We start from the raw sequence: 72,089 nt of genomic DNA on the forward strand, positions 1-72,089 counted from the left end.
TACAATAAAAGGGTAATATGCAAATAGACCGAATAACAGAACCCAGGTTTTGGCCCAGTCCCTGCAGGCCACCCAGAGGGACCCCACCCATGCATGAATCCACGCACTGGGCCTCTGCTTGTAAATAATGCTGTATTAAACGTGGGACTGCAAATATAGTCTTACCATATAGTCTTCCAGCAATCACACATCTTGGTATTTACTCAAAGGAGTTTAAAACTTATGTCTATACAAAAAATGTGCACATGGATGTTTGTAGAGCTTTGTTCATAGTTGCCAGAAATTGGAAGCAACCAAGATGTCTTTGGTAAGTGAAAGGGTAAATGAGTTGTGGTACATCCATACAATAATATACTAGTATTACTCAGAGCTAAAAAGAAATGAGCTGTCAAGCCATGGAAAGACATGGGGGCAACTTAAATGCATATTAATAAGTAAAAGAAGCCAATGTGAAAAGGCTACATGCTGCATGATTCCAACTATACGACATTATGAAAAAGCCAAAACTACGAAGAGAGTAAAAAGATCATTGGTGTACAGGCATTAGGGGGAGGGAGCTAGGAATAGGCAGGCATAGGGGATTCTTAGGACAGTGAAAATACTCTGATACTATAGTGGTGGGCGGGCATGTCATTATAAATTTGTCTAAATCCATGGAATGTATAATACCAAGAGTAAGTGCTAGTGTGGACTATGCACTCTGGGTGAAAATGATGGACCAGTGCAGATCATCAGTTGTAACAGATGAACCACTGTGGGAAGGGATTTTGATAATGGGGGAGACTATGTATATGTGAGGGTATGTGGGAAATCTCTGTACCTTCTGCATGATTTTGCTATAAACCTAAAACTTATGTAAAAAAAGCACATCTATTAAAAGTGATTTATTCACTGCTAAGAAAATTACAAAATTGTCTATTTGCCTATATATTTACCTTTACGACTGAACTTCATACTTTTATATGCTTTCATTTTGCTGTTTGGCCAGGGTTTCATTTCATCTTGAAGGACTCCCTTTAGCATTTGCTGTAAGGCAAATCTACTGTCTTTATTATCTTAGAAAGTCTTTATTTCTCCTTAATTTTGAAGAATAGCTTTGCTGTATTTAGCATTATGCATTGGCAGTAACTGTTTTTGAAAAAAATATTTTTTGCCTTTGTTGATATTCTTGTTTTATTCATGCATCACTATTTTGATTTAGTAGGGCATCTTTATGATGATTACTTTTAATGCTTTGCCAGGTAAATCATATACTTTCATTTCTTTAGGGTCAATTTCTGGAAATTTATTTTGTTCCTTAGTTTGGGCCATGTGTCCCTGTTTCTTCATGTGTCTGATAATTTTGTGTTGGGATCCATGCATTTTTTTTTAAAGCCAAATTTTCTAATCTTTATAGACTATGTATAGTCATGTATGGGCTGACTCTCACCTATCAGCCTGGCTAGGGATTCGGGGGCGGGGTGGGGGTGCTCTGAAACTTTTTTGGGGTGTGTGTGTGATGTGACTTCTTTGGGTGTTGTATACATTTTCTCAGTAGAGGGACTTGCTGGCATCATTGTCAGGAGCTCATAACCTCTTCATCCCTAGTGTCTGCAGCACTGCAAGTTCTCTGGTTCCACCACAGCAAGCTGCCCTGCTCACCACACCGGCATCCACAGAATGCTGACTCCCTGTCATGGCCCCGAAAGTCAGAGAAGACAGATACTCGTTTCTTGGCAAACTCTCCCAAAAGCTGGGACACCCGGTGCACACTCCCCAGCTCTTCCTCTCTCCAGAGGAAAAAGTCTCCAGTTGTGCACAGTCTACAGATCATGCTGACAGCAAATGACCACTACCCACCCACCATCCCACTCTACGTTGTTTTCTGTGACCCTAAGCTTCCAAACTATGCCAGTTCTGTTCAAGCTCAGAGCTTCAAGTGAGGGGAGACCGAAAGCAGTCTTTCTGGCAACCCCCTTAAAAGCTGGATCTTAGGACACATGCTCCACTCTTCTCTTTGCCCCCAAGGGAGGAACCTCAGCGAGGGCTTCTTTCCAGGTGCAGAGCTGGGCCAGTTTGGGGCAGGGAAACAGAATCACATAAAGTAAAATTACTCTTCTTTCCTATTTCAATGTGGTTCTTTTCCGCATTGTGTTCAAGGAAGTGCAACTTCTTAATTGTAGCGTGAAAACCTACTAAGGCTATTTCAGTTCATATGTTTTTGCTGAATCAGTGTTTCAGTGGGGGAATGAGGGCTGGAACTTCGACCATACTGTTCATGACACTCTTTTTTGTTTTTTAACTCTCATCCTTAATGGATCAATTATGTAAAGCTTCACATATTGCTTTCACTGTGACCTAGAGGTTTGAGGTAGGAAGTATTCCCAGTTTCCTTCATTTCTAAATTTATGTTTTGTTAAGTTATCTAAGGTCATACTCTTAATTTTCAATGGGGTTATATCAGAGAATGTTACTTAAAAAATATTAATTTTTAAAATATATTAAGCTTTTCTTTGTGACCAAGTATGTGATCAATTATTGTAAACATTCCATGCATATACTGAAGATCTCTATCTCTAGCCAAGGAATGTAAAGATATTTCTATGCATCTGGTTTAAAATATACTGACATGATTAAGTTCCTATGTCATTTACTTTTTCTACTAGCCTATGCAATTATTAGCGGTATATTAAAAATATCACACTTAAATCTTTATCAAATTCTCCATGTATATCTGTTTTTCTTTTTTTGTTCTTGTGTTTTTACTTTTTTTTGTTAATCCTCACCTGAGGATATTTTTCCATTGATTTTCAGAGACAGTGAAAGGGAGGGAAAAAGACACACAGAGAGAAACATTGATGGGAGAGACACATCGATTGGTTGCCTCCTGCACATGCCCAGACCAGGGCCAGGAATTAAGCCTGCAAACAATGTACTGGAATCAAACCTGGGAGCCTTCAGTCCGAAGGCTGATGCCAAACCAGCCAGGGCTTATTTCCCTATTTAAATAATTATTTAATTTAAATAATTAAATTAAATAATTTAAATAATCATGTGTGTTCATGAACTGACATTACTTTCTTATCAGTTATGCTTTTTATTTCTTATAATCTTCCATTTAATGTTTTAACCAAAAATTATACTGTTTTGATTAAAATCTTATCAATTTTAATTTTGTTCTTTCTCTTAAATTTTTCTAGGGTTTGCATTTGTCTGTCTTCTTACTCTAAACCTTTCTATTTTACATTTCTTTTACATGTGTACTTTTTAATAAGATATGACTGAGGCTTCTTTTCTGTTTCACCTATTGACCTGATAGTCTGTCTTTTAATGGGAAGTCAGTTCTTTCATATGTATTGTATAGCTTGACATAATGCAGAGGTTCTCAACCTGTGGGTCGCGACCCCTTTGGGGGTCAAATGACCCTTTCACAGGGGTCGCCTAAGACCATTGGAAAACACATATATAATTACATATTGTTTTTGTGATTAATCACTATGCTTTAATTATGTTCAATTTGTAACAATGAAAATACATCCTGCATATCAGATATTTACATTACGATTCATAACAGTAGCAAAATTACAGTTATGAAGCGGCAACGAAAATAATTTTATGGTTGGGGGTCACCACAACATGAGGAACTGTATTAAAGGGTCGCGGCATTAGGAAGGTTGAGAACCACTGACATAATTTATTTTTCTTTCATTATTTACTTGATATCTATTACTTTTTAAATTGTGGTTGGCTTTTTCCCTTTGGCATTTTTCCTTTGTTGGTCAAATTCCTTCTCATTTTTCCTTTATGGTTATAAAGCTTTTATTAAAGTTGCTAATTTTCAAATGAAGGAAGTATCATGTTAAAATGAGTATTAATAGCAAACTCAACAGAGAAAAAGGGATCTGAAAAGCAGTGTGAGGAGGTTGCATATAAAGAGAAAAGAGTTGCTCAAGCCACTTGATTTAAGTCAGCGATTTTCAACCCCTATGCCACACAGCACACTGGTGTGCCATAAGAATTTCTAAAGTATGCAATACCTGATTATTTAGTCAGCGGATTGTCAAATAAAAAAGTAACAACAGGCAACACAACAACAGCCATCCGGTGTGAATGAATAAAAAATATAACATTTTTTGGTGCCACAGAATTTTAGTAATTAGTTTATGTGTGTCATGAGATGAAAAAGGTTGAAAATTGCAGGTTTAAGTAATTGAGGAGGTGCTATATATTATGCACAAGCACTTAAGGTCTTGTCTAAAATCTAATGACAAGTGTTTCCCTGCTCTATTCTGAGCTGCATCTCAGAATCTCTGTTGAGTCATTCAACATCTGGGATACACAAAGCACAGTCTGGCTTCAGGGGCCATTCACTAGGTGTGAGGCTGGTGAATTCATTTTCTAACTGTTTAACTAAATTCCCCCTATGTTTCTTCCAGCTCAAGAAAGTTTGGTTCTGTAAAGATCCTTATCTCCCCTGAAACAATTAAGAATTATATATACTCTGCAGTTTTCTGAAATTAATGAGAAGAATCAGGAGATAAGATATAGCAATTTACTGAATAACTAGAGGCCCGGTGCACAAAAATTTGTGCACTCAGGGGGGTCCCTCAGCCCAGCCTATGCCCTCTTGCAGTCTGGGACCCCTGGGAGGATGTCCATCTGCTGGCTTAGGCCTGCTCTCCGGGGGATCAGGCCCAAGCTGGCAGTCAGACATCCCTCTGGCAACCCAGCAGCCCTTGGGGGATGTCCACTTGCCAGCAGGGGGCAGGCCTAAGCTGCAGTCAGACATCCTTAGCGCTACTGAGGAGGTGGGAGAGGCTCCCACCACCACCGCTGTATTGGCAGCCATCAGCCTGGCTTGTGGCTGAGCAGAGCTCCCCCTGTGGGAGTGCACTGACCACCAGGGGGAAGCTCCTGCATGGAACGTCTGCCCCCTAGTGGTTAGTGTGTGTCATAGCTACCAGTCATTCCCAGTTGTTCTGCCATTAGGGTCAATTTGCATATTACCCTTTTATTATATAGGACTAGAGGCCCGGTGCACAAAATTCATGCACTGGATGTGTAGGGGGGGGGGGGAGTGTCCCTCAGCCCAGCCTGCCCCCTCTCACATACTGGGAGCCCTCAGGCGTTGACCCCCATCGCCCTCCAATCGCAGGATCGGCCCCTTGCCCAGGCCTGACGCCTCCGCCAGAGGCGTCAGGCTTGGACAGGGGACCCCCATATCCCCCCGATCACTGGCTCTGACCCCCGCCCAGGCCTGAGGCCTCTGGCCCAGGAATCATGCCTGGGCAGGGGACCCCCATCTCCCTCTGATCGCTTGCTCCACCCCCCGCCCAAGCCTGATGCCTCTGACCCAGGCTTCAGGCCTGGGCAAGGGGACCATCATATCCCCCCAATCCCCGACTCTGCCCCCCACCCAGGCCTGATGCCTCGACCAGAGGAGTTGACCCTCATCACCCTCCGATCACCAATCACTGGATCGGCCCCTTGACCAGGCCTGAGGCCTCCGGCAGAGGTGTCAGGCCTGGGCAGGGGACCCCCAGCTCACTGCGGTTGCAGGCTCCACCCCTGCCCAGGCCTAACGCCTCTTGCCTAGGCGTCCGGCCCGGGCAGCGGGGACCTGCAGTGGAAGCGGGGGGCGTCGCGATCGCGCGGGCTCCGCCCCTGCCCCTGCAGGACTCCTCTGGCTGAGGCATCCGGCCTGGGCAGCGGGGACCCGCAGCTGCAGCGGCCCCGCGATCGTGGGCTTTGCTTTAGGCCCAGGCAAGGGACCCCTAGCTCCCGGGACTGCCAGCTTCGACCGTGCCCAGCTCCCATCGCTGGCTCCACCCCTACTTCCTGCTATCACTGGCCAGGGCGGCAAAGGCACCTGATTCTCCGATCATGGCTGGGGGGCAGGGCAAAGGCAGCCCCAGGGCCGCCTTTGCCCTGCCCCCCAGCTCTTAGCTCCCCCCTGGGTTTCCTATCACTGTCAGTGGCAGGGGGCTTCTTCCTGTTTTCCCTTTCGCCTCCCTGCATTGTGCCTACATATGCAAATTAACCGCCATCTTGTTGGCAGTTAACTGCCAATCTTAGTTGGCAGTTAACTGCCAATCATAGTTGGCAGTTAATTTGCATATAGCCCTGATTAGCCAATGAAAAGGGTATCGTCATACGCCAATTACCATTTTTCTCTTTTATTAGTGTAGATTAGTCAAGATATTTCACCTATTTCTTTTCCTCTTATTGTCTGGCAACTCTCCTAGCTCCATGGAGCATACCCGACTAGAATCACAAGATGGAGTTTTACTCTGAGCTTGGGGCAACAAAATGACATGGAGGGCAGGAAATTTCCAAGTGAATTCATCTGCACTGGTAGAAAAACAAAATAAGTATGAAAATGCATTTTTAAAATATAGATTTGAATGCAATGAGTACCTTAGTTCAGCACATTTTGATTTCTTTAATATTTTTTCTGGATATTTAAGGAGTATATTTATAATAGTAACAGAGTTAAGGGCTTGTCTTGTGACTCTAAAACCCAGCTATAATTCACAGTCTCTTTGGCAGATTATTTTTAAATGTAAATTGTTAGACTGTACTCCAAAGAGTCTGATGTAGAAGATTTCATGTGGAGCCCATGAGTCTGCATTTTGGAATTTCTTCTGGAATGACTCTTATCCATAGAAAGTTAGAGGATCTACAGAGAGAAGTAAAAAAAATCCATGTGCTGTTTCCTTCTGTAAGATTTTATACATAACAAAATTATGCTCAAGAATTTTGACTATTTTGAATGAGTTGTCCAGCCAGTTTGAAGAGGTCAATTCCAAAAAAAAAAGAAAGAAAAAAAAAGAAAAAAAATTACACAATCCAAATAGCAAAGGTAAAGCAGTTGTCAAACTTTACTGACAGCTTTCGCAATCTGCTATCCATAGAGGGACAGTCTAAAACCTGAAAAAGAGTTTCTGTTTTTGGTTAATCCTAGAAGATTTAACATGATCAATTTTTTTTGTCAGATTATATATTTCAAGTAAATATGAATGCAGAATATGAAAAATTCAAAGCTACATTAATGTGGAATACCAAATAGCCTTGTACAGTACATCACAGTCCAGCAGAACAGAAGCACAAAACTATGACTCTGATTCAAATATGTTATTGCCCATGGAACAATGCACATACTCCAGTCTTTCAGATGCCAAAATGCAGTCAGTGGCTTATTTGAAAGGAACTGGTGACAACAATATTGCAAATATGCCTGGCCACCAAGAACATGGAAATATTGCCTAAAGTGGATTGTTCATTATTTCTGGATGAACCATCCATTCATTCCATTTTGGTCACATATTTGGAAATTTAAAATCTAGTGTAGCATCAGAGATTTGAGGCTGCAGTTTAGTACTTTCAGTGAGTACCACAATTAGGATTGCAAGTACTAATTGCAAATTCAGTTGCAATTAGTAGTCTCCTAGCACAAAAATGGAATAAGCAAAATGAAAATTGCATGCAATAAAAACCACCTTTTTATCCAAATTCTATCTTTGTTTTGGTTTAAAATGTGACCTGGGTCAAGAGCACTTAGAAATGTTTAGTAAGGTGACAAGCAGCTCTAAGTCAGAAGAGTAATTATAACCAGAAGGAAAACTAATCAAGTTGCTTGGAGGACTTGGACTTACAAGATTTTTATTGTTGCTTAGTATATCTTCACTCCTCTTAACAAATGAAGTATTGCAAACATATATCTCCCATTGCCTCCATTGAAAAACTTTGTCCCACAACTCTAGTCTTTAGTAGTCAGGCAAGTGGCCTATTGTCTTGCCTTTTATATTCCCAAGAGCCCTGGTCCTTTAGGAGGGCTAGCAGAGAGAGAGAAGTCACCCCTCAAAGTCATCCTTGAGGCTTTCAAGATTAGTTTCCTCTTGTGAAATTTCCTTTAAAATCATTATTTCCTCAACTGGTTCAGTATCTTATTTATTTAGTTCTAAATATAGTTCACCCTCCTGGAGAAAGGACGAGTGGGAATTATTGATTTCAAGATAATCTCATCCTATCAGTGAGATTGTCCCATAATATTTCCTAGTTGGAAGGGAACAGCTTCTGATTTAAAAACAGACATTGGCTGCTTTGTCCAGTTCTCTCAGTGGTTAGACCATTGGCCTGGAGACTGAAGGGTCCCAGGTTTGACTCCAATCAAGGGCATGTACCTAGGTTGCAGGCTTGATCTCTGCCCTGATTGAGGCCAGGGTATGTGCAGGAGGCAACCAATCCATGTGTCGCTCTCACATCGATGTTTCTCTCTGGCTCTCCCCCTCCCTTCCACTCTCTTTAAAAATCAATGGAAAAAACATCCTTGGGTGAGGATTAACAACAACAACAACAAAAAGAAACCAGACATTGGTTGATTAGCTATTTCTACCATTTGTGCAAAAGCTTTACTCTGAGGGAAAAGGCAACTTAGTTGGGAGTGCCTAAGAACAGATAAAGTAGCTCAGAATCTCTAAGGACCTCAGTGCCTTTCCCTTTTATAGTAATTTCAGTTGCTCCAAAACTATCAGGAAGGAGAAGGGGAAATGCCCTCTCATAGTCTTTGGAGAAGCCCTATTCTTGTTTCTGTTTCTTTCCTCATTCTAAATTTCATTGCAGTATTCTATAGCTCTTCTTAAGGTGACCTGGCTTTCTACAATAAAAACAGGCTCCTCTACAAGAGTTTCCCAGCAGGACCTATGTAGTAATTCAGTAGTTTTTCTCCCAGAAACCAGTAAGTTTATTAATTGGAATAGGTCAGAACAGCCAGGATCATATGTTTTAACAATTAAATTAAATTTCTTTGTGCACCAATCAAGGTTCTGGAGAAGTTAGGGAAATCTGCAAGTGTATTCCTTAATTTTCTTCTACCAGTAGTCCAAGGAATGCATATAATTACTATTTCCCCTCTGCCTGAGACCAGCTTTTCTGGTTTTCTACTCTGAGTGTAATTTATCTGTGCTCTTCCTAGGAGCTTCTAATTTTCAATTAAGATAAGTTTCCCATTAATTTAATTTAATTTTAGAGATTTTTTTTCTAATTTTGCATGCAAAAATTGATTTAGGCATCAAAAGAGCTACATTTTGGTCATCTTAAGCTTATATCACTTCCAGTTAAATCTTCCCATTTCTATAAGTACTTGTAAGTAAAGACTTTCTATTAATTGTATATCTATATGTATTAATGGGGGTCGACACCTAGGAATTTCTAGCCTTGGAGGCCCAATTTTCCATGTTAAGTTTAGTTTTAGTTTGGAATCTGTAGAATTTCAACAACTATCTAGGGGTATTCTGTAGTGGGTTGAAGTGTGCTGCTTACGGGTTGAGCTTCATGATCTGTTACCTCCCAAGTCATCTCAGACCATCTCATGTCTCGGTTTCATTCCCAGGCTGTCTAATGTAACCATGAGGACTCAGAGCACTAGGTAATCAGCCTTTATGTGCTCAGACCCCGATGAGTCAATTACTTAATTACAGTTGTGTTGGAAGTCCCTATGGGGCCCCTACATGTCATGAGGGATACTTCTAACACCTCCATAGAGATTCTTAGTCACATAAGAATACCTGAGATTTGAGCTGGAGGGAGGAAATACCCCTTATCTTCAGAGCCAAATGAGTTCAGGCTCTCATTACCCAGCAAAAGGTTTTCATAAGACCCTCAGAAGCAGTTCCAACTGAAAAGCCAAAATTTAAAAAAAAACACACACAAGAAAACAAAATAAACAAACAAAAAAAAGTCCACCGTTGTTTCTCCTGTCTAGTTATTGCAACCCTTATCATCTTTATCTAGGTTATCTTATTCTTTAACTTTTAGCTTCACCTTGAGGATTTTTTTTTAAAAAAAAAGCTATAAGAAAGTCGGCTTCTTATGTCAAACCAGGGAGGTCCTGCATTCCAAGGAAAACTCCCCCATGTCAACCTGATGCAAAAGGAGTAGTGGGTGGGGCACAATGGCACCTAGCAGGGGTCCAGGTCTGCAAGGTGGTCCTGGCGGGCTTCTCCAGAATCCTGCCACACTGTGCCACTCTAAGACAATCCGCGTCACAATCCGCGTCACAATCTGAGTCACAGCACCATATGTTGGTGGTGCTGTAAATGGCACCAAGTGCTAGACTGGTGGAGTTTAGCAACCTCTGTACTTGAGTTCTGGTGAAGAAAGAATTCAGAGCCAGGATTCAAATGATCAGAGAGAGTTTATCTAGAAAATCACAGAGGCAGAAAAAGTGAGCAATAGAAGAAAGGGGCTCAGGAAATAAGTTACAGAGGCAAAAGAGGGACCTTGAAGCTTCGGAGAGAGTGCGGGGCAAGGAAAATGCATCTGTGGAAGGGCGTGGGGAAAGGCACAGGGTTGCTCCATAGAGCTGTGCTGGATCCTCTACCTTGAGGTCTTGAAGGGGAGATCTCAGGGGAGGATCCTAGAAGAATATCAGCTTTCCAAGTGTGTCCTTGCAGTGTCATGACCTCTACTGCTGGGTTGGCACAAGGGGAGGGGATCATTGATCAATGCAGCTAGTCCTGATGTCAGCCATGGCATTACTTATGTGGTTTTGCTATTTTTTTTCTGGGCCTGGAGCTGAAACACAACTGACATCTAGATGTATTTGATGTGGGTCAGAACCTCATTGTCCCGGGGACTTAATGCTTCAGGGTTATTTTCCAGCCCCCTTGTTTGTTCCTACTCTAAGGGTGTCTAACCTGCAAGACTAGTTAGATGCTAGAGAAGGAAAGAAAAGGTCAGGGGAAGGTCCAAGCTGTGTGACCAGCCCTAGGAAAAGTCAAGTGAGGGTTTGTACTGCGAGACCAGTGATATGAAAAGTCAGAGGGTTTAAACCACATGACCAGGGATATGCTAGGGGAGGAGAGGTCATCCTGGGGGTGAGGTCCTTGTTTATCCAGTTTTGTCATTGCTAGGTACCCAGGGCTTTCTGCCCTGATGACCTTCCACACCTGGCCCATCGTCTTACTCTGCTTATGTCTAACTGCCTACCACATTTCTCTTTGTACTTTACAGGTAAATTAATTTAAAAATAGTGCTATGAATAGATGAATATGCTGCTCTGTAGCTTTTTAAGTGTGAAGTTGTTGCTTTGGAGAAAGTGAAGGACGTTGGATGATGCATTGGTATTTTAATCCACATGGGCTCCATGGAATGAATTACATATTCATAAGAGGGCACTGTAGCTGTTTAAAAGTACCAATGGCCCACTTCAGCCTCAAACACCTTCATGTTGTCCATCCAGTATGGCTCACTTGAATAGCAGATGTCTGAGAAGTATCTAATCATCTTGGTATTCTTGTGAGAGTTGCAAACACTAAGGCAACAACACAACACACTGACTAAGTAAATGATTCACCAGGTCCTAGGGGCCATGCATTGGCTCAGCTTTTTAGATTATACTTTTAATCTAAATGTTGGCCCTTTATTCTGTCAACAAAACAGGGCATACTCACGTGGGCTATTTCCCGTGTCCCTTTAATTTTAAATATCTCCTTAATTATTTATTTTGTTACTAGAGGTCCGGTGCACAAAAATTTGTGCACTTAGGGGGATCCCTCAGCCGGGCCTGTGCCCTCTCGCAGTCTAGGACCCCTCGGGGGATGACCACCTGCTGGCTTAGGCCCACTCCCCAGGGGATTGGGCTTAAGCTGGCAGTCAGACATCCCTCTGGCAGCCTGGGAACTCCCAGGGGATGTCCACTTGCCAGCAGGAGCAGGCCTAAGCTGCAGTAGGACATCCTTAGCACTGCTGAGGAGGCAGGAGAGGCTCCCACCACCACCACTGTGCTGGCAGCCATCAGCCTGGCTTGTGGCTGAGCAGAGCTCCCCCATGTGGGAGCACACTGACCACCAGAAAGCAGCTCCTGCATTGAGCATCTGCCCCCTGGTGGTCAGTGTGTGTCATAGTGACCAGTCATTCCCAGTCTTTCTGCTGTTAGGGCCAGTTTGCATATTACCCTTTTACTATATAGGATAGAGGCCTGGTGTATGTGTGGGGGCCGGCTGATTTGCCCTGAAGGGTGTCCCAGATCAGGGTGGGGGTCCTGCTGGGGTGCCTGGACAGCCTGGGTGAGGGGCTGAGGGCCATTTTCAGCCTGGCCACACCCCATTCAGGGTGGGGGTCCCTGCTGGTGTGCCTGGTCAGCCTGGGTGAGGGGCTGAGGGCCATTTTCAGGCTGGCCACACCCCCTTCAGGGAGGGGGGTCCTGCTGGGGTGCCTGGCCAGCCTGGGTCAGGGCTGATGGCTGTTTGCAGGCCAGCCAGTCCCCCCAATGGGGACCCTCACTCCATAAGGGTATGGCCATCCTGGGTGAGGGGCTGATGGCTGTTTGCAGGCTGGCCATGGCCCCCAGCCACCCAAGATCCCAGTGGAGGCTGGCTGGAAGCAGGTATCTGGGATTTATTTATCTTCTATAATTAAAACTTTGTTGTCTTGTGCGGATGCCACAGCCAGCCAGGACAGGTGGGAAGCTTGGCTTCCTCCATTACCGGGGCAACCAAACCTCTTGCTTGCTCCAGCTCTGTGGCTGCCGGCTGCCATCTTGGTTGGGTTAATTTGCATATAGTTGCTCTGATTGGCTGGTGGGTGTGGTTTGGGCATAGCGGGGGTGTGGCCAATTTGCATGTTTCTTTTTTATTAGATTAGATGTCTCTTTCTTAAATTCACATAACAAAGGAAGACAATCATTTTTAATTTTCAAAGATTTACATAGCTTTCATGGTTTTGGCCAATGCCGAACATTTGGGTTTGATAACACTTAGATTTCACACATCAATTATTTTAGGCTTTTCAGGATAAATGATTGTATTAAACAACTATACTGACACACTGGTTCATTATGATTAGTACATTATGTTTTAAGAGATACCTGGTCTAAAATTATTTGACAAACATGAGCTAGTTTCAATATCTTACTTAAAAAAACTGATCACATCAGTCCAAGAATTTTGATCAGTTTTAGTAAATTCAAAGAAAGCTACACAAACAGGTTACTTAGAAATATGCTGATCCTGTTGTCACTTGACAGATGTTGTTCTGTAAGACTGATGTTTAGAGTATTTGAAGAAAGATTAGCATGTTGCTAGAGATACAGAATGAAGCTCTATAATAACTGTAGTTTTTTAAAAAACTGTTGGGTTCACTACTGCATACAGAAGCTAAAGCAATGCCCAGCAGATAGTAGACACTCAATACACTTTTCAAGGAAAATTCAAATTTAGAAAACCTGGGAAACAAATATAATAATTAGTCTGATTATTTTATGATAAATGCCTGGTCCTGTCTCACATGAGACACAGTGTTAGCTCATAATTCGAGAGTGATGTTTGGATGTTGGTGCTACTAAAACAGGCATGCTGGCATTCTGAATACCTTAATCATATCAAGAAATTGTTCACTATGTTTAAAGATGGAAAGTTTGTCATATCTACTGATCTTTTGGAGTATTTCCTAATAAGTAAAAGTTGCTCACACTTCTTGGTAGCATTAATGTAAATTTAATTACTTGGTATGCCTGTGGTATTATTTTTCTTCCCTGTAAAGGCAGATCAGCACTTTAGACAGGTTAAGACTCTCATTCTAATTGGAGCACAAAATACCATTAATTAAATGCCCAGAGGAGTCCCTCTGGATTGAACTACATATATTGAACTCATAGAAGATTAAACAGTGTAATCCTTTTACTTCTCTAAAGGAGTATAGCATATTTCCCTTTTCAATTACAATCTTAAAAATGCACACTTCCATCTTTTTCTAGCTGGTTATAAATTTATAAATCACTTTAATAGGAAACATGTCCATTTAAGTGTGTATTCCATTAATAATGCTAATGCTATTAATAGACCATAAAATGTCTTTCACCCACAGCCATTTTTAATGGGACAAAATGATAACCAGGTTATCTTTATATATCAAGTTCTTTTACAAAGAATCCTCATGTAGAAGGCTGTCCCTTTACAGAGAATCCACAATAAAAGGATTTCAGAATCCCATCAGAGAAATTAACTTGTCCAATTTTGTTCCTTGTAGCAAAATTGTGTTCTTAATACAGTATACCCAACTTCCCAAGTGTACATTTGAAACATTTTTACTGTAGGTAAATTCAAAGTATAATTTTACCTTTCTTTATAGTTCCATTTGCCCTCTGGTGATCCATATGAAGTTAAGGCAATTCTATGTAGTTCTTTTAAAATTTATGTGATTTTTCCCTAGAAAGATTTAGATGTGTCAATAACTCTTGCCTATTGAAAATTTTTCATTGGAAATGAAAATTATAACCAGGTAATTACTTGTTCTTTAGGACCCAAGCATCAGTTTCTCCATTAAGCCTTTCTTGATTCCACCAATAGATGTGACTCTTTCAACTCCTATGTTCCCCTGACACCTTATACTTATCTCATTATACTTACTAACTGTGCTGCAAGTGTGTTTAATGTCTGTCTCCCTAACTAGATTGTGAAAACATAGAAAATATCTGGCAAATAATGTGCTTGTAAATAAATGACTTAATGGATACTTGAATAACTAGTGAGAAAACAGAAGTCCAGGGTTCTAATACTAGTTTTGCCACTAAATGTGTTGTATTCATTCTTTTCCATAATGAATATTTAAAGAATCCAATATATAACTTCTATAGTTACGTTCTATGGCTAAAATAATTTCTATAATGAATCTAATCAACAAATAATAATTGGGTGCCTATTTTGTGTGTGCCAATGAGCTGTATGCTAGGTGAAAAGTAGTTAAGGAGGCAAGCATGGTCCTTATCCATTGAGCTTACATCCTAGCAATCAAGAATGCCAACAAAACATGGATAATCCTATTAAAATATAAATACCAGAATGGAGAGCACCAACTTGACAATGGAATAAGATTGCATGGTAACACAGGTTAGATTCCAGAAGTGCGAGGAAGTGTCTGTAATTCAGAACAACAGAAGTAAATTATAATTTACTGGGAGGTACACTGGAATAGCTAGCACTTAATGATATACTGAGAGCATGAATAGCACTATCACTCGGTACCAGGCAATGATCTAAGTACCTGTAACTGACTTTTATGCTGTTCTCCACAATCCCATCTCACAGGTGAAAACATCAAGGTGAGATGAGGATGGAGGAAAAAGGAAGGAACAGGTCACACATAACCTTGCATCTTAAGTTAATAAGCTTGAATTTCAGTTAGTGACAGTGGAAAACCATGGTTGTACCTTAAGTAGTATCTGATTTGTGTTTTAGGAAGATTAGTGGTTCCCATGAGGAACATGCATTAGGCAGGATAGGGCAAGACCTTAATAACCCAGGGGAGATGATGTGAATCTTAGTAGCAGTCACTATTACTAAAGTAGAAACTATTGTTTTGAAAATAGAAAAAGATCAAAGAGACATTAAGGGAGAAATGCCAGATTGGATGATTCACACATATGTGGTTTGAAGAGTAGGAGTAGCATAATATCTCACTGATAAGTTTGGAAACCAATTTGCCATTCACTAGGAAATATATTTAATATGGAATATGGAGAATGAGGAAGTTTGAGTGGGGGAGGTATATTTTAGACATGTTGAACTTAAGCTATCAGTGATTGCAAGTGGGAATATCCAATTTGTGTTTGTCTGTACAGACCTGGAGAGGCAGGGGAGGAAAGAGACAGTGTGAGAAATGCCAGGACGGAGAGCTATGAGAGCACAGAAGGAACCCTAATCTCTCATGCTGGTGGTCAAAGAAGGCTTTCCAGAGATCATGATCTTAAGTGCTACACAGAACATCTCTCAGCAACAATTTTTGAAATTAAATTGAAGCACTTGAACCTTAACCTTTACAAAAGTTTTATGATACTACAATAGGGGTTCTTCAAAAATATAATAAGAATTGGCATCAGTGGCCAGTAAAAATGACTTTGAAAAGCTACATTACCCTAGACGCCTCCTAAAATATACAAGAAAAATCAATATATGTTTGGCATAGTTTAACATTAAATGTACCTCAATATTCTCAAGACTGAAGTATAATTCCTGGCAGATATGGGAACTGTTAATCAAAATGGTTAAGAGGAATTATAATAGCTGATATTTATTATGTGCTCACTATGTGCCTGGCAGTTATATACAATGAGTGGCCAGATTATTATGATCACCTGATGTTTGTAGGCAAATTAGCTATAATTTTGCGCTGAAGTTGCTAGAGGGCCAGACCATTATCAATAGGGAAGCAGCAGAAGTGATTTTTTCTGAAGATATGGGTAAACAACGCGATTTAACAGCCTTTGAACGTGGGATATATTTGAACCTGAGTGGCCAGATTATTATGACCACCCCATCAGTACTTCGTTGGGCCACCTTTTGCCTTCAATACTGTGGTGATTCTTGGCATTGACTCCACGAGATGTCGAAAGGTGATGCGAGGAATCTAACACCATGCCTGATGAATAGCACTGTCCAGTTCTGTGAGATTTGATGGTTGTGGAACCAGCTGCCTGATGGCTCTTTTAACTTTGTCCCACAAATGCTCAATTGGATTGAGATCTGGTGATTGTGGGGACCACCTAAGCAAGGTAAAGTCTCCCTCATGTTCTTGAAACCACTCCTGCACAATACGAGCACCATGGCATGGCACATTGTCTTGGAAGAAGCCATCTCCATTGGGATACGCTATCAACATGATAGGATGAACCTGATCAGCAAGGATACTTAGGTATGTTGTGCTATTCAGACGTTGTTCCACATGAATTAAAGGGCCCAAATCATGCCAGGAAAACAAGCCCCAAACCATAACACTGCCCCCAACAGCTTGAAGGGTTATACTCATGCATGTGGGGTGCATGCTTTCATGCTGTTTCCACCAAATTCTCACTCTGCCATCTGCATGATGCAACTGGAAACGTGATTCATCGGACCACATGACTTTTTTCCAATGCTCGACTGTCCAATCCTTGTGTTCCTGTGCGAATTGGAGACGTTTTATCTTGGTAACTGCAGACAGCAAAGGTGTTTAAACAGGGCTTCGGCTTCCATATCCCATACGATGCCGTGTACGGCTAATTTGCCTACAAATGTCAGGTGGTCACAATAATCTGGCCACTCTGTGTGTGTGTGTGTGTGTGTGTGTATCCCATGTTCAAAGGCTGTTAAATCATATTGTTTACCCATATCTTCCGAAAAAAAACACTTCTGCTATCATGGTAAACAACCGGCTTCCCTATTTATAATGGTCTGGCCCTCTAGCAACTTCAGCGCGAAATTATAGCTAATTTGCCTACAAACGTCAGGTGGTCATAATAGTCTGGCCACTCAGGGTGTATTTCTTATATGGATTAACTCGTGTAAGACTCACACTGGCTTCCTTTTACAGTGAGGAAGTGGAGGCACATGAAGGCTAAGAATTAGTGGGAGAAAACCCATCAGAAAGAACTCAGGCAGATTGGCTATGGAACCTGCACTGCTGGAGGTGACCTTGTGGTAAGCCCCTCCCGCTCCGAGGCTCTCCAGATAAACAGCTGCTGGCCTTTGCAGCTACACTGAGCTCTGATAAAACTATATTAGTAGCAAAATTCGAAGGCATTAATTTTTAAACATTAGGTCATTCAACCAAGAAAAATGGAAGCTCTTTTAGTGTTTCACTCAACACAGCTAAAATACCGCACAACCCTCATGGCCTTCTGTTCTGTTGTGATTAGAGTCTGGGGACCACACCAACAAGTTGAGTTTTGGCAACCTTAATCATAAGAAGGATAACATATCTCAGGAGAGTGAAATAAAGTGTAAAGGTAATTAAATCCCAAATTATTTTTTCTGCTACGTTCATATGCTTTATTAGGAAATAGGATGATTGTTTTATGTAATCACAAAGACATTTTAAAAAGGAAGGGGCTTACTAGACGATAAACACCAACTTCTCAACAAATATATCCCTACATATATAATGTTTGATCAAACACATTTTGTCTTCCCTGTCTCGTTCAGGAAAGCCATACAACTACCGCTTTATGGAACTCTATGACCCAAGATCACTTCTCCACTGTTTTCTTTTTCCTTTTGTTTGTTTGTTTTTAATCCTCACCGGAGATTATTTTGCCATTGATTTTTAGTGAGAGTGGAAGAGAGAGGGAAAGACAGAGAGAAATACCAATGTGAGAGAAACACATCGATTGGTTGCCTCCTGCGCGTGCCCCAACCAGGACCCAGGCCTAGGAGGAGCCTGCAACCAAGGTACATGCCCTTGACTGAAATGAACCTGGATCCTTCAGTCTGCAGGCTGACACTCTATCCACTGAGCAAAACCGGCTGGTGCACTGTTTTCTTTAATTTACCTTCAAGTACAGAGTTTAAGCACAGTCTTCCCTTTCTTCTCAGCTAATTCTACGTGACTGTATTCTTGCACGTACACAAATCCATCCTTCTAGCCATCTTTCTACCGTCCCTTAGCTTTGTTTAGGTTGCCTTATGAGCATATTCTTAATTCCTCTTCCCTTTATCTCCCATTGTTTATTTTGAGATGCCCATTATGGCAAAGCTACAAGTAGATACAGCTGTGTCAAAGAGAACCAGTGCCTTGTGTTTCAAAATGAAGTAAGACAATAGCCAATGCCAACCTCTGAGTTCTCAGCAGTGCCCTCCAGACTCTCCATCAACACCTCCATCTACTCCCTCATCCTCTTTTAATTAAAACTGTGCCTTTATAAGCAGCCGCACTCAAGAGAAATAAACCACTATTTTTTTATTCAAGTTTATAGGTTTTTCTGTTTTGTTTCATTATTAGTTGCAAGAGAATTATTTTTCGGCAGCAAATGTGCTGAGTTTCAGCTTTATTATGGGCTAAATAAGCTTTTATGTGTTGGCCATGGGACCCGCTTTACCGCTATTAATAACACTGTTTTTGTGGGAGAAAATGCTGTGAGTTCCACACAGTCAGTTGTCAAATGAGCTGCTGGAGCATCACCTGTTTATCAATGGGGAACTGCCTTGAGGAGTCTGACTCTGCCCCTGCTGGCCCTGGATCTGTAATGAAAAGTCTGTGTTTGCCAGAGAACTCCCAGCCTCACAGTTCACAGAGCGTGGTTTCTCCTTCCTCCCCCAGTGTACCATGCCGAAGCCTCTGGCCCAAACGGGAGTCTGCAGACCCGTTGCACATGATTTTCACATTAGCATTATGGAATCAGATACAAAAATTTTAGATCTTGTCTTTTAGTAAATAAATATTTTACATGAAGAATCCCAACTTCATTTTTTTTTACATCCTCACCTGAGGAGTGAGGATATTTTCCCCATTACTTTTCAGAGAGAGTGGAAGGGAAGGAGGATAGGAGGGAAGGGGAGAGAAAGAAAGGAGAAAGAGAAACATCAATGTGAGAGAGACATTTCCATGAAGTGGTTGTCTGCCGCATGCACCCCTACATGGGGTGGGTGGGGATCGAACCTACATGCCCTTGACTAGGAAGCAAAACCAGCACTCTAACCATTGAGCAATGCCAGCCAGGGCCCTACTTCATCTTCTTAATTTGTCAACATCCCTAGGAACTCAATTGGCATAGCCAGTGTGTGTACATTATTTTTGTTTGTCCTATTTTGTTCACCACTTTCATTGCTGGTCATAATTATATATTTCAAAATTATTCAATAGGGTTTTTTTTAGAAAGAGTCACAGATAGATTTTAACTCATATATTATAACTCAATTTATTAGCTCATATATGTTATAATGTTAACAAGGTATAACAAATTGATCCACTTGCATTCACCCAAGTATTTAAAATATTTTTTTTTTCTGGCACAGGGAACACTTATAGGAAGACAGGGGTGGAAACAAAAGGAACCACAGAAGGATGTTTAGCAATAAACCACATGGAAGAGGTTACTAGCTTGGATGAGGATACAAGTGGTGAAACTGTCAGAAGTAGTTGCATTCTGAAGGCAAAGCTGCTAGGTATGGAGTGTGAGAGAAGAGAGGAGGCAGGAATGGTTTAGATCAGAAGTTTTTGTTTAGCCAGTTGAAAAAATCAAACTGCTGAAAGTCTTCATGAGAGTAAGTGGAGGCAGACTGGGTACTAAGAAGCCACTGTTGGATATGTTTAGGGATTCCTGCAAGCCTTCCAGGTGAGTCAGAAGTTAGATATATGAATATTAAAAATTCAGCATCAAGAGGCCAAATTAGCAGGGATTCAAGGCAAAGGCTATCTCTAGCAACGGAGAATGTACACCTTACTGGAACATCTCCAAGTTGCTGGGCGGGGAACCCTAGCAACAGAAGAGCGGAAGCTACACTTAGGAAATTTAAATGACTGGCCAAAGTCACACAGAATGACAAATCAATGTCAAAGTTTAGCTCTGGGCAGCCTGTTCCTACCCACTACAGTGAAGTGCCTCATAAAATATAGTTTGTTTTTCTAACATTTCTCCAATGAAGAGTTCTGTCCTCTTTTTCAAAGCATTTTACGATCAGTTTGAACACATATGCGTATCTGATCCAGTATTTTTCTCTGTGATATAGTGGATTTGCCAAACATTAGTGCTATTTCCAGAAGATTTTTCTTTCTTCCTATATTCAACCTGTCTTCCAGATTCCCTACCCAATATAAACACACAAACACTTTTTTCCCCCTCGCAGTTCTATGGACTGAATTTTGTACCATCAAAGTGCATATGTTCAAACCCTCCGCCTCCCCTACTCCCCTCCCGTGAGATGGTATTTGGAGATAGGGCCTGTGGGAGATAATTAGGTTTAGGTGAGGTCCCAATGGTGGGCCCTCATGAGGGGATTAATGCCCTTCTCTAAAGAACCTCCAGAGGGCTTGTTCTTCCTGTTTCTCTCTGCCACAGGAGGACCCCATGGAGAAGGCTCTCAGCAGAACCTGACCATGCTGTCCCCTGCTCTCAGACTTCTCGCCTCCAAAGCTGGGAGAAAATACGTTTCTCTTGTTTAAGCTTCCCAGCCTGTGGTGCTTTGTAATGGAAGTGTGAGCTGGCTAAAACTCCAGGAAATTACATGTCGTGCTTTCAGTGCTTGCCCTGGACTCCTCTTCTTATACGTATAAAGCAAAATGAAATCAGTCTACGAAGCGCTGTCCACAGCTTCCTCCCCTTGCTTGATTGATCATGACCTCAACCCTGTGCTGTAGATCATGGGTCGTGGATGTCGTAGGTGACAAAGAACACACCTGGCCTTGGTCTCAACCTTGGTAAGTGAGGGAAGTGGATGGGAATGAAACTCAACTCCTCTATTTTACGCCTCATGCTTCTTCCATGATCACAGGACAAAGCATCATTGCCACCTGTTCATAACAGTGATTTAGGAGAGAGGTAGTGGCACCGTGGTGAGCAGCACAGCCTGTGGAGCCCGACCCTGGCTTACATCCTGCCTCTGCTATTTTCTATGTTTGTGACTTATTTATTTCCTTATATTTCAGAGAGAGGAAGAGAGAAGCTTAGAAACATCAATGATGAGAGAGAATCATTGATCGGCTGCCCCCTGCACGCCCACACTGGGGATTGATCCTTGACTGGGAATCACACTGTGACCTCCTGGTTCATGGGTCGACCCTCAACCACTGAGACACACCAGCCAGGCATGTTTGTGACTTTAGACAAGTTGATCAAGTTTCTCTTGGTTTTCTTCTTTTGAAAATGAGATAATACCATGTGGATTGTGAGAATTAAAGTTATTTCATGGGAAACACTTCAAACAATGCTTAGTAGAGAGAAAGCACCCTATAATTATTAACAGTAATTAATATTATTTTTCTTTTGATGCATTTCTGAGAGGCTGTGTGTAGTGCCCTCACCAAGTACTTAGGACAAAAAAGCAAGAAGTCACTATTTAACTTCCTCTTTTTCATCTCTTGTTTTGTTCCACATTGGTAGTTACATTATGCTATTTATCACCATCTATTTTATAATAACTCTGAAGATTAATTCTCCATAATTGCCCTTATGTCCAGGCTGAGAGATATTAGTAATCAATTATGGTCTCCTTTAATCATCCTCATTATGGGCTACTCAGCTAAAGGCAACTAATCTCTCTCAACCTTTGCCCTTTTTTCTCTCTAGATACATTTTTCTATTGCTTACCATTTAATCATCATAAAATAAATCCTTCTCTCATTAAAAAACAAATTTATCTCCCCTCAAGATCATTATTTACTATTAGTAACTTCCTACTAACTTTTACCTGCCTATTTTATTCTGTAGAATATTTTCCTAAAAATTGAAATCAGCTTTCCTTATTCCCATTTTCAATTCAGTAACATGTTTTGTGTTAAATGCAGATGCTAAAGTTAGACTCTTCCTAATGGTGAAGCCTTTGTACACTCTTTTTACCCCAATCATTTTTCAAGGCTGCCATGTGAGACACATTTCAGAAGTTGGAACAACGCCGAGTCCCATTCTCAAGCTTTAATAGAGATGGCTCATTGGAATTACATTTTAGCAATAATGTGTCACACTGCAATGCAATAAAAAGTATGGGGCCTGGTGGTGTGGTACAGTGGTTGAGCCTTGACCAGTGAACGAGGAAGTCATGGTTTCATTCTGGTCAGGGCACATCCCCAGGGGATAGAGCCCCACTAGGGGGTGTGCAGGAGGCCGCTGATCAGTGATTCTCATTGATGTTTCTATTTCTCTCTCCCTCTCCCTTTTTCTCTCTGGAATCAATAAAAACATTTTTTAAAAGTATGGGGTCTCTTTCCTCCTCTGACAGTCATAAGACTGTTGGGAGGGTTAAGTGAGTCAAGTTACTAGCCAGGAGATGTTAGAGTACACTGAGAAACAACCTACAATTTCTATGGCTTTAATGCAACAAAGGTTTATTTCTCATCTACATGGTCGCTCAGCAGTCCAGGCTGCTTAGAGTCTGGTGGCTTGGCCATCTGGACAAGAGGCCTCTGCTTGGCTCCATGAGGGAAAGAGAAGGCCTCAGCCGAGAAGTGGCACATGCCTCTGCAGGCATCTCTAGCTGAGAAGCTCCAAAATGAGGAGAGAAAACATCACTGGTTCTGCCCCAGGATGTAAACACCAGTATTTGTCTCAATTTGAGCATCTCTAAGCAGCAGGGTCTATTTCTAACATAATCGGTATTAAGCTCTTAAGATTCCCTGCCTCATGCCTTTTCCTTCACCCTGTAATTCCCTGATTCCCAAAACCAAACCTGATTTAAGTTAAGAATTATTTTATTTATAGCCTTGGTTTCCACCTCTATTCCACCTCTATAATATCAATTCTGATTACTGGCACCTATCTTTTTCTAAATACACCCCCAGTTTTCTATTTATTCATCATTCTAATGAAGGCCATTCCCCACACCAATAGCTGGATCCTGCCTACCTTTCACCAGTATAGAAGCTGAAACTCACTCCAGTGGCCACAGCCTGCTCCTCGCAGATAGCCGTCATTATCACAAATAGTTGGTGTAAATCTAGATATCGGAAGATGACTCCTTTCTATTCTGTAAAGACATGCTCAGCTCATTAGTTGAGAGATCCTGAGACTTCACTAACCAACTGGTGACCTGAACCATGACAAAAGTGACATTTTACTAGAGTTTGCCATGCAAATATATCAGGATTAACTGAGGGTATGCTCCAGAGCTGCTGCAAGGCCCTATCTGTCACAGTCATCTCTCTGTGATAAGGCGCCCATGCTGTACTGAGCCCTAAGAAGTCACATGCACTCTATCAGAGTATCATTGGCAGAAAAGCCCCTTAATACGGTATTGCTCCACTCCCCACCCTCCAATGGGATGTGTTCATGCCCTGTAAGCAGTGGAAGATGATGCATAAGAGGCAACACATCAATGCAACATCCGGAAGTAGTCTGTACAAGTAATTTCTTTTAAAGAGGACTTCCCGTGGTAGCACACCATAAAAACCATCCAGATTCTGAATGAAACAGAGCTTGCTTCAAACCCTAACTTTAACACCAGTGGTTTAAGCCATCTTAGAATACCATTTTGATTCCTTTGGGCCTCTATTTCCCTGTCTAGACAATGAAATAACAATATTGAGTTATTATAGTTGTGAAAATCAAATCACTATACAGCTAGGTGACTGGGGGAATCACACAAGCTTTGTCTCAGTTGCCTTATTTGTCAGTAGGGCATAATGAGAGCACCTACTACATAGGGTTATTGTGAGGGTTAAAGGACAAGCTGTGTGCATGTGCTTAAACATGTACCTGATGTAGAGGAGGCATTCGGAATATATTCGTTGTTATTAGTTATTACTCCATAACTCACCAAGCCCCTTTCAGAGAGCCATGAAAAAATGCTAAGGGTGTATGATCCAGAACCAGGCTCTGGCCCAAGGCTGCTGTTAGGTTGTAATGAAAAGGAGCCAGGAAAATAGTCATTTCAGGAAACTTTTTATTGGAGTTTAACGATGATAGTTTGCACTGTACCAACCAAATCCCTGTGGTTCTACTGCTAACAATGTGAAACCACTGGCAAAATTCTTATAAAACAGAATCCGGATCAGTGAGCCTCTCTGCCCCCTGCCTGGGTGGTGGTGAGTAAGTAGCTACTCAAACCTCAGTATGCTCACATTTAATAGAAGGGGTTGGATGAGTTGATTTCTGAATTCTAAGTATGTCTAAAATTTACTAGATTTCTAGCACTTACAGGCCTGCCATACATTTTAAGAAACAAATTTTGAAACCATAGTTTTGAAAATGTTTTAAGCAGGGAAGACTGGCCTAGATCCTTGGAAATTAAATATTTATATGCATAAAGACATGGTAGGTAGAAAAAATATATAGGTCTATTTGTTACTATATTATTATCTCAATTTCTATCATGCAGAGATATTCATGAAGTTCACATTTTGCCCTTTCCTATTTCCTGTTTTAAATAATTTTCTTTTTGTTATGCTCTGTTTTCTCTTCATGAACTTCCTTTCACCTTTATTCTTCCCTCTACATAAAACAGATGCTCTAATATGCAGGCATAAAGCTGTATTACCTGATGAAGGTGGAGGAGAGAAGGAGAAAACAGCAGGAACTCTAACATGCTCTACTGGGCTATTAGGAACTTTTGAGGTATTATTTAAGGTGTCTCCTGAAAAAGGTGGTCCAGATCAAGGATTATTCACTTTCTGCTTTCCTTTGTCACATTGCAATTCGATCAGATTCTTGGAAGAGGATTCTCTGTTTATTATTTTTATTTTTGTCATTGAAAGTTTTTCAGATACTACACAAAGTCCCTGAAAATCTAAACGGAACAGAGTTATATTACATATTTTAAAACCCAGTACTACAATTATGCTAATGTAATTAAGCTTCATGAACATAGTATGCAAATCAAATTGTCAAGAACTATACCGAATAGAATTGTTCTTAAAGATAAAACAGATTGGTCCTGAAATTATTATAAGGATTACTGTTTCATAATATCATTTTGTACAGTGGAAATATGCTTTAAGGATATCATCATCAATATGTAATTTGCAAATTTTTCTCCTTGGAAGGGGCACATCTTGATGTAAAGACAGCAATTATTTCTGTTGGCAATGGAAAGGTTTAAAGTATCAATATCTGGAAAGAGTTTAGTTGTTATATCTTTTTTTCAGCTTTATCTACACTAATAAAAGAGAAACATGGTAATTGGCATACGACCGCTACCCTTTTCATTGGCTAATCAGCGAGATATGCAAATTAACTGTCAGCCAAGATGGCGGCTGGCAGCCAGGCAGCTTGAAACTAACATGAGGCTTGCTTGCCTCAGTGACGGAGGATCATTGGAGGAAACCAATGTTTTCCGCCTGCGACTGCAGGCCTCTGAGCGGGCAGTTTAAGACACATTGTAACAAATACCGCCGGACTTCAGCCAGCAGATTCGCAACATTGTAAGCAAAGGCCAGAAACCTACTTTCAGCCAGGGAGGCCTAAGAGCTGGAGCCAAGCCTCAAGGTAAAGCTGGCCCAGAATAAAAAAATAAAAGAAAAAAAGGAGTGGTTGGGAACTTCAGTCACTCCCAGCCTGAAAACAGCCCTCAGCTCCTCACCCAGACTGCCCAGGCACCCCAGTGGGGACCCCCGCCCTGATCCAGGACACCCTTCAGGGCAAACCAGACAGCCCCACCCATGCACCAGGCCTCTACCCTATATAGTAAAAGGGTAATATGCCTCCCGGCACCGGGATCAGCGTGACAGGGGGCAGCGCCCAAACCCCCTGATCACCCTGCGGCTCTGTGTGTGACAGGGGACGGGACCCCAACCCCCTGAGCAGCCCTGCTCTGTGCCTGATAGGGGGGAGCTCCCCAACGCCCCCCCCCCCCCCGCCACGGGCCCTGCTCTGTGTGTGAGAGTGGCGGCACCCCTACCACCTGATCGGCCCTGCTCTGTGGGTGATAGAGGGCAGTGCCCCAACCCCCTGATGGGCCCTGCTCTGTGCGTGACAAGGGGTGGCGCCACAACCTCCCCATCGACCCTGCCTTGAGTGTGACAGGGGACGGTGCCCCAACCCCCCAATCGGCCCTACCCTGAGTGTGACTGAGGGTGGCATCACAACCTCCCAATCTGCCCTGCTCTGTGCATGACGGGGGCGGTGCCCCAACTCCCCAATCGGCCCTGCTCTGAGCCCGACCAGGGCCTGCACCTAGGGATTGGGCCTGCCCTCTGCCACCCGGGAGCAGGCCTAAGCCAGCAGGTCATTATCTCCCAAGGGGTCCCAGACTGCGAGAGGGCACAGGCCGGGCTGACGGACCCCCCTTCCTCCTGAGTGCACAAATTTTTGTGCACCGGGCCTCTAGTTGAGATATAATTGACCTATAACTTATGTTAGTTTAAGGTGCATAATGTGATAAATTACATCATATATGTATACATTATGAAATGATATATTATATATTATGAAATGGTTGCCATGTACATTCACACATCCATCACCTTCCATAGCTATCATTTTTGTACCACCCCTTGCCCCCTACATCTGGCAACCACAAATCTGCTCTCTGCTTCTGAGTCTTTTTATTTTTATTTTTTATTTTTTTAAGATTTCATATGTAAGTGGGATCATACAGAATTTGGTTTTCTCTGTCTGTCTTATCTCATTTAATATAATAACTTCCAAGATTGATTCATATTGATTTTCTTTTTAATGGCATCATAATATTTCATCCCAGGCCTTCACCACCCTATTGTCTGTGTCCATGGGTTATGCATATATGCATACAAGTTCTTTGGTTGATCTCTTCCCACTCACCCACCCACCCCAGGCTTCCCTCTGAGATTCCACAGTCTGTTCCATGCTCCCATGTCTCTGGATCTATGTTGTTCATCAGTATATTTTGTTCCTTAGGTTCCACATATGAGTGAGGTCATGTGATATTTTCTTTACCCATCCATCTGCCCGTGACACTTAGGTTGTGTCCACGTCTTTGCTATTGTAAGTAATGCCGCAGTGAAAAGGCAGTGCAGATCCCTCTTAGAGACAGTGGTTTCATTCCCCTCAGATGTATATCCAGAAGAGGAGTTGCTCGATTGATCAGATGGTAGTCCTAGTTTTCATTATTTTTTAAATATATTTTTATTAATTTCAGAGAGGAAGGGAGAGGGAGATAGAGAAAAAAACATCAATGATGAGAGAGAATCATCCATCTGCTGCCTCTTGTACACCCTCTACTGGGGATCGAGCCCGCAACCTAAACATGTGCTCTTGACTGGAATCGAACCTGGGACCCTCCAGTCTGCAGGCCAAGGCTCTATCTGCTGAGCCAAACCAGCTAGGGATAGTTTCCATCTTTTGAGGAACTCCCACAATGTTTTCATAGTGGCTGTATCCATGTACATTCCCACCAACAATGTAAAAAGGTTCCTTTTTCTCTACAGCCTGGCCAGCATTTGTTATCTCCTTTTTTCTTTTTTTTTAAATAATAGCTATTCTAACAGATGTTATATATTAAATGTAAACAGGCTTTTCTCCAAAGGAACATAACCTGATACAACACATTTTATGAAAAGCAGCCTAAACAGAGATATTCTATTGATTTTTACCCCACAAATATAATAACGGAAAAGCTGGTTGGAGACATCAGAGCGGACGGAAAGCCCTCAGCCGTTATTATGTGCGGGTTATGGGGAGTCCTTTGAAGGGCTTGATGAGGGCGGGTGACAGCAACCGAGGCTCCATCCTCTGCTTGGGCCTTTCTGCCTCGAGTGCTGACCCAGCCCCATGTGTGGTTCTCTGCTGTGACCCCTTCTCTACTGATCACCCATTTGGCCCTCCAATGTCTCAGCCTTTAGAGAACTGGCCCAGAACAGAAGCTCAGAGGAAATACATATACCCAGAAAGGACTCGGTTGTTTTGTGTGTGATCTTTTACATGTTATGATTATAAAATTAACATTTCCTCATTTCAGGAAAACGAAAAGCAAACTGGAATAAACAAAGAAAAAAAAATAAAGCCAAACTCTATAACCTCATCCCCAAGAAATGATCTTTCATACCATTTCAGTATTCTGTCCAAATTTTTGTTACTTTTTTAGTATAATATGTTTCTGCTGCAAAATTTTGTAGTTTTTAAAACTGAAAAGAGCCCTAGCCGGTTTGGCTCAGTGGATAGAGAGTCAGCCTGCAGGCTGAAGGGCCCAGATTTTGATTCCAGTTGGGGGGGCACGTACCACGGTTGCAGGCTCCTCCCTGGCCCTGCAATCAGTCGATGTCATTCTCTCACATCAATGTTTCTCTCTGTCTTTCCCTCTCTCTTCCACACTCTCTAAAAATCAATGGCAAAATATTTTCAGGTGACGAGTAAAAATAAACAATCAAAAAAACCCTGAAAATAATGTCCTCTATATTTCTCTTAAGGTTTTCAACATCATTTTTAACATAGCATGCCATTCCACTGCATGAGTGTTGCTTGGTTTATGCAAATGTTCACCTAGTGTTGGACGGAGAGTCTGAGGCTAGGATTGATGAATGGCTTCAATGCTTCAGCATCGTATGTGGAAAAGCCTAAAGAAGGCAATTGAGAAATAAACCTCCTCTTAAACTTTAAATTTTTTTTCCTCTTTTCATCAAAGTGGAATATTCTATATCCAGCTATGTCCATCTAGATGACTACACCCCAAATATTTAAAAGTAAAAGTTGTTCTGTAGGGATACCAACAAGTATGTTTGTAATAAGTACAAACTATGATTTCTACTAATGTTTAACAAAAGTATGGATTTCACTTTCGGAAGAAGAATGAAACTCATTATTGATAATATTATCTGCTCAACCAAAAACCATGATTGATTGGTGGCAGTGGGTGGTGTTTGAATTAGTCACTCTACATTATCCTAATTAAATAAATGGGTGTACTGGCATGGAGCTTTCATTGATTTATTCCTGCCAGGCAATCATTGGGTTGTATACCTTGACATCTCTCCCCATCCTTCAGTTTTGCAATGAGATTGTTTTTAGGTTTGGGTCCAATACTGGCTTAGAGTCTGCACCCATTTACAATGGCCTGACCTTTGTGTAAGAGGATGGATCCTCAAATGGTGATTCCTTGGTGTGATGTAGTATCTTTTATCCACAGATCCCCAGAGGCCTTTCTTCAATGGTTTCTATTAACACTGTCAGTTTAATGTCCTCTAGGCCAGTGGTCGGCAAACTCATTAGTCAACAGAGCCAAATATCAACAATACAATGATTGAAATTTCTTTTGAGAGCCAAATTTTTTAAACTTAAACTATATAGGTAGGTGCATTGTTATTAACTTAATTAGGGTACTCCTAAGGCTTAGGAAGAGCCACACTCAAGGGGCCAAAGAGCCGCATGTGGCTCGCGAGCCGTAGTTTGCCAACCACTGACCTAGGCAAAAAAGCTGGGAGTCACATAGGTAATCCTCCCTCCCTCAGACCTTGACAAAAAATCAGCTGACATTTCCACCCCTGTGTGTTTCTCAAGTCTGTTCTCTCCTCTGAATGCTCTACTTCAGACTCATCTCATCCCTTGGTTGCATTATTTTAACACATTCGTATCAAGTTTCCATATTTTCAGATTTTTCTACTTTAAACCAATGGCTCTACAATGACTTTCACAAAGCAAATCTCATTTCTCTGGCTAAAACTCTCAGTCCTGCCCACCATCTGTGCCATTTTTTTTCCAAGTGTGGTCTGTTAATCACTTGCTTAATAATCCTTTATGGAAGGGATGTTGTAAAAATTCAGGTTACTGTACCAATGGCTTTCGGGTCAGAATCTAGTGGGGGCAGAGTCCAGGGATCCGGATCATAAGTAAGCTCTCAAGGTGACTTTAAGAACTCAAGGGTTAGGAACCACTGACCCCCTATCTGATAAAATGCAAGTTCTCACTAAGACGGGTTCCTCTCTATCTCTCTAGACCAGTGGTTCTCAACCTTAGCTGCACATTAGCATCACCTGGGAATCTTTTTGAAATCCTGATTTCTGGGCCTCATCCTCCCAAAATTCTGTTTCTTTGTTACTAATGTTGTGGCCCCACGCCATAACAAAGAAACAGAATTTCCGGAGGATGAGGCCCAGAAATCAGGATTTCGAAAAGATTCCCAGGTGATGCTAATGTGCAGCCAAGGTTGAGAACCACTGCTCTAAACACCTTCTGCTTCATGCTTTCTGCCCTAGTTAGAGGGAACTTCCTTCAGCTTTTCCCTAGGTCACCGGCTGACTCACACCTGCGTGCCTTTGCTCAGATGTTCCTCAGGAAAGCTCCCTTTTCCAGCTTCTTTGTCTAACTAATCACAACACAGCCTGGCATGGTGGTCTCCTCTAACCCTGACATTCAGGATGTGGTCCTCAGACAGGCAGCTTCTACTCCACCAGGAAACTTGTCAGAAATGCAGAGTCCCAGGCCCCACCCTGGAAGCACAGAATAAGAATCTGCATGAGACAGTTCCTAGGTGATCTGTAGGCACTATTCCATGTGAGAAGCCCTGCTTTGGGAGAACTTAGGAGATCTCGCCAGTTGGACCAAGTTGTGTTTCCTGCAGAGAGCTCTGAGACGCTGTGGACACATCTGTCTCTTCTGCTAGACTATGGGCTCCGGGAGGGCAAGACATCTTCCTTATGATCTCTGTGTTTTCAGCTCCTCTTACCGTCCCTGGCACATGGAGTGGCTCAGCAAATGTTCACTTGTTTAGACTCAGCTGACCTGTAGGTCAGCCTGGCACTAAGAAGCTGGATCCCTGATGAAATGTCCTTTTGCACAGATTGGTGGTACTTTCATTTTTGGATGCTCTCGTTTTTGGCTGAGCTGATGCTGCTTCTGCCTCCTTTTTCTAAATTCACAGATGGCCTGGAGTGTTTGCTCACAGACAGTGGATCGCTGCCCGGCGTGGATTGCTGGGGGCCAGGCAGCTGGGCTTCCCTGTTGGTCACCAGCCAGGCCCTGCTGCTGGAAGCTTCCTTCAGGGACTACACATTTGCTTCTCCTTCCAGGATGGGCCTCATTTGACTTCAGATGTGTGTGCACACGTGGTGAGGGGCAGCTCCTCGTTTACCAGAATGTTATCTGTCTCCATACATCCCTAGGTTCAAGTTGCTTTTGCCATTTTCAAGTCAAACTTTTTAGCATGAAATCTCTCTTACCTCCCCATTCACAATTTCTACCCCTCATTTTAGAAAGTGTCATGTTCTACCCCTTACTACTTGTTGTATGTGTCTTCTGTTGTGTTTGGAGCAATCTGAAGGCAGAGCTGTGCCGTGTCCATACCTCTCTCCTATAGCACCCGAAAGGCCTTGTACAAAATAACACAAAGGACTTGTGTATAGAATTGAAAAATAGTTTGGCTAAAGCAGCGGTTCTCAACCTGTGGGTCGCGACCCCTCTGGGGGTCGAATGACCCTTTCACAGGGGTCGCTGAAGACCATCGGAAAACACATATATAATTACATATTGTTTTTGTGATTAATCACCATGCTTTAATTATGTTCAACTGGTAACAATGAAAATACATCCTACATAACAGATATTTACATGACGATTCATAACAGTAGCAACATTACAGTTATGAAGTAGCAACGAAAATAATTTTATGGTTGGGGGTCACCACAACATGAGGAACTGTATTAAAGGGTCACGGCATTAGGAAGGTTGAGAACCACTGGGCTAAAGCCATGAGACTCAGGAGTCTGGGGTTTCCTACTGGCCACGCTGCTTCCTGGCTGAGGTTGGTTATCTCATCTCTCTAAGACTCTAAGATGAGGCTCCCTGTGAAGTTGTGAAATGGAATTTGTAGTAAAACCTATCTCCTAAAGATGTTGTGAGAATTAAAGGAACTAATCTACGTAAAAGACTAGCACTTACTAAGGTTCGGTATTTTATATATTCATTTTATCTTCATTTTCAGCTTCATATTCCTTTCATCTATGGTTACAAGCTGCCAAATAAGCCACAGTTGAGAAACTTGGCATTGCTAATCCTCTCTAACTATTCAATTTCAGTAGAGCTCATAACTGTTGCTAGAGCAGACTAGCTGTTGAAGGCAATGCTCTAACTCAAAAACCATAAAAAAAATATTTTTGAGGGGGAGTTTAAGATGCGGGACATAACTTAGCCATCAGGGGATTTTGGCTGCAGTTCATGACAAATAAACCTGTTAAGGATAATTTATGTTGAAGCTGTTCATGTCGCGCAGAAGAGGGTTCAATTTGCGCAGCCCATACTTCTTTATTACCCGATGATTCATTGAAAATCCCGATTTGCGATGATCTGCCTAGTGGAAGGGTTGTTGGTCATAAAAACATCATAGAAGAAAATTCAATGATGAATATTATTTATGCCAAAGACATACATTTGTATTTGTGACACACACCCCAATGTGCGTGCTTTAAAATTACTACAGTGCTGACAATTCAAACGAGACCCAAGGAAGGGTGAGCGTCAGCATTTCTGATAAGCTGTATAAGATGATAGTTTTTGATACAAAAATGATTCCAGCAACTCATATTCCAAAGGATGCTCTCCTTGATAACAAAGCCACATTTTCTTAGATACTACTGTTAGCCAAGGGAATAAAAGGGAGGGGTAAAGGGAAAGAAGTGAAGAGTGGCCTTCTGTGCCAGGTATGTCCAACTTCTTGAATTATTTCCCAGTCTTCACAGAGGCACAGGAAAGCGAATGAACGCATTCAGGCCTCATGGGTACCATTGAGTGCCTCCCCAGAACAACGGTGTAACAAGAGATGATGGTACTTGCTAAGTAATAGTGTTTACTTTGCAGTTAGAGGGCTTGTATGGCATGTCTTCTGTAGATACAAAACTGTTTTTCTTAAACTTTAGCAAAAGGTATTAAGACGCAGTATTTTCTCTTTGTTAATTTTAACTTTTGTGCTTTTGGGTTCTTCACACATTGAAAGAGATTAGACCCATCAGAGCTTGTCCTAATATGCTGAAGTGGATACAAGTATGGCAGGGGGAGACGGTGGTTTTATAAGAGACAGACACACCTTAGTTTATTCCATATTATGTATTCTTTATGAAGCTTTCCCTTTTTCCCTGTAGATACCATCTCAAGTTCTGCCAATGTAGGCGACATTGCAGCTTTATAGTGGGTTAATTGCCTATGTTATGGTTATATAAGAATTAATTTTATTAATTCAGGACATACAGCAATGAACTATATATACATAGAATAACTCATGAAAAATGTGTCAACAAAATTTATATTTATAATATTTAACATTTGATTTCAACTGATGTGTAGTTTAAAGCCTATCAACATTCTTTCATTTACTCTTCAAAACAATCCTGTAAACCAAATCTTATTTTTTTTACAATTTTTATTACAAAGGTGCACTTTGCAAAAACTGAAATTTACAAAAAAATGTGAAATTATCTCTTCCAACATTTCTGCTCTTTGATTTTCCAGAAGTGTTCAGAGTTAACACTTTGGTGTATATTTTGATGTATATATTCCCAGGCTCTTTAAAAAAAAACACGTGAGCATCATTTTATAAAAGGCAATTATATGTTCTAAGATATGCTTTCTTCATTTAATAGAAAGTCATTGTGGGAACCCTGGATAGTCAAGGCCAGGGGTCCTCAAACTTTTTAAACAGTGCTCTTGCTGTCTCCAGGACAGCCATGGGCGTTTTTTCATGCTGGAATACACATGTGTTACATTCTCTTAGTGTGATTTCAATTTTGTAAGCGGGAAACTTATGTTTTAAAAGGGTAAACTCTCCAGCCAATGGTCTAGGTAAGATTGTATCAGTCTGATTCTGGAACCCATGTTTATAACCCCGGTACACCTGTCTTTCCCAATGTATTGTAAACATCTAACCATAGATATTGAAGGACTAGAGAATTATTTTTCAAAAGTTCTTATAAACTATTTAATTTTTCCTGCTGTCTTTTCTTCAAATATTTTTTTTATTGATTTCAGAGAGGAAGGGAGAGGTAGGAACATCAATGATGAGAGAGAATCATTGATCAGCTGCCTCCTGAGTGCTCCTGCTGGGAATTGAGCCTGCAATGTGGGCATGTGCCCTGACCGGGATTTGAACTGTGACCTCCTGGTTCATAGATAAACGCTCAACCACTGAACCACGTCTGCTGAGCTTTTCCTGCTGTCTTAAATTAAAAAAGATTAATCCATAACTTCAGTCTAAATTATTTATAATGCTGTAATAAATCTAGTAATGGCACTGAGCTGCTCAGGACAACATGAAACTGCTTTATGCATCCTAAGAACTTTTTTGGGGAAAAGAAAATTTAACAGCCTATTCTATAACCAAAACTGATGGTGTTAAATGCAATGGGAACTCTCCAATTGATGAGCAATGCTACTCTTTCCTTTACACTTTCTCTGAATGGGATGGAGAAGAGACTGACATAGAAGTCTTTGGAGGACTTTTGTAAGGGCTAAAGGAATATTCATTCATCCAACAGTATTCTATGAGCACTTTCTGTTTTCTAGGCACCAAGTTAGGCTCATGCAACTAAGCTGAGAACAGTCCCGTTGGACAAATATATTTGATGATAGTAGTTGGAGATGGGTACAGGTGTGGCACAGGGTGGGGAATGTCCAGATAAGGCCCAGAAAATCATTTGGTCTGGCTCTGCCAAGGCATTAAGGGTGAGTTAATTAAATGTTTGACCAAATATAGCAGGCTAATTTTTAAGTTGATAATTTTGTATGGCCCTTAAATGACATTATAAGTATCCAAATGGCCATTGGCAGAAAAATGGTTCCCCACCCCTGACCACTAAAAGCTGCTTCCAGCTCATTTTGAGAAGAGATTGGTATACTTCACAAGTAAATTAATGAAATACAAGCGTTGACTGGCATTAACCACTTTTTCTTCAGTTTTGTTTTTTTGCCCGATACTAAAACTCTTCAAGGGTATTTTCTCTAGGAAATAAATGAGATCTTTAAAAATCCTGACCACCTTCTCTTTATTTGGGCCCCGACTTAACTAAAGGCCTCCGTTACACAATATTCATTTGGTAAGCCACGCTCCTCTAAGGGCAACCAGTCTTTTCTGGCCTCATCTGGATCAGAGGGCCAGGACCGCTTCATTATTATGCTTGTTTCTTTTACGGTTCCACTTTAGAAGCAAAGTGCTTGAGAGGCACATGCTAAGAGACTCATCAGGATGAGCCCAACCCCTCCTGATGATCATTTGGAAGTTGATGCTACTTTTTTGGGGGGTCAGATTAAGAACTGGCATTTTACCAGCCTAATCCTCTGTTTAATTATAGAGGTGAGATAATTGTCAGGGGAGTAGTTCAGTTAATAATTATAGCAATCCCAATTTAGCAAGAAAAACAGGGTAGAACAAAAGCTGATTTCAGCCAAACTGATTGTCAAAAATGTGGGGTTTTGAAAATTATTTATTCATTCATATCAAATTGAGTCACATAATGTCAACATCAGTGCTATTGTGGAACTCCCTCATTCAATCTTTAATTTGTAAAACTGCTGTAAAGACAAAGTCTGGAGAGGAGAAAAAAATATAAGAGTAGCAAGTTTTCTTATCAAATTAAACAGCCAGTGAGTATATAGGATTTATTTGAGAAATGCACAGCTCTACCTAACTTATAATTAATCTTGTACCAGGAGGATTGTTAGTAATATCATCACTGTTATGAGCAATTTGTTTTATAAAACTTTGTGATTCATATCAGTGAATTTCTTGTAGAGCTGACCAAATTTTTCTTCTGGATTGCATTTCCATTTCAACAGTTAATTTCAAACTTTTTGCAATGATACTATATAATGATACACTTGTTAAGCTACGTTAAATATAAATTCTGTATCTAGTTCAATGGTTGCTAAAAGTATAGTTTTGAAAAATAGCAAAGAGCTGTATTTAAATAGATACTACCCGCTTGTACTTATAATATTTTTAAAGAAACGTGGAGCCGAAACCAGTTTGGCTCAGTGGATAGAGCGTCGGCCTGCGGACTGAAAGGTCCTAGATTCGATTCCGGTCAAGGGCATGTACCTGGGTTGCAGGCACATCCCCAGTAGGAGATGTGCAGGAGGCGGCTGATCGATGTTTCTGGCTCTCTATCTCTCTCCCTTCCTCTCTGTAAAAAATCAATAAAATATATTAAAAAAAAAGAAGAAGAAAGAAACGTGGTATTGTTATCTTACTTTAAAAAAGTTAAAGGTTTTAAAATTTTTCCATATTTTCTCTATTTTGAGGGTGCAATTAATTGTAGCAACATTTCCCTCATTTCCTCCATTACGGAAAACACTACAAAGCTTAAGTTTTTGTCATTGTTTTGAATATTTTCTTAACAAGTTCAGAGTCATAGTCTAAGAATTATATATTCCTATACAGTGCAGAGAGTGATCCATTTAAAAAAAGGTATTAAAGCTGAAGCTAGAAAAATATATTTTCAATCGATTTCTGAAATTGTGTAGAATGTTTGGGGCTGGAGTGTGAGGGGAGGGACACAGCTCTGCCAATATAATTTTATTTCACGTTTCCCTCCCCCTACCAATATAGATTTCTTCCGGCCATTCCTCCTCAAATCTCTTAATAGCTTCCTGTTGCTTAGGGCTGTAGGAATTGCTGGTAACATGTCTTACATGGCACTGGTGATAGGCCCTGTGTGATTTGTTCACACCCATTCTCTATGCATCATTTCATTTCTGGTTTTGAATGTACCTTGCTTTCTCTCATTGTCAGCTGTTAAAACCCTTTGGCTCAAACGCACTTGCCTGCCTCTGTGCAAGCTAATTCTACAGATTTGCAGAGGTGAGCTTCGATTCAATCTGTCAGCACTTTGTGGGGCCTTTTCGGAAAACAATTTCTCCCTCTTTTCCAGTCCTGTGCACACACAAATAAAACAGTAATGAAACACTGGTTTGGCACGCTTCTTTGAAGCTGTCATAGCATACTGTACTTCTCTAATGTAGGTACTTATGGAAATTTACAGTTAGTTGTTTATTTAATGATCTACCTTCCCTAGTATAGATAGGTAACAATTATAGTCTTTAATTAGAGAGAGTACCAAGTAAATCAAGGCACATCAGTTTATGTTGAATGCCTTGCACAGTGTCTGACAAGTAATCGGTGTACAAAAATAATATTTGTTAAATGTTGTTGATGGGTGTTGCTCTTAAGTATATAACAATTGCAAGGAACAATGACTAGCTCAAAGGCTCCTTTGAGGAGTAAAACAGTATATGCCTCTCATAATGCCTGACCCCCAACGTGGTATTTTCATAGCCTTTTCCTTCGTTCATGGAAGCAATTGTTCACTATACCAGACTTCCCTTTTCAAGCTGGAGATTAGTATGATAATTTGGTTGACATAGTTCTCCAGCAAATGCCATGCATTTTCTATGATAAATAAATGGAATGTTTAATTTTTACTTGAAACACATTTAGAGCTTTGAATTTGCTAGCTGAAACCAGGTGATAGTACCTTCACAGAAAAAATGGAGGTCTCAAACTGATTTTATACATCTTGCTGTTATCAACTGGTTCCGTTACATAGTAATAGGTTTTGGGGTGAAATCCATTTTAAATAAAATATTTCTCATTTCAACAAGCTCTGAAGGCCTCATCTATATGCCTCCTCTGTTTCTAAGCGTCATTGACCCTCAGAGGAGGAAATGGGAAGCTCATGTAGGAGTGAAGATGATGACGGAGATGGGATTAGCGCCAGAGAATGTTTTCAGCCATACGTAGATCATTCACTCATAGGAAAAGTTGTGCATTTGTTTATGTTACATTTTCTGAGTGTCTAGTAAATATCCTATTTAATGACAAATGTAAAATCAATAAAAGATCCTGGATTCTCACAAGTAGGTTGAAGAAATGACAAATTCAGCCAGAGATGTGGTATCATAAGAAGAATGAATAAATATTTTTACAATTTACATTTGTCTCCTCATTACACAAAAAAGCCCTAAAGAGTCATGAACAGTTAAGACATTCTAATTTCCCCCACTACAAAAATAGCCACAAACCCAAATGCTTTGAAATAGGGCCAGATTTAGGGAGTGGCAAAAACTGGTACTAAAAAAAAAAAAATTATGTGCACACTGGTAGATTTTAATGGCCATATTAAGCTGAATCTTTGATTTTACACATGTGCTTTTCAGTGGGATATCCATGGTAGCCAAGGAATGCTTTCTTTCTTTTGCAGGCATGAACTATGATTGATAAGTTGTTGGGTAAGATCTTCTCTGGCTTTAAAAGTTGTTTTAAATTTAAGCCACATGCAAAATATTTCAAATTTATTTACCTGACATTTGGACTTACGGGATAATTTTAGAATTCTCAAAATTAACATGGCAAAAAGAAAACATTGATTACCTGTTCTACCCCCAAGTGTGACTCCCCCCCATTCCCTATCTTAGTGAATTGCATCACCGTCCATCTAGTTCCTTAAACCAAAAGTCTATACAGTGTTTTGATTCTCCTCTCATCCCCTAATCCCGTGGTCGGCAAACTGCGGCTCTTGAGGCACTTGCGGCTCTTTGGCCCCTTGAGTGTGGCTCTTCCTAAGCCTTAGGAATACCCTAATTACGTTAATAACAATGTACCTACCTATATAGCTTAAGTTTAAAAAATTTGGCTCTCAAAAAAAATTTCAATCATTGTACTGGTGATATTTGGCTCTGTTGACTAATGAGTTTGCCGACCACTGCCCTAAACCTATCTGTCAGCAAATATTTTAAAATATTTCATTATATTAATTGGGGTGACATTGGATAATAAAATTATATAAGTTTCAGGTGTATAATTCTATAATACATAATCTATATATTATATTGGGTGTTCACCACCCAAAGTCAAGTCTTCTTCCGTCACTATTTATTCCTCTATTACCCTCTACTACATCCTCCACCCCCCTTTTCCTCTGTATATCAACATACTGTTGTCTGTATCAGCAAGTCTTATACATTTTCCTACCTGTTAAGAGAGACACTCTTCCATGGGCCCTGAGCATCCCTCCATTTTTTTTCTTTCTTTTTTTTGTGTGTGTGCTAGAATGACAGGCCCTGATTTCCCTTCACTTGGGCAATTTCTCAGAGTTGGCATTATGCAATGTCTGCCCTGGAGATAAAGCACAGGCTTGCTTCCTGCTTGCTGTAGAAGTGGTGGATTCCCTAAACTCAGTGGACCTCTGCTATGACACAATCCATCACATGTACAGGTATTCACACGGGTCAAATTAAAAATGGCTAGGTTTTTTTCTTCATGTAGGTATGACCCACTTAAATAATAAAATTAGTGTTTTTTTCTAAATCTGAAATCCAAAGTTGACTGGAAATCCTTTATTTTTTCATTGAAATTTGTATTTAGACTAGTGGCCCCGGTGTACGTATTTGTGCACATTGAATGGAAATCAGGAGCCCACATCTGCATGCCCGGGAAGTTTCCAAGTCCCCGTGAGCCGCCTGGAAGTCCTGTAGGGAGTCTGTCCTCTTCCTCGTGGCTTCCTGAAAAAATATTTACAAGTGTTCCTTCTGCAGTAAGGGTGGCACCTTGCCTGCCAGGAGGTCCCCAGTGGACACCTTGGGCTGTGCTGGATGCTTTCCACCACGCCAAGGTGAACAATACAAAGTTGGGATTCTGGAGGGGGGGCAGGGATGCTCTGTTGCCCATGCTCCCACCCTTCAGGTCCATTTCTCTTTTATTTTTATCCTGTATAACCATTTATACCTTAATTTCTTTTTGAGAAACTTTTAGATTATGAATTAATTCTTTAATGCTTAAAGGTCTATTCCGATTACATTTTTAATCTGGTTGAGTTGTGGTAGTTTGTATTTTTGGAAAATTTAATCAATTTATTCTATATTATCAAATTTATGAATGTCAAGATATGAATATTTTCTTTTATATATTTTTTAAAATATATATTTTACAGTGGGGCCTTGACTTACGAGTGTCCCGACTAACGAGTTTTTCAAGATATGAGCCATCTCTTGGCAGATTTTTTGCTTTGAGTTGCGAGCTAAAATTCGGGTTATGAGCCAGCTTCAGATACCCCACCGCTAGTTGGCGCAGCGAACATCACAGTGAACGCCACCACATCAGCCCAGCATCACGTGTCTCACTCGTTCACTTTATTATTTGACATATGAGTAATTTGAGTTATGAGCTCCCTCGTGGAACGAATTAAACTCGTAAGTTAAGGCCCCACTGTATTTATTTTTTACAGAGAGCAAGGGAGAGGGATAGAGAGTTAGAAACATTGATCAGCTGCTTCCTGCACACTCCCTACTGGGGATGTGCCAGTAACCAAGGTACATGCCCTTGACCGGAATCGAACCTGGGACCTTTCAGTCCACAGGCCGACGCTCTATCCACTGAGCCAAACCAGTTAGGGATTTCTTTTATATTTTTAATGACAGCAAGATCTGTAGTGTTATCTCCATTTTATTCCTGATGTATGCTAGAGGTTTTCAATTTTATTGATTTTTTTTGAAGAGCCAGCTGGTTGTTTCATTCATTTTCTCTGCTGCTTTTCTATTTAAATTTCATGTATTTCTGCCCTGATCTTTATTATCTACTTCTTTCTGATTGATTCGGGTTTATTTACTTTTCTTGATCATTGGTTTGAGAACTTTTCTCATTTCGAATGTGAGCTTTAGGGCTACATGTTTGTCCTGCAACACCACTTTACTTGGATCCCACATATTTTGACATATTGTATTTTTATTTTCACTCAGTTCAACGTGTCTTTTTATTTCTCATAAGACTTCCTTTTTGAAAATGAATTATTCAGAATTTAGAAGTGTGCTATTTTGTTCCCAACTGTTTGGAGATATTCCTGTTAACTCTGTTATTGATTTCTTATTTGATTCCACTGTGTTCAGAGAACACACGCTATGATTCTAGTTCTTTTAAAATTTTGAGGTTTGTCTTATGACCCGGGAAAATGTACATCTTGGTGAATGTTCTATAGGCAATTGAAAGAAAAATGTATATTCTGCTGTTATTGGGTGGAGTGTTCTATACATGTTAGAGTCTACTGGTTGATTGCATTATTTAGATATTCGATATATCCCTGCTCATTTTCTATGAAGTAGTTTTATCAGTTATTGAGAGGCATTGAAGTCCCCGATAAAATTGTGGATTTTTTTTCTCCTTTGAGCCCTACTAGTTTTTCCTTTATATACTTGAAGGCGCTTCATTTGGGTCAGTATATTAAGAGTTCTTATATCTGGCTAGTGGATTTATGCTTTTATCATAATGTAATGTTCCTTTTTGTCTCTAATAATTTTAATTGCTCTGAAGTCTATTTTATTAGGTATTAATATAGGCACTCCTACTATTTTTTTGCAAGGTATAGTAGGAGTGCCTATATTAATACCTAATCATTTTACCTGAAACTTTTTCTATCATTTTACCTGAAAACAACCCCATGTCATTGAATTTTAAGTGCATTTCTTATAAATAGCATCTAGTTAGGTGACTCTTATCCACTCTGCTAATCTCTGTGTCTTGAATGACATATTTAACTATTTACATTTAAGATAATCTATATCCTATCTAATAAAAGAGAAACTTGGTAATTAGCCATATGTCTGCTACCCTTCCCAATGGCTAATCAGGGTGATATGCAAATTAACTGCCAGCCAAAATGGCGGTCAGCAGCCAGGCAGCTTGAAGCGAACATGAGGCTTGCTTGCTTCAGTGACGGAGGACTCCAACATTCCCGCCTGCCGCTGCCATCCTCTGAGCTTGCAGTTTGAAACATTGTTACAAATATAGAAGCTAAACAAAACCCCAGAAACCTGCTTTCAGCCAGCCGGGATCTCAGAGCTGGAGTTGAAACAGTGTTTTGATTATAGAACCCAAACAAACCAGATACCTGCTTTCAGCAGCGGAGGCCTAAGAGCGGTAGCCAAGCCTCAGAGCTAAAGCTGGCCCAGAATAAAAAAAAGAAAAAGAAAAAAAAGAAGAGGTTGGGAGCTTCAGTCACCCGGCAGTCTGAAAACAGCCCTCAGCCCCTCACCCAGACTGGCCAGGCACCCCAGTGGGGACCCCCACCCTGAAGGGTGTGTGACCAGCTGCAAACAGCCATCATCCCCTCACCCAGGCTGGCCAGGCATCCCAGTGAGGACCCCCACCCTGATCCAGGACACCCTTCAGGGCAAACCAGCCAGTCCCCACCTGTACACCAGGCCTCTATCCTATATAGTAAAAGGGTAATATGCCTCCAAGCACCGGGATCAGCCGAGCCACGAGGCCTCCTGGCACCAGGATCAGCATGACAGGGGGCAGCGCCCAAACCCCCTGATTGCCCTGAGGCTCTGTGTGTGACAGGGGATGGGGCCACAACCTCCTTATCCGCCCTGCTCTGTTCGTGACAGGGGAAGGTGCCCCAACCCCCTGATCAGCCCTGCTCTGTTCCTGATAGGGGGGAGCTCCCCAACCCCTTGATCGCCCTGTGCCTCTGTGTGTGACAGGGTGCGGTGCCCCAACTCCCCTATCGGCCCTACTCTGTGAGTGACAGGGGGCAGCTCCTCAACCCCCTTATCAGCCCTGCTCTGTGCGTGACTGGGGGGAGCTCCCCAACCCCCTGATGGGCACTGCGCTGTGCGTGTCAGGGTGCGGTGCCCCTACCGCCCCCCACGGGCCCTGCTCTGTGTGTGATGGGGTAGAGCCATAACCTCCCCAATCGGCCCTACCCTGAGCGTGACTAGGGGTGGCATCGCAACCTCCTGATCTGCCCTGCTCTGTGCCTGATAGGGGGGAGCTCCCCAACCCCCTGATCACCCAGCGGCTCTGTGTGTGACAGGGTGCAGCTCCCCAACCCCCCCCCCCCCATGGGCCCTGCTCTGTGTGTGATGGGGTAGAGCCATAACCTCCCCATTGGCCCTGCCCTGAGTATGACAGGGTGCAGTGCTCCAACCCCTTGATCCGCCCTGCTCTGTGTGTGACAGGGGGTGGTGCCCCAACTCCCCTATCGGCCCTACTCTGTGAGTGACAGGGGGGAGCTCCTCAACCCCCTTATCGGCCCTGCTCTGTGTGTGACAGGGTAAGGATCCCCAACCCCCCTGATGGGCCCTGCTCTGTGCGTGACAGGGGGTGATGCCGCAACCTCCCCATTGACCATGCCTTGAGTGTGACAGGGGACGGTGCCCCAACCCCCCAATCAGCCCTACCCTGAGCATGACTGAGGGTGGCATTGCAACCTCCCAATCCGCCCTGCTCTGTGCATGACAGGGGGTGGTGCCCCAACTCCCCAATCAGCCCTATTCTGAGCCCGACCAGGGGCTGCACCTAGGGATTGGGCCTGCCATCTGCCACCCGGGAGCAGGCCTAAGCCAGCGGGTCGTTATCTCCTGAGGGGTCCCAGACTGTGAGAGGTACAGGCCGGGCTGAGGGCCTCCCCCCCCCCCCCCCCCGTGTGCACAAATCTTTGTGCACCGGGCTTCTAGTATTTATATAAAAGGCTAATATACAAAGTGTCCCCTCAGGAGTTTGAGCTGGAGAATGGGAGTTTGATTGCTCGATATGACATGCGCTGACCACCAGGGGGCAGTGCAAAACATGGTGGGCTACCAGCAGGGGTGGTGCTCTGAGGGAGCGAGGGAAGGAGGAGGTGGGGAACCTGATTGGCCCTGATTGCTGGCCAGGCCTAGGGGCCCTACCTGTGCATGAATTTCATTAATGATTTAATAACACTGACATCTGCCATGTTATTATTTGGTACTTCTTATTCTTTCCTCTGGTTCTAATTTGTTTTCTATCATTGCTTCTTGTGGGTTACTTCAATATTTTTAGATTTCATCTTGAATTATTCATAGTATTTTTGCATATATCTTTTTGCATAGTTCTTGTTATGGTGGCTATTGTCATTAAAATATAAATACAAACACATACACAGATATATATATACTAGAGGCCCGGTGCACAAAAATTTGTGCATTCGGGGGGGAGGGGGTTCCCTCAGCCTGGCCTGTGCCCTCTCACAGTCTGGGACCCCTTGGGAGATAACGACCTGCTGGCTTAGGCCTGCTCCCGGGTGGCAGAGGGCAGGCCCAATCCCTAGGTGCAGCCCCTGGTTGGGCTCAGAGTAGGGCCGATTGGGGAGTTGGGGTACCGCCCCCTGTCATGCACAGAGCAGGGCGGATTGGGAGGTTGCGATGCCACCCCAAGTCACGCTCAGGATAGGGCCGATTGGGGGGTTGGGGCACCACCCCCTGTCACAGTCAAGACAGGGTCGATGGGGAGGTTGTGGCGCCACCCCCTGTCATGCACAGAGCAGGGCCAATCAGGGGGTTGGGGCGCTGCCTCCTGTCATGCCCAGAGCAGGGCTGATCAGGGGGGTGGGTTGCTCCCCCCTGTCATGCACAGAGCAGGGCCCATCAGGGGGTTGGGGAGCTCCCCCCTGTCATGCACAGAGCAGGGCACATCAGGGGGTTGAGGAGCTCCCCCCTGTCACACACAGAGCAGGGCCGATCAGGGGGTTGGGGCGCCTTCACCTGTCACGAACAGAGCAAGGCCGATAGGGAGGTTGTGGCCCCACCCCCTGTCACACACAGAGCCGCAGGGCAATCAGGGGGTTTGGGCGCTGCCCCCTGTCACGCTGATCCTGGTGCCGGGAGGCCTCTCAGCTCCACTGATCCCAGTGCTGGGAGGCATATTACCCTTTTACTATATAGAATAGAGGCCTGGTGCATGGGTGGGGGCCGGCTGGTTTTCCCTGAACGGTGTCCTGGATCAGGGTGAGGGTCCCCACTGGGGTGCCTGGCCAGCCTGGATGCGGGGATGATGGCTGTTTGCAGCTGGTCACACATCCTTCAGGGTGGGGGTCCCCACTGGGGTGCCTGGCCAGTCTGGGTAAGGGGCTGAGGGCTGTTTTCAGGCTGGGACTGAAGCTCCCAACTGCTCCTTTTTTTCTTTTTTTTTTTTTTTTATTCTGGGCCAGCTTTAGCTCTGAGGCTCCAGCTCTTAGGCCTCCACTCCTGAAAACAGGTATCTGGTTTGTTTCGGTTCTATAATTGAAACTCTGTATCAACTCCAGCTCTGAGATCCCAGCTGGCTGAGGTTTTGTTTAGTGTCTATATTTGTTACAATGTTTGAAACTGCAGGCTCAGAGGCCTGCAGCGGCAGGCGGGGAATGTAGGAGTCCTCCATCACTGAAGCAAGCAAGCCTCATGTTAGTTTCAAGCTGCCTGGCTGATGACCGCCATCTTGGCTGACAGTTAATTTGCATATTGCCCTGACTAGCCAATTGGAAGGGTAGCGGTCGTACGCCAATTACCATGTTTCTCTTTGATCAGTGTAGAAATATATATATATATATATATATATATATATATATATATATATATTATATAACAACCAATAGACTCTTTTTTTTTTTTTAAATTATCACCCCAAGGATATGTTTTTATTGATTTTTTAGAGAGAGAGGAAGGGAAAGAGATTGAGAGAGAGTGAAACATAGATCAATTGCCTCCTGAAAATGCCCGACTGGGGAATAAACCCACAACCTTTCAGTGTGCAGAAGGATACTGCAACCAACTGAACTGAAGGACAGGACAACATCCCCCACTTTTAAATATCATTGTCTGAGTGGCATATGTTATTATAGTTTGTGTTTTAATCATCAAATAATATTCAAGTTTTCCCATTTGTATCAGAAGTTATAACTGATTTGTTGAAGAATTTCTAGGGAAGTTGCTTTAAAATCCTGTTTTCTTAGCCTGCTTTCAATATTCTTTATCTTGTCTTTACTTTTTAGAATTTTAATTATGATATGTTTTGGAATAGATTTTTTTTTTCAGCTTATCTTGTTTGGAATTTGATCCATTCTTAAATCTGTAGATTTGTGCCTTTTATCACAATTGGGAAGTTTTATGTCATTAATTATTTCACTACTCAATAAGTTCACCTTCTTTCTCTTCTCCTTCTGGGATTCTTATGATATGAATGTTGGACCTTTTGTTACTGTCATATATTTGTCTGAGGCTCTGTTTATTTTTTTCCACTCTATTTAGATTATGTGAATTCTATTTCTGTTCTCTAGTTCATCCATCTATCCTCTTTCATCTCCACTCTACTGTTGAGTGTGTCCAGCAATTTTTTAATTCCTATTACTATATATTTTAATTCTATAATAGTAACTTGGTTTTTTTTTGTAACTATGCATTTTTTACTGATAATATTCAAGTTTTCCCATTTGCTTCAGAAGTAATAATTAATTTGTTGAAGCATTTCTAGGAAAGCTGCTTTAAAATCCTTGTCAGATAATTTTAAAAACTTGATCCATCTCTCCATGTTGGGGTCAGTTGATTTTTTTTATTCAAATTGTGATTTTTTTGTCGTTGTTCATCGTGTGACAGGTGCTAGTCTGTTGTATATTGGACATTTTTTCTACTGTCTTTGGAGACTTTGAGATATGCTTAAACATTTATTTAAGCTTTTTTTTTAAAAAAAATTATGTTTAGTTTTAGCAAGCATGTCTTGGCTTAGTCTGATGTGGTTCCAATACAAGTTATATTTTTAGAGAATTTGCATTATTATTTTTGTCTGCTTTAATGTCACTGGGGCTCCTGCTAGGATGGAGCCCATTGTTGCTACATGAGTGGGTGGAAGAGGTTTTCCCAGGAAGGGCTGTGGAGCGTCTCACTGTGGCACTGGGTTGTCTTGGGGCTGCTGGAACAGGTAGCTTATGGGGCCATGTGCTTACTGTGGCTGGGGTTCTCTTGCTGGTTCTGTCTGCCAGCCTCGGTATCCCTTGTCTCAGACTCTCATTGTTTCAACATTGGCAGGGCTGCAGGTTCATCTTCTTAACCACTGGTGTCAGGGAGCCTGATGTCAGAGGAACCCCTTCCTGTTTTGTCCAGAGAACTGAGCTGCCTTCTGTTGCTAGGTTGGAACCAGGAAACACTGGGCCAGAGTCACCTTCTTCTGTTGGGTTTAGGGAGAGGGACTTAAGACACTCTGCTACTGTGGCGTTTTCAGTCTAGGAGTCAAAACCAATTTAGCTGTTCTCCCCACACACACTTTTCATAGTCCTTCTTTGGTTGTCTCTCATACTCATTGCAAGGTTTATAGCTGTTTGAAGGAGAAAGGATAAGTGGGTCTATCTATACCATTTATCTGGAATGGAATTTTTATCCTGTCTATATTTTTATTTGCTATATTTTTATTTGCTAAAATCCTAACTAGGCCATGAGTAATTTGGAGCATAAGTGGTCAACTGCAATGTATGGTTTGCTTACATTTTGTTGGTTTACTTATGCCTCCCAATGAAAGCAGATTCAGTGGACTTACAATCAATAGTGTAGGGCAGGGGACCCCAAACTATGCCCCTCAGACCAGATTTGCATTACAGTCTGTTTTGATACAGGCACTTGAGCTAAGAGTGGTTTTACATTTTTAAAGTGTTTAAAGAAAAACAAAGAAGAATGTGAGACATATTTTGTATGTGGCTAGCAAGGTCTAAACCATTTACTATCAAACCCCATACAGAAAAAAATTTGCTGAGCCTAGTCTAAGGAAATGAAAAAGTAAACACTAAAGTTGAATTCATAAAAGGAGAGTTTGATGCTTAGCTTCAAAATGGATAAGCTTGATAACTTTGGGAAAATTCCCCAAACTCCCTGTGCTACATTTTTCTCTTTATAAAATAAAGCTTTGGGTAAAAGCATCCCTGAAATTTCTCCTGCATGGAATTTTAGACCAACCATTCATAAAAATATTGTAGTTGGGTAGTTTTCTAAGTGAGGATTCGTTTAACCCCAGCTTTTTATTTTGAAACAATTGAGATTTATAGAAAATTTGAAAAAATAGTACAGTAAGTCTCCACATGCCCTTCTCAGATATTTACCAGTTGTTAATATTTTGCCACATATGTTTTATCTGATTCTTTATGTATGCATATGCCTGCCTATATATATTCACATATAATTTTTATTTTTTTCTGAATCATTTGAAAATATATTGCAGCCATAATACTTTTCTCCTAAATGTTTCAGTATGTATCATCTAAGAAGAATTTGAAAAGAGCAGGCATTACTTGAAAACTTGGTAGTGTGGAAAACGAAAGCAAGAATGTAAATTCAAGGTCCTATAGAAATGACAGAGAATCACAATGGAATTAATATACAATAATTTCCAGAGAAACTTTCTAGAACTAAGAGTGGAATCTGTAGGTTGAAATTGATAAAATATTATACACAAAGGAAAACTGACTAAGTGTATTACAAAGCAAAGAAAATCTTGTCATTATCCTATTTCTTTATAGCAACATCAGAGCAAAACAACAGTAGAACAAGGTCTTTTTCTAATCAAGGAAAGAAAGTTCAAGACAAGTATTTTATATCTAGTCAAGCCATTCATCAGGTATGAAAGCTATAAAGAAGAAACAAACAGTTTTAAGCATGCATGAATTTGGAGTTGGTTTATTAGTTATTTACTTCTTTATTTTACCAGTTCTTTGGGGAATAGGTTTTAAAAACCTTGAGTGAGAGGGAAAACACTAGCATTGATTGGGTATTTAGTATGAGCTAGGTGTACCCAAAGACTTTGAATTAGGTCTAATTACCTTTATTTTTCAATGAAAAAAATTGATACTCAGAGAAATTGTTTGAGCTATGTGACTCAGTAAGTGTGTCAAAGCCAGGATTCAAACCCTATTGCCTTTCACTGTTAAAACATTGATCTTTCTTTTTCAGCATGCTCGCTGTGGATTGTCCACACTCATTTCCTACTTTATAATGCAACTATGGTTTTGTGGTGTTGTTTTTGATTAACAGAGGGAAGTGATTCTCCTTACTACTTTACTTAAACTTCTTCTCTAACTGGTAAAACCATTCATAATCCTCCTGAGCTGACAAGTAGTTGCACTCTTTTTGCAGCAGCTTAAGCTCAGAACACAGTAAAGAGCATATTGATTTTATTTAAAGGCTTGGAAACAATCAGTTTGACAATATGGTGGTTTTACATGCTCAAATTTCCTCCTTTATCAGAACAAATCACATCTGATAATAGAGACAAACATTGAAAATCCTAAAACTTAGCTTTGAGACATTCATTGTCTGTTTTGAATTTATGTAAAATAAGCAACACTTTCAATGAAAGTACTATCCCCAATAGGAAATTAACAGAGCATGTTAGATTACAAATTTTAATAAACTGGTATTAGCATTATCACTTTCAAGCAGAGGACAAGAGCATTTGGTGCCATTTCTGAATCTCTCTGTAGTGTCTTATCAGCTTCTGTGACAAACCACTCTCGAGTATCAACTGTCCATGCTAGTTAGTTTATAGCCACCAACCACGTGTCTATACAGAGGACAACAGAGCTATTCAAAAATGGTCCCTCTTGCCGTAACCAGTTTGGCTCAGTGGATGGAGCGTCGGCCTGTGGGCTGGAAGGTCCCAGGTTCAATTCCGGTCAAGGGCATGTACCTTAGTTGCGGGCACATCCCCGGTGGGAGGTGTGCAGGAGGCAGCTGATCGATGTTTCTCTCTCATTGATGTTTCTAACTCTCTATCTCTCTCCCTTCCTCTCTGTAAAAAAAAAAAAATCAATAAAATATATTTAAAAAATGGCCCCTCATTCTCTTCAAAGTTCAATACAAGCATTTGATGTAGATGCTAATAATGCAAGGAAACATAATGACGTCTGGAAGACATGACAAATGTATTACCTAATTAAGCCCCACACATTGTTTGAAAGTTAGTATAGGTATTTGGGTCTAAATTCAGAGTTTCTAAAGCACAGCCTTACCTTATTTGATTAAATAAATGGGTGGGGGAAAATCCTGAGAAGTGGAATTGGAATGCAGCAGCCTTTGTACAGTGACTTAGAATATATATTTTTAGCTGAACTGCCATTTTCATTACTAGAACAAGTTTTTTAGCAGGTCATAACTAGGACATTTTAATTCTCACCGTCCTGAAACTTGACAGAAGTTGTCAGACCAAAGGTACTTTGAAGAATACAGAAGACCTACTTGAGCTCATTGACAATCTTAAAATACAATCATTGCTAGGTCTCTCACCAGATCTCTCTCTCTCTCTGCTCTTAAAAAGAGGACAGGATTTTAGATGATTTGTATTTTTTCTTTTATTCTTAATTATATTATTTATTGTATCAAATTCTCCTTTGATTTGGACAAAACATCAAACTCACCATATTAAGAGAGGAGAATTTAAAGGGGTTATGATGTAAGAACAAAGGGAGACAGCGTAGGTCAGGTGCCCAGAACAGGGTCTAGTAAATTGCAGGCACTCTACTCATAGGAAGTTTTCATCTTTGCCTCTGAAATATGGATTACCATTGCTTCGGGTTATTAAAGAAAAGTAAAAGGCAATACAGCAAAGTTATATTTCAAAGGAATCCAACTTAATGTGAAGTATAGTGCCTGGTAAAGTTACTGTCACATTTTAGTTAAACTAGAGAAACAATAGAAACAATTTGAGGAAGAGAAGCAAATTCTAATGAATTGAACACTACCTTTCAGCCATTCCTTTAATTAAATTTCTAGATTTATTTATTAATAAATAATTAAATCACTAAAATTGCTCAGTATGATCTGCTTCCTGTGAAATAACTGCCAAAAGTCCATTTATTTAATTGGATTGTTTGCTTTTTTTGGTGTTGAGCAGTATGAGTTCTTTGTGAATTTTGGATATTAACTCCTTCTCAGATGTATCATTGATGAATATGTTCTCCCATCCAGTGGATCGTCTCTTAATTTTGTTGATAGTTTTGTTTGCTGTGAAAATTTTTTTTGGTTTGATAGAGTCCCATTTACTTATTTTTTCTTTTGTTTTCCTTTCCTGAGGAGGCATACCAGGAAAAAATGTTATTAGAGATGTTCAAGATTTTATTGCCTATGTTTTCTTCTAAGATTTTTTATGGTTTTGAGCCTTACATTTAAGTCTTTAATCCACCATGAGTTTATTTTTGTATATTGTGTAAGATGGTTTCTTTTTTTTTCTTTTTTTGTATTTGCCCAATTTTCCCTACACCATTTATTAAATAAACTGCCCTTACTCCATTGTGTATTCTTGCCTCCTTTGTCAAATATTATTTATAGGTTTATTTCTGGGCTCTCTATTCTGTTCCATTGACCCACATGTCTGTGTTTATGCCAGTACCATGCTATTTTGATTATTATGGCCTTGTACTATAGCTTGGTATTATGTAGTATAGTTTGTTCTTCTTTCTCAAGATTGCTGTGGCTATTCAGGGTCTTTTGTGGTTCCATATAAATGTTTGTATTATTTCACCAAAGAAGACATACAGATGGCTAATAGACATATGAAAAGATGCTTAACATCACTAATCATCAGAGAAATGAAACTTAAACATACAGTGAGATATCACCTCGCACCTGTCAGAATGGTTATCATCAATAAATCAACAAACAACAAGTGTTGTCAAGGATGTGGATAAAAGGCAAACCTTGTGTATTGTGGTGGAAACGCAGACTGGTGCAGCCCCTGTGGGAAGCAGTATGGAGTTATCGCAAAAAATTAAAAATGGAACTGCCTATGACCCAGCTAGTCCACATCTGGGTATATATCCAAAGAAACACAAAACACTAATTTAAAAGAATATATGCACTCCTGTGTTCATTGCAGCACTATATACAATAGCCAAGCTATGGAAGCAGCCCGAGTGCTCATCAATAGACAAGTGGATAAAAAGGTGGTGGTGCATATATACAATGGAATATTACTCAGCCATAAAAAAGATATCTTACTATATGTGACAGCCTGGATGGACCTAGAGGGTATTATACTAAGTGCAATAAGTCAGTAAGAGAAAGACAAATAGCATGTGATTTCACTTGTATGTGGAATCTAAATAATATAAACAAACAAAACAGGAACAGACTGATGGTTGCCAAAAGAGAGGGGGTGGCAGACTGCGTTAAAAGGTGAAGCAATTTAGAAGTACACAATGATAGTTACAAAATAGTCGCAGAGATGTAAGGTACAACGTAGGGAATATAGCCAATAGTATTGTGATAACTATGCGTGGGGTCAGGTGGGTACTGGAGACATCCAGTGGGGAGGGGGGCACTACACTATATACCTGAAACTAATACAAAATAATATTGAGTGTAAACTGTAATTGAAAATATTAAAAATATCTTTTTAAAAAAAGTGACTAGCGAGAAGAAGTGATCGCATATAAAAACAGTGCAATAAAAAAAATCCATAATCTCCCAGCTATTTCAGTAATTTCTAGACTATTTCAGTGAGATTGGGTTAACTCTCTCACCTCGTTATGATATAGCTCTTCTTTATACAGTGGCAAAATGATAGCATTTTGCCCAAAGATGGCAGTGTATGCAGCTTGCAGAGGTGCCCGTCTATAAACAATAAATATCAGAGGCTCTGGGAGAGCCTGGTCCAGTGTTCCTTAATTCACAGAGTAATGGAGACCCATTTTTATTTTCTTACTTGATATAGAAAGGATGATACAATATTTTCTTGGGGTCTCTTACCATGAAGGAATGTAAAAACAAGATAACCTTTCTAGGGTTGACTGCTAATGCTTAAGTTCTGCCCCAGAAGGGGCAAACAGAAAATTTAACCATTTTTTTTCTGTTCTTGGAAAATCAACAAGTTTAATAATCTTCAATGAGTTTCCCCATTAATAATGCAGAATTAACCAGAATTGTCATTATTCTCAGATCTAAAGAGAGCCTAGCATAGCTCATTTTCTATGACTTTGCCTATCATTTCACAAAGTAAAGTGGAAATTGAGATAAGTCATGTAATATAAACTCACTGATGCCTGTTCTTGCCTCAGTTTATTGGACTATTTTAAGCCAAGAGATTAATACTAAATCTTCCATTTTAATTAGCTAGAATTTTGTAGTGGGCTGGGGGATGAATGAGAATACAACACAGGATGTCTTAATTCTGTGTAGTTAAGAGGATATTAAAACAATCCCTTAAAAAATAAGAGTAAATAGATTGGTGAATTTGATGTTTTGCCTATATGCTACCAAGCAAGTGGTATGATTGATGGTGACGTTGGTAGCCTCTAGTCATAGCTGTAGGTGAAGGGTGTAAATTGTGTAGAGATCAGAAAAGTGAACTAGAAAACCGTTCAAGGCCTTTATGCATCAGATAAACTGTATCGCAACCAGGAAGGGAGAATAAAGTAGGTAGATATCAAAATAAGTAGATTATGATTGAGCAAGGTTAGAGAAAAAGGAGTCTCATAAATGTACTTGATTAAAAAGCGTATTAATATCCTCCTAAGACCACTGTTCTATCTTTGTATTTTAAAGAAAATAGCAGAGACTATCTTTATTACACCACCAGCTTTATGCAAAGATTACTTCTATGCAACATCATATGAAATTTTTAAGAGACAGAGTTTCATATTTTAAGCAATATGAAATGATAGCGATGACCCCATTTTATCATTCAGTAGTTAGAAATGTAGATAAACTGTAAGAAGTTTCCAAAAGAGGCCCGGAGAGACATGTAGACAGTCACTCATTCTGAAGCTCGTATCCTTTCCAGCTGTGTGCCAACCCTGCAGTTCAGAATGTGAATTTCCAGATTTCCTTGGCCTTCTGTTCATTTTTCTTTGTTTGGTCCGTGAATATTTTAGTGAGGATTCACTCGAAGAGTAATCTAGCTCCTTGCGGTTGTTTTACAGTGTTTGTGAAAAATAATTAGAGGGGTTTTCATATTGTCTTGTTCATCTGAGTGAATCAGATGAAAGATTAAAAACAACACCTAGAGTGCAGCTCTCCACTTGGGTTTCTGCCTGTTGAACTTTAACTCCATGGTAAGAGCCCTGTTCACACAGAAGGTAAATAAATGAATAAAACATGTCCTAAATTCCACTATTCAGCAGACTGTCGCTGGGGAGGCATTCTTCTTAAGCCGGCGTAGTCAGTGTTTTACATGATTGCAGGAGACTCCAGCCCTCCCTGATGGCTCTCCGAGGCTAGCACACCCGTTGGCCACACGAAGGCTTTGAACAGCAATGGGGGAGAAGCAGACCGAAAAGTCAGCGAGCAGCCTCAGCAGACAAGCGGCTGGGAAGGATATCACCCAGGAGCCGGCACAATTTGCCTTCTCGGGCTTTTTACGCATTCCAGCAGACACCGCTGGTTTTCACTGCCCCCTGTTCGATACTGTGTTCTACTCTGGAAGACAAATGAGTGCGCGCTAAGATTGAAATATAGGCCAGGACATGTGGAAACTTAGGCAGCCTCTGGTCTGCACATGCCAGTATTTTTGCCTCAAGAAGTGACTGTATATACGCTCACCTGGCTGGGAAGGAAATGAGGTGGCACTAGCACCTGTCAAGGAAGTTACAGGTGCAAGCAAAGACTAGGGTGGGGGCACCAATGAGAAACAATTATACACGTTTTCAGTCTAACGGTCCAGGGGTGGGCAAACTTTTTGACTCGAGGGCCACAATGGGTTCTTAAACTGGACCGGAGGGCCGGAACAAAAGCATGGATGGAGTGTTTGTGTGAACTAATATAAATTCAAAGTGAACATCATTGCATGAAAGGGTACGGTCTTTTATTTCAATAGTTTTATTCATTTCAAACGGGCCGGATCCGGCCAGCGGGCCGTCGTTTGCCCACGGCTGGACCTGATGATAGCCTCAGGTTTCTGGACCCCTGCCAGGCCAATTGCCTGCATTACAAAAATCGGAGGCACCTGCATTTTAAAAGTTAAGTCACTCTTGTTGTAAGCCTGTTGATGGGCTCATTGCAGAAAGAAGGCAAAGCAAAGAATACAGCTTTTTTTAGGAGCGTGTTTCCTCAATTACACTACAAAAGCTTAATTTTTTAAAATAGTACTAAGGAAGGTTGATAGCCTTTATTCTGGTCTGTGCTTTCAAAATGTGTTTATCTATTCAAGATTTGTTTATTTATTCAAAACAGCCTACAAATACTTACCGAGTGTCCCCCATCAGATGTAACCATTAGTGAAAGACACACGGCCCCTCCTCTCACAGGCCTTGCAGCCTAGAAAGCACTGCATCTGTACGTAGCCCAATGCTGTATGTGTGATGAGGGGCAGGAAGGGTGTCCTGGGATTATACACTTGGGGACATAATTTGGTTTTGAAAAGAAGTATCAGGGGATGTTACCTAGAGAATTGGTTTTTAAGATTAAGAGATAAACTGGCCAGATAGAGAGTGATAAAGAGTACTTCAAGCATAAGCAATACCTTTTCAAAGGCTCCTAGGTAAGGAGGAGACTTTCCCATGAGAGGAAATAAAGGAAGTATGTTTCGAGTAAGTCAACGTGAAGGAAGGAGAGGTTGATGTTGCCTAGGACTTCCTAAGTCATCTAAGGCCCTAGGCTTGATTCTAAGATATGAGGAACCGCAGAAAGATTTGAGCATAGAAGTCTTAAGAGCAGTTCCATTCATCAGCAGATCTGTGCAGGTACTGGTTATCAGTCATTGTGCTGGAAATTGAGGTGTAAGGTAAATGTGAGATGGTCCCTGTCTTCAAGGAGCTCGCCACTTTAAATGGAAACAGATGAGAAAAGCTCCTATTACAATAAAAGGATTTAGGTTTGAATAGAGGCATGAGCCAAGTGCTATGGAGGATCAGAGAAGAAACCCAGAAAAAGGTCTTTATCTCAGCCTGTGAGTGGATAGCAGGATGTGTCCAAAAAAAGACCAAGACAGTATTTGATTCAAATCTAGAGAGCTTGCAGGGTAGCTACGTGGACCAAGAGTCAGAAGAGCCTTCCAGAGAGAGAAAAGCATGCCAGGAGGCCTGTTAGAAGCACTTGGAGATTTGCCTGTAGATTAAGAGTGTGGGATAGGGGTGTGGATAGGAGTGAGGCAGGAAGTGTGGCTGGGAAGGTTTATGTAACATACCTTTGCTCTATTAGGGTATGAAGCTCTTATGAGACTGGTATGCTACATCACCTTCCAGTTTTAGTATATGTTCACCAAAGAAAATTCCAAATATTGCCATTGCAGAGAAAAGAGCCATTACACTGTCTTCCAGTGATCCAGTTCTCAGTAATACAAGTTACTGTCCTAACCATTTCTGTCACTCTTAAAAAGTCTCCAAGAATTTATACCTATTCAACAAAATGTTAATTTATGCTTCAGGAAAAAGAACAGAGAAATATATTTCTTCAGGTGATCTCTTTTTCCTTTTGGATCTGATTTCTGCCTGAAAAATGGAATAAATTTTCAAAAAAGACATCAAGTACTGAACAGAGAAGAAGGAAAAGGTCCCTGTATACCACATTCCTGCAATCACTGCTGAGTGATGTATTGTGATTACAACTTTTCTTATAATTGGCAGGCTTCGGGGATGCTGTGGGAATTGGTGACAAGATGATGGATCAGTTTCTCCATATTGGCTGGTTGATCCAACAAACCTAAAGCAGATATTGGCATTTGTCATTCAACGTTAGAGCCCCACCGACTCCTGTGCTGATTAATCAAATACTTCACCTCGCTTTAATTAATGTTTTAGGAGCAGAGCCTCACGGTGACGCTCAAGGGAGCAAAGTTTTACAATATAATGGAAAAGAAAGGTTGCATAGTATCAGTTGAATGAGAAGAAGAGATGATGGGGGGGAGAAATCAATGGCAATGTTTGAGCAGCTTAACCCTATTGGCTCTTGCATGTTAATATATTATTTATGCATCACTTGGCCAGGGAGAAGAAATTAGTATGATTAGCATTTTCTGTTTATTGACTGCTCATCACAAATTGGAAAAATGTTTACATGTATTTTTGTTCATTACCTTGGAAAGTCATTGACAGGAAAGGTCAGGAGAAGAACTCATCCTCTCATATAAACAGAAAGAGTTTTACCCTAAAGGGAAAAACAGCGTACATGAATAGAATTATATTTCCCATTGTGCTGGGAAGAAAAGGGAAACTATGTTATTTCCAGAGAAAAGCCTTTTAAAATAGGTGGTTAGGAAGGATCTTTGAAGTTTGACATGAGTCTAATCTCATTCTTTAGTTAACAGTCAAGAATTTTCAAAGCATCTTTATGATGTTGGCAAAAAACTGTTCACCCTTCTGTGCCTCCTCACACCCTGATCATTTTGAGGTTTCTTTCAACATACTACTTCAATCACGCCCTGTTTTGAAAGAAAGCTGCAAGCTAATCACATAATAAAGACAGTGAAACAGATGCTTCCGGAAGAATCCAGTAAGAGGGTTAGATTTCCACTTTAAGCAACCTAAAAAATCCACAGATATAGGTTAGGTATTACTTAGGGAAAATGAATGTTGGGGTCTAAATCCACAAAGATCTCTGCTGTAGTTAGCAACCATAGACCCAGGGACCAAATGCAGAACCCTGGGATGGATTTCCAGTTGCTCTCTCTTGGTGTTTGGCAAGTGAAGAAAATGTAGACTCTGGAGAAAGATTCGGATTTGAATCTCAAGTCCTTTAATCTCCAGTAAGTAACCCTGGGCAAGACTTAGAAAATCAAGCACCCTGGAGATTTTGTGAGGTTCTAAAAGGTTCTTTCTCTTTCTCTCTGTCTCTCACTATCTACCTATAGGTCATTTGTCTAAATACATGTTAATTGTCCTTCCCATCACCTTCCCATTGGCCTCTTCCTCCACTGATAATTTTAATGAGACTAGTGGAGTAAAGGAGGTTCATAACACTTCCTATTGTTGCTAATTAAGCCTCCAGCCTTCACAGAATGTGAGATTATGTCCTTTGTTCTTATTGAAACAATCACTGGATTCAGGAAATTGTTACAGATTTGCAAGTCACACTGTTGAACAACCAATGCTTAGCATTTACATGATTGAATAAAGACAGCATTACCTCTGAGGAAAATATTTTGGGAGAGTTTCTGATGATATAAAAATCACACTTTTTTCCCCCTAGGAAAGAATAAAAAAGCCCCCTCTATTTCTGGAATATTCTCTTCTGAAATCTAGTCCCAATCAAGGGGATGAATGTAATTGTTTGAGATCTATGGTTCTCTGAACTTAAAGAGCATACTTCCAAAACAAAAACTATTCTGCACAATAATTTGGCAAAAAATAGTCAATATGAACGAAGGTCATAGATTTCATTCTTTCCAACATCCTGAAAAGAGCCCTAAAATCAATTATATGAAGTTATATTTAAATATAACTTTCATTTTATCCATACAGGTACATATACACACATTTTTAAAAACCAACTAATAGTATAACACTAATGTAATAAAAATTACCACTACTCTATTTTCAAGGGCATCTACTTTCAACTTTTTATTTTCCCCTGTTATTCATACCCATATTACTGAATATCATAATTGAACTATTTCTTGATTTTTAATTTTAGCTATTATTTGTTGATTTTTCTATTATAGAAGATTAGAATTTAGATCTTTTATTGTATCTACACACAATTAAATACTTTCCCTTTCCCTATCCAATCAAAAAATATATCACCATTTTTGTCTAAATCAATATTCAGCATTTATTATAAGTGGGGGAATCTTATACAGAAGAGCTATATAATAAGCTATATTTTGATTATCTATATTTTCTTGTCCAACATTTTGTTTTCCCTGAAGTTAATTATTGTTTACATGTATATATGTTTATATATATATATACATATATATATGTATATATATATATATGTATATATATATATATATATATATATATATATGAAGAGAGAGAGAGAGAGTCCTATATATATGCTGGCTACTAATTTTGGGAACACTAACTCTTACTTGTCTTTCAAGACCCATATTAAATAGATTAAATAATTCTTTTTTGGAACAAGATTTTCCAGTTGCATTTTTTAAATGAAGCAGACTAGCTTAAAGACTATCTAGAAACATATGCTTATATTTAATCTCACATTCCACAATGGTGGCATCAAATTCTCTCTTGGGATAAGGTAAGAGGTTTCTCAGATCCTGACCATTCCTCCCTTGTTCTTTGATATGAAAAATTGGTGTTTCTTTTTTTCAGTGCTAATGTAGAAGTCGATGGGAAATAATCTTTAACACTGTCTTCCAGTGATCCACTTCCTCAAATCAGATGGCCACTCTTTTTTTAAAAAAAAAATGTTTTTATTGAATTTTAGAAAAAGAGAAAAGGAGACAGAGAGAGAGATAGAAAGATCGATGAGAAACATCAACATTGATCAGCTACTTCCTGCACACCCCCTGCTGGGGCTTGAGCCCAAAACCCGGGCATGTACCCTGACCAGGAATGGAGCGGGAGACCTCCTGGTGCTTAGGTTGACCCTCAACCACTGAGCCACACCAGCCGGGCCCAGATGACCAATCTTAAGTCCCTACTATGTAGAAATTCTAGAACTCTCATGGATACTTCATAGTTTGAAAGTAGCTGATTTTCTTTATGATTCCTTTTGTAATTTAGATTTGAGTATAAGACAGTAATTTTCTGTAGCAATTTAAAGATAGACATAAATGGAGAGGGATTCAGGATGTGACTTAACAGGAGCCCAGGATCTCAGCAACAGTTGATGCAGAAGGAGCCCAAGTTCAAAACAGGGAAAACCATGGTTATTACCTAAAGATCTGGATTGATTCTCTATGTCCTCCCATGTACATGCCACCCATCACTCTGCTTCCAGGAAACTCAGACCGACGGAGGTCTGAGGAGCACTGGTCTAGGCAGGTAACTGATGTTGAACTTAGCAGAACGCTAACGCTGTTCAAGTGTTTCTCTTTATCCCGATGAGTCAGAGAAAGGTTGGGACTTGGTGTTCAGAGAAAGAAAGCAAAACAGGAAATCCCCAGGCAAAAGGAAAGTCCGTATGTATGAAACTAGCATCGTTTTGGAATGGCAAGAAGCTCATTATGCCTTACGAGTAGAGTGCAAGTTTAGGATAAGGCTGAGGATGTAAGCAGGGGAGAGATAAATGGCGAGGACCTCAGGTGCTTTACTGAGGGCTTTATCTTGTAGGTAATTTGGGATCCCTTGGAATGTGGTAAGAAGCAGAGCTATGTAACCCACATTATGTTTTAGGCAGATTCAACTGTTTACACTGTGGAGGACAGTTTGGACTTGGAAAAGAGAATGGAGAAACAGGCTGGTTGAGAGCTATTACCTTGTCTCAAAATATTGACAAAGATTTGAATTAAACAACAAAAGTAAGAGTTGAAAAGATGGGATACAGTGGAGCCAAATTAAGGATATACAATGTTAGGTTTGTGTGGCTTGATGGTAGAAGTAATTGGACAGTGCAACTGATCTCAGGAAAAGTAAGTCATGATTCTAGTTTAGTCTTTTGGTTATACAGTGAGCTTATTTCATAGTCCAGTGGGCTTAATTGTACCCCCCCCCCAAAGTATATATATTCTGTAAAGATATTACACACACACACACACACACACACACACACACACACATCGCAGGGATAGAGAAATGGCATAAAATAGATTTTGGCCGGGTGGGGGGATTCTTGTCAACTGGCTACTCAGGATCCTTTTTCCTCCTTCCTAAAGAAATTCAAATTTTGTTCAACAATTAATTTTTCTCCATGTGACTCAGGGGATACTGACTGTACTACCAACTCTGGATATAAATTCTGATTAAACAAATGGGTTCATGACATTTGCCCTGTGGCTCTTAGTGGTCACAATGTGGCCATCAAGCTAGACAGAAGAATTCTAGTCCATCTTTGAGAGGCTACTCTCTTACATCCCTTTCTCCATTCATTCATCAGCTTGTTCCTCTCCCTTTCTCCTAAGATGAAAGCAAGGCACAAGGTTTCCCCGTGTTCTTTTAGCAGCCAGTTATGACCAGGGAGAGAAATAGTCTGAAGGTAAAGCAAAGCATGAATGAAATAACAGATTTTTACACCATCTAGCTCCTTGTTGATATCTGAGCTACTAAGTCAAGCAACACTGAAGTTGGCCCTACTTACGTTATGTGAGATAATAAATGCCCTGTTTGTTTAAGCTAAAAAAATATGTTCAAGTCTTCACCACTGGTACTTGTGACCTTACTTGCAAATGGATTCTTTGCCAATGCCATTACTTGAAATGAGGTCATTCTAGATTAGGTTAGGCCCTGATCTAAGACTCATGTCCTTAATAGGAGAGGACAAAAAGAGCCTCAGAGAAGTCCATGAGAAAGCACAGGTAGATATCAGAATTATGCTGCTATGAGCCAAGGAAAACCAGGAACTACCAGAAGTTGAAAAAAGAAAAAGGAAAAAAAAGATCTTTCATGAGAGCCTTCAGAGGCCCTGCCCATAGCTCGATTTCAGGCTTCAGGACCTCAGAATTGTGAGAGAATAAACTTCTGTTGTTTTAAGCCACCCAGTTTGTGGTCATTTGTTATGGCAGCCCTGGAAACTACTACCCATAATTTTTGTAGCATCTTTTTATAAATCTGTCTCATTAATGTAAGAATAGATTGTCTAGAGCTTGTAATTCTTACTCATTTTTTCCTCCTTCTGGCTATAAAGGAGCAAGATGAGGTTTTTCTATTTTAAACTATTTAATCTCTCATCCTGCGTGAGGGGGGATATGAATAGTCTTAGTTTTCTGCATTCAAGATGAAATGTTGCCATGGCTGGAGCACAAAACAAAGCGATATTGTGTTTGAGGTACAGTCAGTCCTACAAAGACGGGGAATGATTCATTTTGCTAAATATAAATTCTCCTAATAAGGTTAACAGACAGAAAATCAATTAATTAAAAAATAACTAACCTCCAATGTAATACAATAAGCACGGATTTCATCTATAAAATGAATCAAATAACTTTAGAAATAGGAAACGTTTGAAGATTGGCATTTTATAGTTTGTTTGCTGGACTGAGTTATAAAACCTGTTAAAGAGATTAAATGTCATTATTAGCTTTTCTAGTCATATTCTCCATACACAGTCTGCATTATTTGATTCTTTAAGTTAAATTTACCATGTCAATGAAGAATGACCTTTAGGGTATCTTTAAATTGCTGGATTTTGCATAGGCTTACATTCTTACTTTCCAATTTAAAGACTCTATGGATTCCTTGTTTATCTCCTCCTGTTTTTACCCGTTACAATCTCACACCCCTTCATTTACTTGCAATATGCAAACAGCCACTTTTTTGTTATTTTTATAGGAAGGTAGAGTTGTGCCTCTTGAATGATGCTATTGATTTCTCTGTGAATCTGTACAATTCTATTTAGACCTGATTGCTTATTATTACTTTGAGTTTTAATTTTTTGCTTTGGGAAAGAAAAGCCTAGTACTCCCTGGTTAATGAACATTTTTATACCGAAAGAATGAGATACTAGCACATATACACTGACTTTAGCATACCACTTATATAACACCTAAAATAGACATATGCATAATTGGATCTAGAAGTATGTTTAAGTGAAAATCTACATGAAGTATGAACAAATGCACATTTTTAAGTTTGTGTAGTTATGTAAAATGTAGTTAGAATACACAAAATTTGATTTCTGCCAGGAAAGCAAACCAGCAAGGTAACCTAGCAAGGCGATGGCCACTTCCCCCTTGGAAATCAACCTGAAAAGATGATAGAAATGAGAAAGTAAAGCATGGATTTTAGAAACCAACCCCAACCTCAACCTCAAAGCATAAAACTGTGGAAGTGACTGAAGACCATCTTGAGTTGTGTGTGTTGGAGTGAGTTAGGCAGGTTCAGTGGGCAATAGTGGGAACAGGTTGAAGGAACATAGTTAACGTCCTGCTCCTGCCTTTCCCCTTTATGGCACTGGAAAGATTGTTACCGGCCCCTTCAGGAGAGAGAAACAGGAACTTTTTAGTGACATTCAATTAAATGCAAGTGTGCAATAAAAATTACCTTGGGCATATAAGGCTTCAGAAGTTTTACTTAAAAAGTAATTGCATTAGAAAATCTCTAAGAAAGGTCTCAAGTATTTATTTGTGCAAAGCATGTAAGTTCAATAAAGATAGAAATTAATTAGCAATATGTCCTTCTTATAGTTTGCTAAGGCTATCGCAACAAAATAGCATAGACAAGTTGGGTAAAACAACAAAAATTTGTTTTCTCCCAACTCTGGAGGCTTGAAGCTCAAGATCATTGTGTCAGCAGGTTTGGCTGTTCCTGAGGCCTCATACCTTGTGTTGCAGACAGCTGCCTTCTTGCTGTGCCCTCACATGGCCTATTCTTTGTCTCTTCCTCTTCTTCTAAGGATACCAGTCATATTTTATTAGGGCCTCACCCTTATGACTTCGTTTAATCTTAATTACCTCTTAAAAGACCTATCTCCAATATGATTACATTCTGAGATACTTAGGGTCTGGATTTCAACATACAATATATGAGGGAATACATTTCAGCACATAATGGTCTTGTTTTACAAACCTTTGCATGCAGGATTGAAATGCTAATTTGAAGGTACTAATCTTGAAAGCCCTTAAGTGTCAGCACTCTTCTAAAGCTTCACATATATTATCTCATTTAATCCTCACAACAAGCCTCTAAAGTAGGTACTATTTTTTTCTTAAAAAAAAAAATCCCAATTTCACAGTTGAGAAAACAGAACATGTAGTTACCTGCCTAAAATCAAACAGGAAGAAAACAAGGAACCAGGATTCAAACCCAGGGAGCCTGATTCCAGCACTCATCCTCCAATTCCCCAGTCTGAGCTGAGGAAACACACATAACGCCGTGAGACACTGTGAGAAAACAGACATATTTGACTTCACAAGCAGTTTTGCTATGGATGTTCACTGAGAGGCAAGATGCTAGCTCAGCGTCTATGAGTTTTTGTTTGTTTGTCTTGTTTGTTCATTGTTGCTTTCGGTTTTATATCCCACATATGGTGAAAGCTTATGGTTCTTGATTTTCCATCTGACTTGCCACTTAGCATGATATTCTCAAAAACCAGACTTAGAGACACGGATGACAGTACGGTGGTTTCCTAAGGAAAGGGGGGTGAGACGAGGTAGTAAAAGGGTAAAGGGGTTCAAATATATGGTGATGGAAGATGATTTGACTTTTGGTGGCAAAATCACAATGCTATATGCAGATGAAGCATCTATATAAATCTATATAATTTTATAAATCAATGTCACCCCAATAAATTTAATACACAATTTTTATTATTTTTTATTTTTTGTTAATTCTCACCCGAAGATATTTTTCTTCCATTGATTTTTAGGGAGAGTAGAAGAGAGAGGGAAAGACAGAGAGAAACATCGATGTGAGAGAAACACATGGATTGGTTGCCTCCTGCATGGGCTCAGACCAGGGCCCAGGCCATGGAGGAGCCTGCAACCAAGGTATGTGCCCTTGACCATAAATGAACCCAGGACCCATTGGTCTGCAGGCCGATGCTCTATCCACTGAGCCAAAACAGCTAGGGCTACATACACAATTTTTAAATAAAAGATGCCAGCTCAGAGAGCATTGGCTTCAAGTTCTTTCTTCACCTGAACTGGGGGCTGGTTTTGAGAGACCTTAGATGTAAGCTTAATTGAGGACCACAGCTCTCTGTGCAAGATAGTTGATACCAACCAAAACAAACTCACTTGGGAATGTCGATGGGAGAAGAGTTGAGAGCAAGTTTTTCCTGTTTTCATCATTAAAGAAAATTAAATAGGTGCATCAGGACACAAGATCTGAAGCAGATCAAGGATGAGTGCTTTGAGAACAGAAGTAACTAGTTACTTCCTTCTGCAGCTCCCTTTGGTCCACGCCTTCATTGAGGGACAATGCTAAGGTATGTGTTTTTGGAGAAAAGACCTGAGAGAATTAACTTGTTTTTTATTAACGATTATTTACTGAAGGTTAGGTGCTCTATTTGGGGCTTAGAGGGAGAAGGGATTCATATTTCTTTCCCTTCCAGCAGACTGTGGAATAAGACTCAGGGTATAAGCATATTTCTTGCCATCAGAAATAAAAAAAAACCCACAAAGGAGAACTAACCAAAGTCTGGTAAAGACAATTCAGGCGTTATTCTGGCCCATTCAGAAAAAAGATGTAGGAGTTTAATTTAAATAGGGAAACACTTTGGAGAATGCTACTTCAATCTTCAAGTACTTTGCAAATACTTACTTAATTACTGTGTTACATGAGGTATCTGAATTAGAATGCCAGTGAGTGTTTTCTCCTGAGACTTAATCTCAGACTCCAAAATGATATGTGATCTTAAATTTTTGACTCCAGATAAGGAAGTAACTTTTTGTCTCTATTGATCATTTATAGTTCTTATTTTATGAATTACTTGCTCATATTCTTATCTGCTTTTGTTTTGTTTAGTTACTGTTATGTAGGAGTTTAAATATTCTTGACATTACACCTTTGGTTTTCATACATATAGCAGTACATTTTTCCTAGTATGCATCGTACCCTTTAATTTTACTTGGAATTTTTGTAGTCATAAAAAAAGTCTTCAATTATTACACCAACAAATCTGTCTCTCTCTCTCTTTTTCTTTTATTGGTCTGGAGGATGTGATTTGCTTAAGAAGGTCTTTCATATTCATATATAAAATACACTTTATTTTCTTTTAATACTTTTTCTTCCTTTCATTATTACAACAATAACTCTTTAATACATACAGAATTTAGTTTTCTGTATGTAATGAGGCTGAGATATAACTTTATTTTTTTTTCTGCAAAAGGTTACTTAGTTGTCAGCAATCCATTTATTGAATGTCCAAATATTTCCTTATTGATCCACACACACACACACACACACACACACACACACACACACACTTCTGGACTTGCTTTTAACCATTTGCCCCTTCTTATTGCAACACACCATTTAAATTGCAGAGACTTTATGTTTTTATTGAGAAAGTTCCCACCCCAATTCTTTTGATAATGTGACATGCTAGCATTGGAACAAGACTAGTTTCCTCACTCCAAGTCTTGTAACGACAGGACCTGTACTCCAGTTTAATATTCATATATTGTTGTTATTGTGTTTATTGTTGAAGATTATAGAAGGTTAGGAACCAATATGGAAATAATTCATCTTTACTTTTAGATGGAGAATTTGAAGAAACTAGTCAGTTTCTCCTTTTTAATACCATTGCCGAGAGCCCAGAAAGTGAAGTTTAATTAACTGGCTGGTTTCATGAAACAATAAAAGATATTTACTGAACACATTTCCAACCAGCACTCTAAATGTGTTATTTCACTTAATCCTTATGACTAGGCAGTGAAATGAACAAAGAGAAAATGGATACACAGAAGTTAAGTAACTTGCTCCAAATCTCACTGCTCATAAACCCTGGAGCCCAGAATTCAAACTCAGAACTGCATGAGTCCAAAGGTGATTATTGTATTTCTCATTATTTTTTTTTCATCACATCAGACACCATTTTATCCCATTGCTCTACCCATTTCCTAAGGACACATGAGTTTTATAAGATAAACGAGGCTGAAATTGATGATGCTGGGAAGGTTTATAGATGGAGTATCATGGATATTCTCTGCATTTCAGAGGATAAGTTAACATATAGGGTAGGAGTTGGCCTTGTAAAGAACCGAATAGTATTTTACTGTAAAGTACCAGATAATAAAAGGAACAAATAGGAAATATTTTAGACTTTATGGGCCACAGGGCAGTGTGAAAACATAAATATGCTGGGTTCTATTCCTGTATGTTCCACTAAAGCTCTATTTACAAAAAGAAGTGGTAGGCATCACTTGGCCCATGCCTTCTAATGTGTAAACCCCTCATTGAGCAGTCTGCACAACTGATCAATGTCAACTTGAGTAATCTATCTTTTTTTTTTCAATTATAGTTTACTTTCAATATTATTTTCCATTGGTTTCAGGTATACAGCATAGTTTTTAAACAATCATGTACTTATAATGTCTTTTGGGGTTGCTTACCTTTGTGTGTGTGTGTGTGATTCAGGTTTTGTTCAACAAACAATTCATTCCAGTCAATATTATTTTAACATCTAGTATGTGCCATGCTGAAACAGATATGAAGACAATGCAATCCCCGTTCTCAAGAGCTCAAATTCATTTTCTTTTCCTATTCATTGCACCCAAACTTGTTGCTTACATTCTTTTTCTTTGTAATTAAAGCAAAGGCTTTTGTTTAGTTGCATTGTTTTGATCTTTTATGAATAGGTGTGCTTACTAAATAATAGTTATAGCTTTTGTTTTTTTGCATATCATACTTTTATACAACCTTTTAAAAATATTGCATTAATGTGGAACATAAATGCATACCAAATGAATAAAGTAACATATTTTAGTGAGGACAGTAATTAACTGCTGAGATTACTTACCTTTGCTCTAGTTTTTAATCTTGTCTTGTGAACGATGATAAAAAGAGGGAATTCTTTCTATGCATAAATTCATCTACAATTCAACCTTGTAGTTGCTGTTATCAAAGTCTTTTTTTTAAAGTCTTAGTTAATACATCTGTAGGATCTCTCCAAAGACAATTTTGTTTGATCCATCCTTCCACCAGGTCCTTTGCATCTGTAACTTCAATAAGCTTCGGAGGATAATGAGGGTAGGGCCCACTGTGTAGAGCAGGGGTGGGCAAACTTTTTGACTCAAGGGCCACAATGGGTTCTTAAACTGGACCGGAGGGCCGGAACAAAAGCATGGATGGAGTGTTTGTGTGAACTAATATAAATTCAAAGTAAACATCATTACATAAAAGGGTACGGTCTTTTTTTTCAATAGTTTTATTCATTTCAAACGGGCCGGATCCGGCCCACGGGCTGTAGTTTGCCCACGGCTGGTGTAGAGCAATAGTGGGCTTGAAGAGTTGCCTAATCTTTTCTGAGGTTTCATGGAAACTCTTCCTGGTTTATGGGCATGGGTGACAGTCTGTGCCATCCTCTAGTAATGAGATTGGAATTCCATGATGATTCTCTACATGGAACAAGGGCCTGACTCAAAGCCATAAAATTCTAGATGCTGTTTACTACCCACAAAGCCTTCTAAATATTTTAAATGTAGCCCTCACATAGGCAAAAGCAAAGACAAATCTAAAGGCACACATTTGCATTTAGTATTTCAGCTCCTTTGCTTTTCTGTTAGTCTTTGATTAAAACAAATAAAAAAATACACGAAAGTTTATTTTTCTTTTTCCTGAGAGTTTACCTCTTACCTGTGTTAAGAGTTCAACTTATAGCAGAGTAAAGGAAACAGACACCAACAAATATCCACAATAAGTTAAACAATCCAAATTCCCTTCAGAGTCTTATAGATGCTGGGGCTTCAGCTATGCAACAGAGTCTGCACAACTGATCAATGTCAAGTTGAATAATCTATCTTTATTTCAATTACAGTTTACTTTCAATATTGTTTTGTATTGGTTTCAGGTGTACATCATAGTTTTTAAACAATCATATGCTTTCCAAAGTGGTCTCCTTGATATTTCCAGTACCCACCTGGCTCCATACGTAGTTGTCACAATATTATTGACGACATTCCCAATACTGCAGTTTACATCCCCACAGCTATTTTGTGACCACCAAATCTGTACTTCTCAACCCTTCATCTTGTTTATGCACTCCCCCAACCCCCTTCCCCTAACAAAAAAGCAACCACCATTTCACTCTCTGTATCTAGGAGTCTATTTCAATTTTGTTAATTTATTTTCTGTATAGTCCAAATGTAAGTGAAATTATATAGTATTTGTCTTTCTCTGACTTATTTCACTTAGCATAATACCCTCTGGGTCCATCCATGCTGTGGCAAAGGGTAAAATTTCATTATATTTTATGGACAAGTAATATTCCATTGAATATATGTACCACATTTTTTATCCACTCGTCTTTTGATGGACATTTGGGTTGCTTCATATCTTGGCTATTATAGATAATACTGCAATGAACATGGGGATGTATATATTCTTTCAAATTAGTGTTTTAGTTTCTTCAACACATACCCAGAAATAAAATCCTGGAACATAAGGCAGTTCCCATTTTTAATTTTTGGAGGACCCTTCATACTGTTTTCCATAGTTACTGCATCAGTCTGCATCCCCAACAGTGCGTGAGCATTCCCTTTTCTCCACATCCTTGCTAATACGTGCTATTTATTGATTTATTGATAATAGCCTTTTGACAGGTGTGAGGTGATAGCTCACTGTGGTTTTAATTTGCATTTCTCTGGTGATTAGTGACACTGAGGATCTTTTCATATGTCTCTTGGCCATCTGTCTGTCCTCTTTGGAGAAAGTCTATTCAGGTCCTCAGCCCATTTTTGAAATGAATTGTTTGTTTCTTCTCATGTTTAGTAGCATGACTTATTTATAAATTTTGAATATTAACCCCTTATCAGATGTATCATTGCTGAATATCTTCCTCCATTGAGTAGGTTGTCTTTTTGTTTTCTTGATGGTTTCCTTTGCTGCAAACTTTTTTAGTTTTATATAGTCCCATTTGTCTATTTTTCTCTTTTATTTCTCTTGCCTGAGAAGATATACCAGAAAAAAGATGAATAAGAGAAATGTCAGATATTTTATTGCCTATGTTTTCTTCTAGGAGTTTTATGGTTTTGAGTGTTATATTTGTCTTTAATCCAATTTGAGTTTATTCTTGTATATGGTGTAAGAAACTCGTCTAGTTTCATTTCCTTGCACATATCAGACCAATTTCCCCAAGACCGTTTATTGAATAAGTTATTTTTTTATACACTGCATGTTCTTGCCTTCTTTGTCGTATATTAATTGACCATATGGAGATGGGCTTATTTCTGGGATTTTTATTCTGTTTTATTGATCTATATGTCTGTTTTTATGCCAGTACCATGCTATTTTGCTTATGATAGCTTTTTAGTATAGCTTGATATCAGGTAGTGTGATACCTCCAACTTTGTTCTTCTTTCTCAAGATTGGTGTGGCTATTTGGGTCTTTTGTGGTTCCTTATGACATTTTTGTATTATTTGGTATAGTTCTTTGAAATATGCCATTAGTATCTTGATAGGAATTGTTTTGAATCAATGTACTGCTTTGGCTAGTATGGATATTGATTATATTAATTCTTCCTATCCATAGCCTGACATATGCTTACATTTATTTGCATCTTCCTTAATTTCTATCCATAGTATCTTATAATTTTCTGAATGCAAGTCTTTTACCTCCTTAGTTAAATTTATTTCTAGGAATTTTTTTTGGATAGAATTATAAATGGGATTGTTTCTTAGTTTCTCTTTCTGACAATTCATTAATGCAACTGATACCTGAATATTAACTTTGTATCCTGATACTTTAATGAATTCATTTACTAGTTCTAGTAGTTTTTTGGTGCAATCTTTAGGTTTCTCTATATGCAGTATTATGTCATCTGCAAATAATGACGGTTTTACTACTTCCTTTCCAAATTGGATGCATATTGTTTATCTTACTGTCTGATTGCTGTGGCTAAGACCTCCAGTACTATCTATAATAATAAAAGCACAATATGCAAATTGACCAAATGACCGCACAGCAAAATGACGATAGCAGAACAACTGTCCAGACGACCTTCCGGACAACCACACTGTGACACCAACTGGCGCCAGGCCAGCCAAGGTGGTTGTGATTGTTCGGGGGGCCTGACCATCACCCCATGATTGCCCTGAGGAGGGAGGCCCAAGTCACTGGCTGGCAGAGCCATCGATCAATCAGGGGGCTCCATGATCACCTCAAAGAGGGAGGCCTAGGCGACCAACCTGCAGGCTGCGGCTGGTGGGCGAGGTCTCCCTCTGTGGGGGCAATCCATAAAGGAGCCCATGGGGAGCAGGCCTCCTGCACATCTCCCACTGGGGATATGCCGCAACCAAGGTACATGCCCTTGACCAGAATCGAACCTGGGACCTTTCAGTCCACAGGCCGACGCTCTATCCACTGAGCCAAACCGGTTTCGGCTGATTGATCTATCTTGACATCCCCAAAAATGTGTGCTCTTTTCCTCTCTCCTGCTCTTCCTGAAGTCCTATCTTCTCTCTCTACCTCCAGGCGAGTTGTCACCTCAAGAACCAATGTTCTCTGTTTAGGGGTCCCCTTTCTTGCAGACAAGAGGTATGTCACTTATTGGAGCCTCACCTGGCAGCTCCAAACCAAGTAGATTTCACCTGATTTTGAATGAGACGAGGGCTTTCTCCCTCATCCCCACTGATCAGATCCTCCCCTCCCAGAAGCTGGAAGTGCTGGCTATGTGTGCTGGAGGCTTGCCCAAGGCCTGGGCAGGGATCATTGCCAGAGCATTGCGAGGTATGGTTTGAGCACTGTGGCCTGTCTCAAAGCCCAGAGCCTAATTCTCTGACCTTCTGGCACCTTCTGTGAGACCCCTTGTAAAGTCCCTTCTGTTCACACAGGCTCACGTGGGTCCTGCTGTTGCAACTGAGAACTTCACCTGGATAGAGCACGTTCATGCTGGCCCCTGTGACTGGCAGAGCGGAAGGGGCTCTGTGCTTGGAGGGAGAGGAAGTAGGACAGAAATGTGCAGGGTTATGCATTACTATGTCCCAAATGACAGGGTCAGCCTGGTCAGTTCAATTGAGTCATGCAGCAGGGTGGGCTGGTGTGGCTAGTGGTTGGCATTATGGGGCATGGGGTAGGGCAGAGGCAGGATGGATGGGACTTTCCAGCTGGATGTGTCACTTCCAGGGACCTTCATCTCCTCCCCTCCCAGCTCCTCCTCCTCCCTCCCACCCAGAGCTCTCAGCCCAGGTCTCAGCACCCCTGCTTCCCAAGCAAGGCTCACGGTGGACAAGGTGACCTAAGGTGTCGGATACTCTGCCCAACACCTTACAATCTGTTCACATTAGACCAAGAATCTCCACTGTAGATCCCTGCCCTAAAGAGAGGTTTATGAGCACAGACATTCCCTTCAGCACGATGA

The sequence above is a fragment of the Myotis daubentonii genome, chromosome 11, assembly GCF_963259705.1.
Source record: "Myotis daubentonii chromosome 11, mMyoDau2.1, whole genome shotgun sequence".
Classification (NCBI taxonomy): domain Eukaryota; kingdom Metazoa; phylum Chordata; class Mammalia; order Chiroptera; family Vespertilionidae; genus Myotis; species Myotis daubentonii.